Source organism: Miniopterus natalensis, chromosome 1 (genome assembly GCF_054644295.1).
Source record: "Miniopterus natalensis isolate mMinNat1 chromosome 1, mMinNat1.hap1, whole genome shotgun sequence".
In the NCBI taxonomy this organism is placed as follows: domain Eukaryota; kingdom Metazoa; phylum Chordata; class Mammalia; order Chiroptera; family Miniopteridae; genus Miniopterus; species Miniopterus natalensis.
Window position 1 is genome coordinate 155,433,590 of NC_142081.1, and position 71,771 is coordinate 155,505,360.

At 45.0% G+C, this 71,771-nt stretch overlaps 1 protein-coding gene, 1 non-coding gene and 1 pseudogene across 2 annotated transcripts; 2 read left to right on the forward strand and 1 right to left on the reverse strand.

Annotated features, from left to right (window-relative positions):
* Window positions 1-19,515: 19,515 nt before the first annotated feature.
* LOC107537106 (keratin, type I cytoskeletal 18 pseudogene) lies at window positions 19,516-24,473 on the reverse strand (annotated as a pseudogene).
* On the forward strand, window positions 24,447-24,609 carry LOC148094456 (U1 spliceosomal RNA). The gene has a single exon (XR_015716520.1). It is a non-coding gene; the product is annotated as a U1 spliceosomal RNA (small nuclear RNA).
* An 11,404-nt stretch (window positions 24,610-36,013) lies between these two features.
* NKX6-1 (NK6 homeobox 1) lies at window positions 36,014-40,861 on the forward strand. The gene is made up of 3 exons (XM_087816299.1): window positions 36,014-36,683; window positions 38,316-38,488; window positions 40,604-40,861. Exons 1-3 carry the CDS (start codon window positions 36,014-36,016, stop codon window positions 40,856-40,858), a joined length of 1,098 nt encoding a protein of 365 aa, XP_087672425.1. The 3' UTR covers window positions 40,859-40,861.
* Window positions 40,862-71,771: the final 30,910 nt, after the last annotated feature.

Below are 71,771 nucleotides of genomic sequence, written 5' to 3' on the forward strand. Positions count from 1 at the left end.
CAGGCAACAGCCATTTGGGTGAGCTGTACTTGAAGCAGACGATCCCCCAGCCCTACTTGAACTTCAGATGACTACAGTCCTTGCCAAAATCTTACCTTCAGCTTCCTAGGAGACCCTGAGCCAGAGCCATCCAGCTCCCAGGTTTCCTGACCCTTCGGAAACTATATGAAAGAGTACAGTTGCTGTTAAGCTGCTAAATTTTGGAGTAATTTATATGTATGCAACAGTAGATAACAATCAGCATCAAAGCTGTAACCTTTAAAGCTTGTTGAAATGCAGAATCTCAATCCCCACACAGAACTTAATGAATTACAAGCTGCATTTTAGCAGAGCTCTGGGTGATTGTTATGCACATTAAATTAGAGACGTCCTGGTATAGAGAAAGGAGATAGGAGTGCCCAGGACAGTACTGATGGAGGTGGGTGGTGTGTGGGAGAGCTACTGTTCAAAAGTTGGGCCAGGAAAAAGGAGTGACAGTGGCAGAAGAAGAGTTGCTAGAGAGGAAGGAAAGACATCAGGAGAAATAAAATAACCAGGACAAGGAAGACAAGAGAGCAGAAAGTTGCAAGAAGAAAGGAAATGTCAGTATTATCAAATTATGCAGAGGGTTTGAGTGAAGGAAGAAATAGAAAATAGCCATTATGGTGTGGAGTCCTTTTTAAAAAGTGTTCCTATATTGTAGAGATAGCTACTAAAATATTTAAGGGTGAGATGACATAATGTCTGGGGTTTGCTTCAAAATACTATGAGAGGGGAGTAAATGGTGGTATAGATGAGACCTGCTTGACCGTGAATTATTAACTGTTGAAACTGGGGGGTGGGTACATGGGACAAATGGTATGTTATACTAGTTGTTCTATTTTATGCATGTTTTAAAATCTCAGCTTAACACGCTTTGAAATGGCCATAAAATTGCTTTAGGAGATTATGAGTGATTTTTGTCAGAGTAAATTTATTAAAGTTTTAGAGCAGACTGTAGTGGGTTGAGGAGGAAAGATAAGAAATGAGGACAAGGAGTGGAGATTATTCCTTTCAGAAGTTTGATTTTAAAGGAAAGGAGAGAGAACAAAAGCTTCAAGGGGGAGAAAATGTTAACGTGGAGTTGCCATTATGACATATATCCAAAGGCTCTCTACAAAATAGTGACAAAGAATAAAGATAAGAACCCAATTATTATGACCCCCAGCAGCCATCACCATCAGCCCCAAGGCTCTGAGGCCTCCAGTTGCTGTTCTTTTAGTTTTGTTTGAAGACATTGTAAAACCTCTTTAAATTGTCTTAAGAGTCTCCAAACTTTTGATAATAATTCAGTTACTAGAACTTCAGTTAAAACAAATGATTGCACAAACAGCTATTTATAGTGATATGTATAACACTCACGTGGTGAAGGTACCACCTGAGTAGAAAATTTATGGGTTGTTTAATGAAATCTAAAACAGGAACAACTGGCCAAAATCCAGTAATACCAGCCATGGGGTTGTTATGAGGATTAGGTCACATGAGTAACAGTGCTCAGTGTCACTTTTGTTTCCTTCCTTATTATATAATGGCATTTTCCAAAATGTGCTTGAAGGATACGAATCCTAAAGGACATTAAAAAATGTTACAAATAAATAAATAAATAAAGTGTTCCACCGTCATCAATTTAGGACATGTTTGGTTAACAGTTAAATATCTGTTTTCACTGTGGAACTTCTCAAAATCATTTGCACACTGAAGTGGTTTGCTAATTTCCAAATAATATGCAATATTCCCCACCTGTATTTAACCCTGGGGTTCTTTTGGAGAGGAGAATTTCTCAGGATTGCTCTTTCTCAGAACCTACATTGGGAACTAATGGCACTAATCCTGTGATCCCCCTCGTCATCACGTGACTCTGAATACAGCTAAACACATCATCGATGACAGCTCCTTACAGAGAAGTGCCCACTTTTGCTTTTCTGGTCTTATTAGTTACTATTAAATGCCTTATAAGTTCTGAATAATGAAAGGCATCCTCCATGAGTCATTCATAAAGATTTATAAGGATACCAAACTCCCTTCAACTCTCTAACATGATTGGAGTGGTTTTTGTATCACATCCCCCACAGAGTCTTAGGAGACAGCTTTCTGTAGTGGTTAAGAATATCAGCTCTAGGATCTGACAACCAATATGTATTTTAGAACATAGCCATGGGCCTTCAGGCAAATCTGTTGGGGAAAACTCTGTAAAATGGAGATAAACTATAATCATATCTGTTGTATGTTTACTAGACAGCTAACTTTAGTTAAAGTTAGAGGGTATTAATAAAATAACTAAATAACTTTAGTTAGCTGTCTAGTAAATTGTATTTTATTAATACCCTCTTGTAGGTTTAGCTCTTTAGAAATAATATCTTTGTTTCTTTTATAACGTCTCTACAGGTATTATTAAATATGAGAAACCTTAACGGAGAGGGCCTCACCAGCCTACCCTAAAGAATGACTCTGCTGCTAAGATTAAGTGAGCAGGTATGAGTCTCTTCTTAATGAATGTTCATCATCCTAGGGATGGGGCTAGAGATTGGAATCTGTTTGGAGAAATGTCAAGAGTGGATAAAACTAGAGGACACATGTCAAATCATTTTCATGGAAGAATGCCAAGGACTAAGCTGAAGAAACAAAATCTGTCATCAGAACCAATAGGATAGATAGCTATAGATATGGATACAGCTATAGCTACAGATTAGATACATAGATAGATTTAGAGAGAGAGATTTATTTTAAGGAATTGACTCATGTCCTTGTGGGGTCTGGCAAGTCTGAAACCTGCAAGCTGAAGACTCAGGGAAGAATTGATGCTGCAGTGCAAGTACAAAAGTAGTCTGCTGGCAGAATCGCCTTTTCCTTGAGGGAACTCAATCATTTTTTAAGTTAAGGCCTTCAACTGATTGGATGAGGCCCACCCACATGATGAAGAATAATCTGCTTTACACAAAGTCTGCTGATTTAAATGTTAATCTCATCTAAACAATGCCTTCACAGAAACACCTAGAATAATATTTGACAAAATATCTGGGCACCATGAGCTAACCAAGTAGACACATAAAATTAACTATCACACTCTTCTTTCTTCTTTCACAAAAAGCTCCCTGACTTCTACCAGTAGGCATATAAAAAAGAGAATTAGGTTGATTCTTGGAAACTTGAAACTCATCTTAGAGATGAGTATTAATTTTTATGCTCTCATTATTGGGCTCTTACATTAGCATGGCCTAATTTCCACTACCAGGAATAGGACGTGTGCTGTGCTAATGGGAAATGATATATTTAGTGTTTTGTATGATCATTCTTTAGTGTCTGTGTCCCTTTTATTGGATGAGAGCCCACATGGAGTGGCTGGATGAAAGTGTCCTTTCTGCTTACCCCAGCATTAGGAATAAAAGAGAAAATATGTGTGTGCTCAGGGAGAAAAAATCCATTATTTTACAGTTATTTATGGTATTATAATCAATATAATAATTTTCAAGTACCTTCTAGTGAGTAAGCTTTGCAGGGGATAAAGTAAATCCATATTGGCTGAAGCCAGTGACTGCTCCCATGTTGGGTTCAATCCCAGTTATGCTTTAAGTGGTACATGCTCCTCCATAAAGTTTAACGACTAAGTGCTAATTTTGTTGGGCCATGTAATTAGTACAATAATGACAAACTATCATTAAAAACAAAGATTGTCCTTTTCAAACTGTGTATAAACATAATATGCTTAGCTGATTAATATTTTTTGAATTAGAGTAATTTTAATGAATTCAGTGTCTATATAGGACAATCAATTTAATTTTCACAAAAGGCTAAGTAGCCACATTCAGTTTACCAACCAGCATAATGGTGCAAAACCAATCTTTTGAGGCATCATGACATTTACTCTTTGTTAATGTGTGGGGACAAAAATAACATTTTCATGTCAATCTGTTTGTTCCCATCAAAGATAAAGAAAATGACAGATAAGATAATATTGACTCCTTAAAGACGAAGACCAGATGCATTCCTCCAAACAAGAGGATTGAACATAACGTTTTGGCTCAACCGATAAAGAAAAGTTGGCTGTTGTTCCTGGAGTAAACTGGGAACAGCCTGGTCTACTGCAGTTGGGAGCAACTCTGAGGTCTCCTTGGTGCCCTGTGCTTCCCTTAGCAACAAGGAGGGCAGGCGATCATGGAAATGGGCATACTTTGTTCCTGTTCTTGTAACTTTTTCAGTGGCTTATGAATGTGGGTGCCGCAGCTTACCCCCGTGACAAAGGAAATAATGCAAAGATGTATAATTTAGAGGAAAATAAATACAGATGTCCCCAAACATATGAAAAGAACATGAAAATTAGAACCATGCAAATTAAAATTATACTGACATACCCTATATCACCTTGATGGGAAAAAATCCAAAGGTTTGGCAATTCCTCCTGTGGGCAGACTTTGGCGAAACAGTAACTACCTGTCATCACTGCTGGGATTGTAAAATGTTCTAGCACATAGGGCAGGGAAGCTGCACATCTCTTCAAACAGTGTGATGCATTTATCTTTTCTGAAAGTGATTTCCCTTTTGCCTCTTTCCCTCACCCTGATTCATTTTTTGCCCTTCCCTGTTCTATAAGAGGCAGGTTTCCTCGTAGCTGCCTTAATCCACTAAAATGCCTAAGTGGGTGGCTAACAGCCTGGTTGCTTCAGTGGTACCATAGACAAGTCCACCAGGCATGCTGGGTTTCTAGTCTCTCTCTCCTGTTTCCTGTTAAATCTCTAAAGTTTGCACATGTTGAGGGGAAAAGTTTCCCAGAGTTTTGAAATACAAGCCCTAACTGAAAAGTGTAAAGAAACAGCATTGATGAGATTAGTGGATCCCAAACCTGAGTGATCATCAGAATCACTTGAGGTGCTTTTAAAATTAATGTAAATTCCTAGGCCCAACTGTAGATCAATTATATCAGAGTCTCAATGGGGTGGGGGCTGGTGACCTGTCCTTTGAAGATCCACCGGGTTGGTTAACCACAGACCTAGAGCAGGTCCTCAAGTTGCTACATCTGATCTAGGTCACTGACGTGTTAATTTGTAATCCTCTAAAATAACAACTGGGATAACAACAACAAACATAACAATAGCACACACTCTTCTAGTGTTTACTATGAGCCAGGTACTGTTCCAAACACCTCACATATGTCAACTCATTGAATCTTCCTAACAACCCAATAAAGTAGTTATCTTTTTTTTCAAGTTTTCAGATACAGAAACTAAGGCACAGGATAATTAAGTAGCTTGTCTAAGATGACACAGTTACAGAGAACATTTGAACAAAGGCCACCTGGCTCTGGAGTGTATGTATTAAAATAAGGGTTATATGGTCAACTATTGTGAGGAAATTCTGCTTTCTCTTAGATTTATAATATAGTAGTATTGGTGCAAGTCTTTGAGGAGTCTCTTGGTTAACTATCCTGCTTAACATCAAATTACCTAATATGTCACAAATTTAGCTTTTGAACCCTTTTATGTAAAACATTTATTAACATCTTCAAGAACTTGTTTATCACAATCTGATAAATAATAATGTAGAGATATGATGGTTTTTTGTTATTTATTTACATTTATTTTTATTGTTGAGGGTATTACAGATGTTCCTCATTCCCCCCCCCCCCAAGATAGGATGTCTTGATTACTCTACAAAGGTAGAAAAACTAGTGTGATGAACATCCATGTGGTCATTATCCAGCTTTAACAGTTATCAACTCAGCCAACTTCCTAGCATCTTTACCCCTACTCACTACCCTGCCCCCCCCCCCCCCCCCCGTCTTGCTAATCCCAGACTTCATATCATTTATTTCAGGGCATGTTTTGATAATGAAGCTTTGTATGATTTTAGTTGGAAACATCAGTGGGAAACAAATGAAGAAGAATGAAAAATATACCTAAATTATAGCCAGAAGGCAAAAAACAAAATGACTTTTGAAGAATAGTCAATTGCCAACAATCCCCACAACAAAAGAAACAGGTAATATATTTCTCTTTGAAATAAAGCAAAATACCAATTGGATATGAATTACTTATTTTTTCAGAATGCTTTAATATTACAAAGCATTTTGAGATAGATTTTTCCGTTGCCGCTCAAACAGATCTGTGAAATAAGTAGGATCTTACTCGTTTTAAAGATAACGAAGAAAGCTCGGAAATGATTTAGTTAATGTGTCTTAGCCCACTTGGGCCGTTATAAGAACATACCAGCAACTGGGTGGCATATAAACAACAGAAATTTATTTTCCACAGTTCTAGATGTTGGAAGTCTGAGATCAGGGTTCCAGCTGGTCAGGTGAGAGCCTTCTTCAGGGTTGCAGGCTTCCCACTGGATCCTCACTTGGCAGGAGGGCCAACCAAACTCTCTGGGCTTTTTCTCTTAGGGGACTAATCCCATTCATGAGGGTTCCACCCTCAGGACCTCATCACCTCCCAAAGGCCACACCTTCTCATACCATCACCTTGGTGTGGGGATTTCAATATATGAATTCTAGGGGGAACAAAAACATTCAGACCATGGCACCTGATGTCAACCAACTGATAAGTGGCAAAGCTTAACACTTAGACTAGTCTTAATTTTAAGTACCTCTTCTCTTTCCACTATACAACACAAATAGAGTCTCGGCGAAGGACCAAACTTATATGTAGCCTTTATCAGTGATCTTTTGTTGTAAGTGCCAGGATATCAACTCGAATCAGCTTATGCAAAAACGGGAATCTGTAGGTTTGGGAAACAGAAAGGTGCGGGATAAGTCATGCTCAGATACTGCAGGACCCAGGTGCTCAGCAGACTCGCAAATCTCTCTCTGGATCTCTGTCTGGGTCCTGCACTCTTTTGTTTTGATCTCTTTTCCTGACAGCTCCTTCCCCTTGGTGGTAAAGATGGCCACAATAACTCCAGGCTTGTGTCCCACCAGTTACCAGCCCTAGCAGAGAGCCACACGGGTTGGCCCCGACTGGGTCAAATGCCCACTGTTGGAGTGAGCATGGGGTTAGCCCCGTCTGTACTGTGACCACCGGTCCTGAGGAAAATGTGCATCTAGAAAGAGAAATCTGGGTGCCAGCACTAGTGAAAAAATGGGGAAAGAGGGCTGGATAGATTGAAGGCGCAGGTATCCTTGGCATGGCCTTTACAAAGGAGCAGGAAGTTCAGGAAATATCTTGGGAAGAGGCAGATGCCCTGATTCTTTCAGCCATTCAGACAGTCCGCCCACTCCCAAATCGTACTGAGGAGATGTCAGGGCGATTACATAGCTGGAGTGCTTTCATGTTTTTACCACTCGGTGATTTATAACTGGAGTGTTTTCATGGTTTTACGACTGGGTGATTCTAAATTAAGGGCTTTTTTTTATTATTATTGTTACCCGAGGAGATTTTTTTCCAATGCTTTTCAGAGAGAGTAGAAGGGAAAGAGAGAGGGAGAGAGAGAGAGAGGGAAACATTGATGTGAGAGAGACACATGGATCGGTTCCTTCCCCAACGTGCCCCGATCTAGCCTGCAACCGAGGTACGTGCCCTTGACTGGAATCAAACCCAAGGCCCTTCAGTCCTCAGGCTGACGATCTAACCACTGAGCAAAACCAGCTAGGGCTAAATAAGGGCATTTTTATGTTTAAGAAGCACTCTATGCACATTATTTTTGTAACCTTCACAACACTGGGAGGCAAATGCCATCAGCCTCGAGGCCTGTGAGAGCAATCTGTGGGAATGTGGGGGGTGGGCTCTCCACTTGGGCTTCCCTCTACCTCTTTCCCAATTACATCATTTCAGTCCTCCAGTGGGAGCAGAGGGTGCTTGGCCACCCCACACAAAGACCTGAAGAGAATTCCATCTGGGCAAAGAAAATCACCAAGTGCAGAGTGTGGCGTGTTACCTATATCTGCTTACAGGAGTGAGCAGGGAACCTGAGCCAATGTAGCCACACTCCAAAGGGCTGGCTAGACATGAGACTAAAAACTGCTGAAAATCCAGTTAGTTAAGCAGAAGACAAACTCGAGAGATTGTCCAGAACTCAGAGGAAAATGACAAAATAATGAAAATTATGAAAGCTGCAAGGGGGACAGGTGGAGGGGAGCCAGTCTGTTAGCAAGAGGCATTTCAGAAAGGGATGGGAGAGTCACAGCAGAAGCAGCAATCAAAGAAGATGGATTTCTTGACCCACAGATAGACCCCGATCTGAAAATTAGGAGCAAGTGCCATGTACCAGGCAAATTACTGGAAAAAAGCAATAGATCTGAATGAATTCTGATAGAATTTTAACATTTTAATGATAAAGAAGAAATCCTGTGAGCATCCAGAAAAAGTAATGAAAACATCAGGCTGGTCTCGGTCTTCCAGGTACCATCCAGTGTTACAAAGAATCTCAGCCTGGTACCTCCCGAAAGCAGAGCCTGAGACAAGGGTTTGACTGCAGGCGCTTGGGGCACTGTCAGAATGAAACAGTGAAGAAACACGACACCAAGTTGCGTTTTGAGTTGGTTCCTTCTATGGAAGACTGGACTGGGGATCCCTCTGGAAGCTTCTGAGGATTTCAGTCTGAGAAGTCTCAGGATTGTCTACGTGAAGGTGGAAGAAGAAGTATTTATCCACCAGCACGCATCCATCACTCGTTAAGAGTTGCCTCCTGGGGTACTGACTGCAGACTGAATTCCCACAGACCTCAGGGCAGAAAGGAGAAACACAGCCAGGAGAAGCACATGGATTGCACAGCAGTTTCTCAGCCTTTCTTTGCCTTTTATGACAGTGACTTTTTGAAGTATACAGGCCTGTTGTTTTGTAGAAGAAATCTCAGGTTTTTAAGTATTTCATTGGGAAGAGCTTTACTAGGTCCAAAAACTGGCATTCTAACTGATAACCCACCAGAAATTAGCTGTGCGGTATTTGTCTTCTCCGAACTAGTTTACTCATCTTTAAAATGGGCATAATGTTGCCTGACCTGGTTGTCTCGGAGTTCTTTGAGACAACGTATATAGAATTACTTCTGTTAATAAAAGTTCACTGCCATCAGTCCAGTGCTAACAGGAATCCTCAATCTGTGGTGCGGTAAAAAGGGAGAAACTTTATTCAGGTAAACAGCGTACAACCTGGGGAAAGCGCAGCCCCTGGGGGAAACTGAGCGCGTGCTACCGCGGAGGCCTGCTTATATAGAGGAAGTGCCCACCCGGCCCCTGATTGGTCCATTAGTATGCAAATGAGGAATCCAAATTTACAGTTTGATTTAGCTACATAGCATGGTCCTCATTGGTCAGAATCGTGTGTTCTGATTGGTTGTTAAGGAGCCACTCTGGTTGGTCAGTAAAGGCCAAATGAGGCTCTAGCTGTGCGCCTCTGATTGGACAGGGCAGGTCTCAGCTCATTGGTTAAAATCGGATCGGGATCCCCCTTTACGCGGCTGGGCTCAGAGCGGGCGAGCGGTGCAGGCCACTCGGCGGCGTCACCTGCGCCTTTCTCCTGAGGTCGGCCGGTGTGGGAGGCCTGGGAAGCCACGGCTGCTGCTCTGCTGATGAATTTGGGCCCAGGTAATCACAAGGAGGCCTTTTGCTGTTTAAATCCTCGCCTGAGGGTATTTTTTTCCATTGCTTTTCAGAGAGAGCGGAAGGCAGAGAGAGAGAGAAGCATCGATAAGAGAGAAATACATCACTGGGTCCCCGGGAGGAGCCCTGGCCAGGGCCGGGGACCAAGCCCGCACCCGAGGCAGTGCCCTGGCGGGAATCCAACCCGAGACCCTTCAGGCCTCCCGCTGACGCTCTAACCGCTGAGCCAAACCAGCCAGGTCACAAGGAGTCCCTTTCGACAGGTGTATTTCTTCTCCCAGTCAGCACCTCAAAACTGCAAGACATGATACAAAATTAAGGCATTGCTTTAAGCTGTGAGTCATTGCTATCGATTTTTAAATGTCATCCTTTGTATGTGGTGTTCTTCCTGGTAGAAGGAATAGCATCTCTGTCTTTCCTTCCCTTCTATCCCCTCCATTCCCTTCTTCTCGCACCCCCACTCCCCCCCACACCCCTTTACCTGTAGTTTCCCCAGAATGCAACATACATGATACCCAACGTTAAGTAGCAGGAGGGAAAAGTAAGGTGTGGAAGGCTGCAAGTCCGCTGTGGCTGAATCGTCAGCGGCCTTGTTCTGGTGGAGGTAACAGCGAATGCAAAACGCAGAAACAACACTAGAAGGAACCGGAGGTAAATTCCAGGTCAGAGTGTCCTGTCCCAGAGGTGGCATGACTTGCTCGGGTCAGGCGGCGAAGCCCTGGAGCCGGAGCCAGGACAGGACTGCAGGCTCCTCTGCTGCTGTTCTGGGCGCTTTGCCTCACACCTGCTTCCTGCGTTTATTCAGGCCCCAGGCGGTTCACTGGTAAATGCAGTCACGTCAGAGGCCTTTGAAGGAAGTTACAGAGCTGGGGGACCAGAGCTGGGCGCAGATGGCAGCCCCCAGAGCTGGGGGACCGGAGCTGGGCTCAGATGGCAGCCCCCAGAGGTCCTCGGCCACCGCTCACAGAAAAGGCCCTTCTCCAGAAGCAGACGAAGCCACAAGGTAGCCATAGCTGGTCACCATTACTTCATTTACAATCAAACTTTATTTGGAAACATTTTAATGTTGCAGAAAAATTGCAAAGATATGAAAATAGTACAGAGAACACCCAAATGTCCCTTACGCAAAGTCATCGATTGTTAACAGTTTATCCCATGTATAACTTTTGAAAGTTGCGGTAAAATACACAACACATGAAATCTTCCGTCCTAACCAATTCTAAGCGTGCTGTTCAGTGGCAGTAAGCACATTCACATTGTGGTGTTACCGCCGGCACTATCCAGCCACAGAAATCTTTCTTTCTTGCAACCTTGAAACTGTGCACCCGTCAAACTATATATATGCACACCTCTTTTTTCCTGAACCATTTGAGGGTAAATTACACTCATCAGCAGCCTTTACCCTTAGAGGCTTCTGTGTATATTTCCCAACAAGAGATATTATTTTACATAGCCCCAATATGAGTTTGCAATGATGCAATACTTTTAGCCTACCCTTTGTGTTTCAGTGGTGTCAGAGGACCCACTATTGCTCTTTATAGCATTTTTTATACAGAATCAAGTCTAGAAACAGGTATTGCATTTAGTCATCACATCTCTTTGGCCCCTTTAATCTGGGTTGTTCACACAGCCTTCCTTTGTCTTCTGTGATGACTATTTTAAAGAACGTACTCTCACCCCTTTTACAAGAGCGGAATAGTCATAACTTTGTTTTCTCCCCCTGATGGTTCCTGATGGTTGCTGCCAGGTTATGCATTCTCAACTGGAATACTGCATACGTGATATGTTCTTCTGAGGGTCTCACATCTGGAGGCAGGTCGTGTCCAGCTGTTCCTCACTGGTGATGTTACGTTTGATCACCCGATCAAGGTGTCTTTTTTCTCCACTGTATAATTGCCATTTTTTTCCTCCTTTGCAACTAAAAAATAGTAAGCGAGAAGACACCTAAAAATCATGCAAATATCCTATCCCTCATCAAAATTTCTTTTTAGATTTGGAAACTGTTGATGTTTCTTGCCTGATTTAATCTCACTATGATAGTTGCACGATTATACATACATACATATATATATATATATTTGACTTCTGCACTCCCTCCACATTTCCTGGTGTTCTCTCAACATTCTCTTGTCAGCATGAGCCCTCCCTTTTTCTTACCTATCTGCTTGTCTATTTATATATCTACCTAATATTAGTATGAACTCATGAATTCTTAATTTTTCAGTGGTATATAGTGAATCATTTTGCTGCTCAAATTAACCAAGGTTTGGCTAGAAGTACCTTCAAACTGGCACCTGTGCCCTTGTGACTTGCTCCTATAACTTTTTGGCAGGAGTGGGGTGAGGTGGAGGGTGGAACACTCTCTTACTTTCTGATCTAACAAGCTGTTTCAGGTTCATCTTGTATCTCTCCTGCTCCAGCCCTGGAATTAATTGCTACTACTTCTTTACTAGGTGGCAGCTATTGGCTCAGGTGACCATGTAGAAAGGGGGAATTACAACTCTGGGGCAGGAAGACTTTGAGCCTTTCTGTGACATAAACAAAGTAGAGCAGATAAGTAATGCAATAATCTGGCAAACAGGTCTCTGATTATGAGAAAAACCAGATCTGGCACTTAAGTTATCCTGTGGCTGTGTCAACAGAATAGAAGTGGCTTGGAGCATGGACTCTGGAGTGAGGCTACTTGGATTCAAATCTCAGCTGTCATGTGCTAGCTGTATGTCCTTAGGTCAAAGACAGTTTCTTCATCTGTAAAATGAGACTAGTAATAACATTAATGGCATAAAGTGATATAATAATTAAATTAAATAATCCATGTAAGTACCTAACAGAACCTATAGCACATAGCAAATGCTCAATAAGTGATAGTTGTTTTTATCAATAATATTTGCTGGGTTCTTTTTCATTTTTTCTATTTCAAGTTGAATGGAAAAAATAACTATTCTTCTCTAATTGAAAACCATTCTGCTGATAGGATTAATTCTTGTGAGTATATGTAGAGCCAAAAAAACCCTTTGGTGACATAACTTTTGTTTACATGCAGGATAGAAAGGAAATTTCTAAGAAACTGTAACGAAATAACCCTAAACATGTTTAGAAAACAATAATAGAAATGTTCGCTAGGGGGAGCTATTATAACAAATTATGTAGTGTTCTTTTGAAAAATATTTTTCATACTTTATTGATAATGTATCTTTGCTGTGAAGTGAAAATTGATAACTATTGCGCTGTACTTTTGTGCAGACTATAAATGTGACAGCTGACTATTTATAAAAGATAAACATTATTATAATTTGGAGAGAATATTTACTAAACTTTGAAAACTGCACTAGGATCTCATTCTATCTTGGCCAAAAGGATAGAAATTGTAAGAGCTAAATAATCAGTAGAACTATATAGTTAAATAAAGTTCCCATTAAATCGTGCAACAAAATAAACCATTTAAAATAGTTGGCAGCATTTTCTGAAGTGACTGTAGAAAGTAAAAGAAAGGCAAACGATAATTTAAAAGTTCTCCGGAGTCTTGCTCCACAGGAGGGGAGACTTTTAATGGAAAAGGAGTGGCTTTGAATCAGAAATAACCTCGCAGTTTGGGACTTAGTGTGACATAGCAGCAGAGGAAAGGATCTGTCTGGTCGTCAGGGGACTTGGGTTTGGGGACCAGCTTTCTTGCTGTTTGACCCCAGGCAAGTCATTCAGCCTCCATTGCCTCACCTCCAATGGAAGGACCTGGAGCTCCAAGGTTCCTTTGAGTTCTGATCCTCTATGATGTTGACAATAAAAAGTAGGAATCTAGTGTAATTATGTTTAAGGTAGTTATTGACTTAACTTTTAATATCTTAAGTGTTATAGTCACATGGACTTTGTTTTGCTCCATCCTAATCTCCCCTAGCACCAGAATCAGAGTTATAATTTATTTATGCAAAAATTTCTAATGTGCAATTATTATTTGTTTGTTTTGTTTTAGTTCTTTTTGGTGAGTAAGAGAATAGTTTCTGAGGACTGGACTGGGCTGAAGGATGTTGAAGGTGGCTATGTTAGTATGGCTGGGAGAATGGGTGGGCTAGAGTTTACAACACAAAGCCAAATAGGAGAAATGCATATCTCTTTAAATAAGACTTTGTATTTTCAACTGAAATGCCCAAATCAACTGTGAATGCATTTGTAATTGGTAGCCCCAAATCATACCCTCACTATTTTGTTCAAGAAAATGCTTTTCAGTATTTGGAAGATATCTTAAATCTTGTTGAATGATACTTAAAAAATGCACTGTTTCCATTTCAATCAAAGCATTTTATAGTATATACCATAATACTAAAAAGCTTATAGTACTTTGCTTGTATGCCAAAAGTGCCTTAAATTTCCCTGTTTGTTCCTTTCAAAAATAATGTGTACACTTGTAGACTTTGTTAGGATTCTGACTCACACAAACTACATGTAAAAAGACACTTATGGGACATATGAGAAAATGTGAACCCTGAAGAATATTTAACGGAATTAAAGAACCACTCTAATTTTTAGGTGTGAAAATAATAATTGGGGATGGGTGGAGGTGGAAGAGGGTATAGGAGGGGTAAATGGTGATGGAGAAGAGAAAATAAAATAATAATAATAATAAAGTTATGCAGGTATTTTAAAGGCTCCTCCTCTTTTAGACAAGCTCACTGAAATAATTATCGATGTAATGATATGATGTCTAGGACTTGTTGCAAAATAAGCCCAGCACAGGGGAGAGAGAGGCACCAGGAGAAAGATGAGGCAAGCTTAGCCAGGGGGCGCTGATGGTGGAAGCTGGGTCCTGACTCTAGGGGGCAGGGGGTGGGGGAGGTGGCATTATCTATTCTCTCTACTTTGGTGTGTTACAAACTTTTTCCATAGTAAAAAGTTAAAAACAAATCACACACCAAAAAAAAAAAAACCAAAAAAAAAACCCTTCCAAACCCAACTGTCATTATTTAATAACTTTGAACTTAGTGTGGACCTAAGAAGACATCTTTTACAAGAGAAATTTGCAGTTCCAAGTCTTTTTCTTGATGATTGGGTCTGAATGTGTTAATCAATGCTGCCCTGTCAAGGCCCCTGACATAAGGAAAATGCTGAAATGTAATTTTTAAATCATAAAAATGTGCCCATAGTAATAGCTCCATCTTTTGCATAATATTTAAGTCAATTCATTGATTTTCAGTTGCCCGATACTCTTAGTTCAGTAACAAAATAAACGATACGTAGTTCAGTGAAGTTGAATCCATTTGGGTTCATTTGTGCTCAAAGTCTGAAGCCAATTAAGGTCTGCTCCTTAGCTGTGTGTCTGAAGACAGGGCTTCAGTCTCTTTGTAAGGCTTGGGTTTTTTCTTTCTTTTTTGTACAGTTGCCAACCATGTTCATGAAAAGAGAAATCAAGAGCAGAAAGAATTATGAGTACAGTGAATGTTTATAAGTATCTCATAAACATTTCCATTAAAAACTCAGAAAACAAAACTTCTTAGCTCTATATTCTCCTTTTTCCCCTTTATTTTTGTTTCCCGTTACAATATAACTTCTCAAAAGAGTGCTCTGTACTTACTCTCTCCAGTTCCCTTCCTCATATCCTTTTTGAATTCTCTTATTTGGGCTCTTGCCACCACCACCCTATTCTTGTCAAGTCATTAGTGACTTTCCCTTTGCCAAATCCACCTGTCAATTGCTAGTCCCTGCCCGGCTTCACCCACCAGCAGCATTGGACATGTTGACCACTCCCTGCTCCCCGAGAAACTTTTTCATTTCACTTTCAGATCACAACAGTCTACAGGTTTCCCTTATATTTCACTAGTCATTTCTTCTCAGTTTTTCTTGCTGTTTTTTTTTTTCTTTTCTTCTTTTTCCCCCCCCTCTCAGATTCTTGATTTTAAAGGCTCTGGCTCTCAGTCCTTGAAATCCTCTGCTCCTGTTTCCACGCTCATTGTCTTGATAATATCATTCAGCCTCAGCCTAGCTCTCAATGTCATATAAATGCAGATGCTCCCAAATTTATATCACACCTTTCCCCATGAATTTCAACTACCTCCTGGGTGTCTTGGATGTAAAAAGGCATCTCTAAATAAGTCCAAAACCACTGCTGATCTTCCCACCCACCCGCCGCCTGGTCCACCTGCAATCCACCCCATCTGAGCGCAGGGCTGCTCCATTGATTCAGGAATTCAGACGGCTCTTCCTCTCATAACCCACGTCCAACTCTCCTGCAAATCCTGTTTACAACTTAACTGCAAATGAGCTTTACCCCCAGGCAACCATCATATGGTGGTGTGCACAAGTGCTTTATGTGTACGTCCCAATTTCATTCATCACACAGAACCTTTTACTCAAAGCTCAATATCTAATAATATTGGTAATCTTTACAGCTTTGTCAAGGACATTATTAAAACTGTCATTGTTTAGTTTAGATGCAATGCTAGTACAGTTGGGTGCCGCTATCTAAATTTGCTTTAAGCTAATAGCAGTTTAACCACCACTGCTTTTATACCGTAAGTGCATATGTGAGTGCAGTGAGAAAGGCAGAAATGCCTTAGTATTGCCATGAAAATAAAATAATTTTGACCTGGTGGGCACCCTTGAAAAGGTCTTGCGGACTCTCAGGGTTTCATGGACTACTCTTTGAGAACCGTTGCTCTACTACGATTTGGAACAGAAATTATTTGTTAAATAAAATATTATTAAAAAAAATTGATACCCTCTAATAGTTTGGAGGACTTTAGAAGGCTACTTACTGTTTAGCTTTCTTGCCTCCTAGTTTTAGGCGATTTTTCAGTTTAAAGTCATATTCCAAAAATATCTTGGTCTCCAGAAAGGAAAACTTTCCAGTATTAAAGTATTTGGAGAAAATTTTAAAAATAAACCTTGTGGTTGAAAAATGAAGTCATATCCTAAGTGAAGTATAACTTCCCTTAAAGCCAGACTTATTAGTTTATTCAGCAAGTATTCACTAAATGCACGGGGGAGAGTGGGATACTGACCCTACCCTGAAGGAGTTGACATTCTAACGAGGAAGATGGGAAAAGTCACAATCGCAGTAAGGAGGGGTCATGCCATGCCGGGGTGAGCACAGGGTGCCATGAAACACAGAAACGGCACCCAGCAGACCAAGGAGGGGGTCGGGCGGGAGCCTCGGGAGGCTTCCCCTCGGCTGACGCGCTGAGGCAGAGTTGCTGCGGGAGCAGGCCGGGCGTGTGAAGGTGAGGCAGGGTGGAGTGGATTCGGGCTGTAAGGAGTACTGTGTGTAAAGCTCAGCAGTGGGAGAGGTTCGCACAGTCAGAGGAGTGCAGGTAGGTAGTCAGTCGGGAGTGCTGAGTTGAGTGTGAGGGTAGGAAGGGTTGGTGAACCTGGTCAAAGGTGGCCCTAGAGAGACAAGCAGGGTCCAGAGCGAGAGCACATGGTCTTATCTCCCATAGTGCTTTGTGCTGAGGGCTTCAGGGCAGGGACCTGGTCCGTTTTCTAGGAAGGAGGTCATCCGGTGTTGGGCCTGATGGCCCCAGGTCCTTGCATAGTCCTTCCCTTGAACCGCCCTGCCTGATCCCTGCAGGCGGCATTTCCTGGGCTCTAACATACTCTGGCTTCTGGCTGGGTCTGGCCAAGCAGACGCACTGCTGGGGAAATGGATGGTGGTGGGAAAGGCGAAATCAGGTGTTTCTCCTTCACTCTTTCCCCCCCAGGCAGCATTGCCAGCTGCAACTCTATCTGCCCTGTGGCCTTGTCTCTGCACAGGCTGGATAGTTCCCACTTTTGTTGGATGACCCTAGACTCTGGGCTCCCGTAAGAACATTTCCCTTTGTCCCTCCCCACTTGGGGTGGTAGTGGCTCTTTCTTCTGTTATTGCTCATCTCTGAGTTGCCTTTTAACCTGTTCTTTGACTTTTTAGCTCTTTCATCACCTATGAAACCAATTTTCAGTATGAAATCACATCTGTTTTCAGAGTAGTTTGTTTCCTGGCTGGACCCTGACTAGTACAAAAATGATATATACGCCCAGCTGGCATGGCTCAGAGGTTGCACATCGACTTATGATCCAGGAGATCATGGTTCAATTCCCGGTCAGGGCACATGTTCGGGTTGCAGGCTTGATCCCCAGTAAGGGGTGCACAGGAATCAATGACTCATCATTGATGTTTCTCTCTCTCTCTCCCTCTCTCTTACTCTCTCTGAAATCAATGAAAATATCTATTTTTAAATGATATATAATGAATATTTGGGAAAGATCACTCAAATTGCAAGGGGGAGGGGATGAATTGCATGCAGAGAGAGAAGCAGAGAGCAGAGAGACCAACTGAAGGTGATGCACAACCCAGGTGAGACACGTTGAGAAGGGTGAATGTAGGCAGTGGCTAGAGCTCAAAAAGAAAAGAGGTGAATTTGAGAGAGATTGGGAAGGTGGAATCCACAATGGATTGTGTCTGATTGACTGTGCGAGGAGTTGTAGTGGTATCCCTGTTTCTAGCTTGGACAGGTGAGTGGGTGATGAGGCCATTCCCTGAGGTGAGAGAGACTGGAGAAGGTAGGAAGATCATGGTTTCGATTTTGGACCTATGGATTTTGAGGAACCCCTATGACTGGATATTGGATAGGTGAGTGCAGAGCTCAAGAAAGAGATTTGGGCTGGAGAAGCTGTAAGAAAATCATCAAAGTCTCCCCGGTATTCACACCATAAAAATGGCAGAGATCCTACAAGGTGGTGTGTAGAGTAAAGATAGCGAGGAGATGGAGGAGAAAAACAGGCGGGAAGAGTGATTTTGGGGTGACTACAAAATTCTGTCAGCAGCCTACCTCCAGATTTATGAGAATCCACAATTCTTTCCTGGCCTTTGGATCCAGAGCTTCTGCTTACCTCGAGAGGAGGCTGGTGAGAAGAGACTTTGGGGAAAACTGGTTTGAACAAAGGAAAGAGGTTAGAAGGTAGTTTCAAAGATACTAACTCAGGAATGTCAACCAGGGATCTGACACTTGAAACTACTGTTTCATCAAGGTCCCTGTGGTAAATGAGAAGTTCAGTAAAAATGGTCAAAGCTCAGTTTTTCTACGTACTGATAAATATGAGCCAGTCTTTAATTACTATTCAACACAGTGTGTTAGGTGTTTCAAAAAGGAAGAGATTGCTCTGAGTTGTCAGGATCAGAAAATGATTTGTAAAGATGAGGAGAGACTGAGCCAGCTGGCTGGGGTTTAGCCAGCAGCAGAGGTAGGGAAGGCAATTCCATTTTGCAGGAGAGAGAGGTCAGCAAAAAGGCAAAGAAAGGAGTCTGTATTTGTTCAAGGAGCTGAGAGAAAATAATTTGGAAAACAGCAGAGGTTATAGCAGGTAGTTTGGACAAGTATGGTAGCTGCAGACTACAAATGTCAGGTTGCAAGACTGTCATGGTGAGGGGGAATATGACTTCTCTATAGGACTCCAAAGGATGGCAGTAAAGCTGGGGCAAAGTTGCAAGCATCAGGTTTTAGTTCTACTAGAGATACCCAGAAATGAAATGTCCTGTCTTGGGAGGTAGTGAGTTCCCTGTTGCTGCAAGTGTTCAAGGTGGAGAGGATGCTGGGGAGAACAATGGCACCAGATTAATTTTCTCCAAACTGTTCTTCAAAGCCCATTAATGGGTCATGAAATCAATTTAGTGTTCTTATTAATTTTCCTTGGGCTGCTGTATAACAAAGCACCACAGACTGGGTGGCTTAAGCAACAAATTTATTGTCTCACAGTTCTGGAGGCCAGGAGTCTGTAATCTATGTCTTGGCAGGGTTGGTTCTTTCTGAGGGCTGTAAGGGAAGGAGCTGCTCCAGGCCTCTCTCCTTGGCTTGCAGACGGCCATCTTCTCCCTGTGTCTCTTCACATTGTCTTCCCTCTGTGCGTATCTCTGTGTAAACATTTCCTCTCTCTTTTTTATTAATGTTCAATGATCTTTGAAGTTTTTGTTGGTTTCCTGCCCTCCCCAGGGGTGCCCCACTTCTGCTGCCTTAATGCCTCAGAGCTTTAGTGTCCTTGACCTCAGATACCACTTTCCCATCCACAATCCTTCTGGAGGGGCTGTTGTCCAGGGAGTCACCAAGATTCAAGTCCTCCCCTTCTTTTAGCACTTGGCGGTAGGTAGCAATTTCAGCCTTCAGCTTGACCTTGATGTTCAGCAGGGCCTTCTACTCCAGGGCCTGCCGCTGCCCCTCTGCCCAGGTCTGCGCCAGCTCTGACTCCAGGTGCAGCAGGACCCCATTGAGTTGTTCCATTTGCATGGCATAGGTTGTCTCCACCTCCCTCAGGCTGTTCTCCAAAATGGAGTTCAGATTTTTCATTGAGTCCAGGTCAATCTCCAGGAACTGGATCATATGTCTCAGCTCTGTGTCATCTCAGCAGCTCCTATCTCAGCAGTCTGTGAGGTGACCACTGTGGTGCTCTCCTCAGTCTTCTGGGACCAGTCCTAGTCTAGCTCTTCTCAGTTCTTCCGAGCCAGCTTGTCATACTGGGCCCGTATGTCCACTACGATCTTGCTGAGGTCCTGAGATTTGGGGGCATTGAACGCCATGGTCAACCCAGAGTTGGCAGTCTGGTTTTGTAGACCATTTACTTCCTCATGGTTCTTTTTGAAGAGCAGCTTCTCTCTGGGAGCATCAGCCTCTGTCTCCAGCTACAGCCAAGTGACATTTGGTGTCATCAGTGACCTTTTGGAGCCCATTGATATCACTCTCCACAGATTGACACAGGGCCAGCTCCGTCTCATACTTGACTCTGAAGTCATTGGCAGCAAGATGGGTGTTGTCAACCTGCAGAACAACGTGGGCACTGTCCACAGAACTTGCAAAGACCTCAGCTCTCAGATCCTTGATGGTCTTGAGATAATGACCTTTGTCTCTGACCTGGGGTCTCTTCTCCAGGTATTCCAAGATTTTGCTCTACAGTCTCTAATGATCAGCCTCCAGGCTTCTCACTCTCTCCAGATAGGAGGCCAGGCAGTCATTTAGGCATTGCATAGTCTCCTTCTCACTCTGGACGCTCCCTGTACCCACTAGACCCAGGGCCATCTTTGCAGCCAGGCCCCCGGGCCTCCAGCTGCTCACATGCTGGTGGAGTGGGACATGGAGATCTGGGAGCCCAAGCCCCTGGCATCTGCAAAGACTCTGGCCATGTTGCTGGTCAATTGGGCCTGGTTGGCTGAGCCAATGCATGGAACCCAGTGTCTGGTAGTTAGTTGAGAAGCTAGAGTGGGTGCTGAAACTCACATTGTTCAGGGAGTAAAGAGAGCAGCTAAGTTTCAGGTTTAAGCAGCTCACATTTTCTTTTTATATGGACATCAGTCATATTGGATTAGGGCCCATTCTAATGACCTCACTTTAACTTGACCTCTGGTAAAGATACCATCTCCAAATAAGGTCACTCTCTGATGTACTGGGGTTAGGACTTCAATATATAAATTTTGGGGAAACACAATTCTACTATAATGTGTATTCATCATAATTTTAAAAGAATGAAATAGGATAGAATAGAATAGAACACAGAGGACATCGGCTCTGTGTGTATATGTGTGTGTGTCCTGGGTTGCAATGTGAAATGTGAACAGTTAAAATTTCTAAAGCTGAGAATTTGGACTTTGGACTGAGGGAAAGTTCAAAGGAGGATTTCAGAGTAGTTTCCCCTCCCACTCAAAACTGGGAAAAATGAATCAGAGTGACTCTGCCTTGCCCCCTGCTACTCATGGGCCATCAGCTCTGTGCATATATGGTGGGACCCAGAGTTACCTATCCCCAGTTTTGCTTTTTGTGGTTAGTCAACTGAGGTCCAAAAATATTAAGTGAAAAATTCAGAAATAAAGAATAAGTTTTAAATTGTGTGCCATTCTGAGTAGTGTGATGAAATCTCAGAACATCCCATCCCATCTCCCCAGGGTATGAGTCATCCCTGTAGGCTCCCCATCCAGTCACTTAGTAGCCTCTTCAGTTATCAGATCACCTACCACAGTTATTGCAGTGCTTGTGTCAAGTAATCCTTATTTTACTTAATAATGGCCCCAAAGTACAAGAGTAGTGATGCTGGCAATTCAGATATGTCAAAGAGAAGCCATAAAGTGTTTCCTTTAAGTGAAAGTGTGAGTACAGTGCAATAAGATATTTTGAGAGACCACATTTACATAACTTACTATATTGTTATAATTGTTCTACTTTATTATTAGTTATTGCCGTTAATTTATAAATTATTGCCCCGTTTATAAGTTGAACTTTATCATAGGAACATATATGGGAAACATATAGTATATATAGGGTTCAGTACTATCCATGGTTTCAGGCATCCACAGGGGGTCTTGAAATGAATCTACTACTGTATGTGGATATCACCTGCTTTTCTCCTCCTGTGTGTTGTGCACACTTGCCTTTATTAAATTTTATTCTATTGGTGCAGGAGTCTCTTTGTGCTTTTTCCCCCCACAGTGCTTTTACCCTTACTTAAAATTCCATTTGTAAAACTAATGTATTCTAAGCCTAACATTAAACTGAGTTACATGATATGAACTATATCTTATCTTTGTTAAGGGAAAATATTAGTTGCATGCTGTGTGGAAGCATACCATATTTCAAGTAATTGTGGCATTAGTCAAGGCTAAAACTATAAATCATATCACCCTCTGCTTGGAGACACAGGCAAGGGCTCCAGGTGAAATTCCCAGAGATAGTTCTCTATTTATTGATGGAGGAAGTAGGACTGGCCTTGGCTCTGTGTTTTTGATGCCTGAATAATGCTTCTCTTTACTCAGAATTTAATCACATTTGTGACTTGGCATCTGTAGTCATCTGGGTGACTGTATTGTTTATGCATTTGAATCAATTGACAGGAAAATATGTCTTTTTACATAATTGCTGTTTCGCCTAAACTGTAGAAAGGAATACCCATTGGTGGGTGCCGCTTTCCTAGTCAGGTCTCAGAAGCGAAGGTCAAGAAGAAATGAGGTAAGTGGGCAGCACAGAGCAGGCTGTTTCAGTCACAGAGAGTGGGTAACTCTATCTCTTTTAGTTTAAAAAAAACTCTATTCCTCCTGATCAGTGCAGTAAACATAGCACCCAGGGTTGCTCTTTTGCAGGTGAACTATTCAGGGTCTGAAAGAGGTAAATTATGCACTGTGTCAATTAAGTATAGAGAGTAAGGCAATGCAGATCTGTTATTTTATGTTTCATCTTCCTTCCTGTTAATTGACTCTTGATTAAGAGTTAGAGACGATATTAGGAATTTCTACCTCCATTGACCATTATAAAAGCTCTTTAAGAGAAACCAATAGTTTTTCCCCCTCTGAGTAATAGGTTTAAATGTGACTCCGTTGTCAGGAATTCTGAATCTGGGGCACAGCTTTACTTTTAAACTATACTGATAAAATAAAAGCGAGAAATAGGAACTGCATTTTAACTGGTGGAAGAGGTGGTTATAGCTATAAAGCTACTTTGCAAAACATCTCTTATATAAGTGCAGACAAAAATGATCACATTTATTGGGCCACCTCTAGTCTCTATAAAGCCTGAGATATGGTCAAACTGGCACAGGGAAGGCTATCTTGTTTTTGTTTGTTTTTAGCAATCCCATGTCTCCACCCTAAAAACGATAGGAATCAAGTTGTGGACCAATAAGGAAAAGAATTCGAAGGCCAGCCTCTTTCTTTCAGAGCCTCACCGTTTAGGAATCGCTCAACAGTCCAGTTTCCATGCAGGATGCGTGATGCTGGGGAAACTGCTGGAGCCATAGCCATCCAATCCTGAAAAGCACATGGAGTCCACTGGGTAGCTCCGCCCTGCTACTAAGTAATCCTTTTATTCACCTCTTCTTGATAGAGTCACAAATGTATTTATCTTAACAACTTTCTGGAATTTTCTCTCTTCTCACATGACCCACTCTTCCCTGAATCTTTCCATCAAATGGATGTTCCCAGCTTACCTGATAGAAGTTTCCTTATTTCCTCTACTCTCTACCCTAAATATCTGTTTCTTTACACCTAATCTATACTCCTTCAACCCTAAAGAAAGGCTTACCTTCCCACCTATTCGGATCCTCTTGGACATTTCTCACTTAGTCATCCCCCTCCTTGTTTAGATTCTTCAGTCTCTCTCATTGCATTTTCTTCCTTCTGGCTCATTACAAGCATGCACAAGAATATCTGCTCTAGGGGAAAACACATAGTCACACACTCAGAAGTGAAAAGGCCCAGTGTAGATCAGACTCCGGTTCACTCACAGCTTTCTCTCTGCCCAGAGGTTCTCTTCTTGATGAACTCCCACCTATAGTTCTAGACCCAGTCATGGGCATGATACTTACTAGCCTCTCCTTGCATTGCTCATGTAAGAACCAAGTTAGCAGTAGGACCCTTTAAGAAGGGACTAAGTGGTTTTCATTGTTCTTCTCAGCACCTAGCTGGTTTGAGATCAAGACTATGTTCTATGTCTTTAAAGTCAAGCAGGACTTCATGTTCTGGATTATCTAGACATATCAAAGAAAAACAACTAGTTTTATTGAAAATATTAGCATAATTCAAGCAGAAGTAAATTTGTGATGGAATGTCTAAATAATAATGCCAGGGACCCTCATAAGAACCTTTTACTGAAGAGTCCCAGGGTCCCTTCTCAGGCCAGGGCAGTCCTTCGTTCCCTCTTTTCATTACTGTAGGCCCTAGGAATTAAGTTCACTTTCCTCTCTTCTTAGCCACTGAACCACCCATCCAATTGCTTAGGATCAGAGCCTATCAAAGGTTGAGAGGGGCCTAAACTACTTCTAGGCTTCAGAGTTCCCAGTATATTAAAAGATAAATGAATTCCAAAATAGGATTATGAAAATCCTGGTCTATTTGCCTTAAACAATTTAGCACTTTTAACATACACATTATTACTCATAGGGTAAGTATAGTAATTATTAAAAATATTAATGGCTACTTACCTGGGAGGGGAGATACCATGATCATGAAGGTGGTTTTCCCAGGGCGAGGCTCACCTATTGCACTCTGGGTGTGCTAACCCCTGCAAATTCCCCAAATGTGAGAACTCCACTGCATAATTTGTGGTAGTGGGGGTCTGCATTTGCACTCTGCCCTGGTAAAAATTAAAATAAATAAATAAAAATATTAATGTAGATTCTATAAAGGCTATGTGATTGTTTAATGAGACTTGGGATTAAAATGGAAAGACTTTCTTTTTCTTTCCATTGGTGAGTGTATGTGATTGTCTGTGATTGTGTGCATATCCTTTCTTGGAGGTAACTTCCAAAGTCTAAATTTGAAGCCCTTTATGTATGGAAGCTCTCAGCCAAATAGCCTCCCAGCACTGCACACCATTTCCTCCAGTGCACAGGCACACAGACACACAGACATATGGACACACATGCCAGATGACATGCCCTGCTGGAGATCAGGTCTCTCCAAAACCTGCTCGAGAGTGGTAGGAAATCGCCCAGGTACCACCCTCTCTTGCTCTTCTTAAATATAAGCACACAGAACCACCAGGCTTTGAGGGGGAAACAAAACCAAACACGCTTGAGTTATTAACACTGGGAAATTTTACGAAGGTTTTGTATTCTTAGTTCCGGTGTAAACCTTTTACTCCCTGGGCTGATGTGGTACCTGGAAGCTCTGTGATGATGTTCTTCACTCTGTTATTCTGAAGTGAAAGCTTATCAAAGCCACTCCCTTATTCTTTCTCCGTCCTTTGTGAAGTCCCCTGGCTCTAGCATGGTCCTCGTCCTGGCCCTTAGATGTTCAGTGTTGTCACACAGTCTTACACCCCCCTCCCATCACTGAAGCTTGCTCTTAGGTAAGGATCTGATAAGCTCGTTACACCGAGGCTTGTATGATTGCTAACCATACTTCTCAGGCTTCCCAAGGCCTTGCCATTTTAACCAAAGACAAAACCCACTTTTGAAGAGGGATAACTGATGAAGCACTATAGTGCTATATAGAATGTAAACTACTCCTGCTGACTATTTAGGGATTTAAGTTTCTGACCTGTTACTCCGCTGTAAGGCATTTTCAATTTGATCTAGAGATCTAGACAGAGCTGGTTAGTTGGCAAGTAGGGTTTTGCTTCTTGTTCCATGCCCTTAATATATAGAAATAATAAAACGGGGGAAGTCATTTACTTGCTCTGTAGAGCAGCCTCTGAGGTATATTTATAAAAGAATGAACATGATATTCAAGCATTCTGGCACAATACCTAATCCTTCAGGGGAAAGGGATAGTGTCTAGCATTCCTGCTCAGAATTTTAATGATAAACTTTATTATAGTTTAGTGTATCATTGGCTTGCAATTTTGTAATTTTACAAGAAAATTTCCGTTTCCACATATCCATTAAATATCTGATTCATTTTCTTGGCACAAGATAATGCCTTATAGCTATATTGCCAGCAATCCGGTGCCTGCATTGGACAAATATAGGACTAAGTGTGATTAAGCTATTAAGTATTTTTAATTACCTTTTACTGTTCTTTAGATATAGTGTGTTTTTGAGGAAGCAGAGCAGAATTGGAGTACCTCAATATTAAAAAGCTTTATAGAGCAAGCATATGGACTTGGATTATTCATCATAATTGGCAGAGATTCTGCAGCACAGAGTCTTGCAACAACATCTCAATTTTCTTGCTCTAGTGAAAGTCATAATGAACACATTTACAGCATGAGTTATGGAGAAGGGTGAAAAAATTCTAAATCTTTATAGCATTTTTAGAAATCCATACTCAAGGTTATGTTTTTATTGATTTTTAGAGAGAGGGGGAGAGGAGGGAGGGAGAGAGAAACATTGATTGGTCACCTCCCATACACACCTTTTACCAACCTGGAATAAAACCAGCAACCTAGGTATATGCCCTGTCCGGGAATTGAACCTGAAACCTTTTGGTGTATGGGATGGTGCTCCAACCAACTCAGCCACCCATAAAAATTTTAAAATCTTTATAGCATTTTTATGTTCTGTCTTCCTTTTCGGTAATCGGATCTTGGTTAAGAGGTAGAATTAACGCCCAGTAGGACATCAACATTTTTTGGCTTGAATCATCTGCATGTCTTTTCTTTGTCTCTGGGACAGACAAGAACTGATTTATGGACTTTATAATTCTGCAACAATATCTGAAATGCGTATTTGATGTTTTCTACAAGCCAATTACATTGTGCTTACATATGAAACTTTGGAGGGAAAATAAGTGAATCCATGCCACTTTTTCGTATTTCCTTATTATGGTTTAGTTTAATCACCCTTTATTACCATGCCTTTGTCTCGGAATCTGTTCCTTTAGTGCCAGGCAATTTGTCATTTCCTCGCCAGCAAATTTCCTTAGTGACTCCTCCTACTCAACAAGGCATTTTGCTCTCAATGCTTTTTCACACTCTCCTTAGTAATAATAGTTTTATTGAGATATGTTTCATATGCCATAAAATTCACCCGTTTAAAATGCAAAATTTAATATACTTACAGAGTTGTGCAACCGTCATCATGACCTAATTTTAGAACGTTTTAAATATCCCAGAAAGAACCTCCGGTACTAATCACAGTCAGTCCCCATTCCTGCTCCCCTCATCCCCAAGGAGCCACTAATCAGCTTTGGTTTCTATGGATTTACCTAGTCTGCACCTGTCACATAAATGGAACCATACAATATTGGACTGGCTTCTTTACGTAGCGTAATGGTTTCAAGGTTCATCCATAGTGTAGCATGAATCAGTACTTCATTCCTTTTTATTGCCAAATAATATTCTATTATATGGGTATAGTACATTTTATTGATCCATTCATCAGCGGATGAACACTTGGGTTACTTCCACTTTTGGGCTATTATGAATAATGCTGCTGTGAACACTAGTGTAAAAGTTTTAAAGAGACATGTTTTAATCTAGCTTTTTAAGGATGAGAAAAATCAGACTCTGAATGCTAGAACCTGGGCTCCTGATTTCTAACAGAGCACTCTTTCTACAAATATTTTAGAAATACAAGTTATTTTTAAAACTCCAGTATCACACATTGCTTCTGTTTCTGGACTTGATTTGCATCCAAAATGTAGAAACCTATTTTGATTTTTTTCTCAAAATAGTTTCAACATCTTTGTATCTGCCCGTATATCTCTTCATAATTCAAATTGCAGATAGGCAGTAACCCCATAGTTCCAGTAAGTCTTTGTGATCTGTTGCCTGTAATATAATGCTTTTAAAGAATAAATAATTGTGAAGGAATTCTGTCAGGAGTTCTTCTGGAATGAACCACCCCTTGTGATGGGCCGTAGAATGCCAAGGAAGTGAATGCTGAGCAAAACGAACTGGTGGCAATAGATCAATATACTGCAAACTGTACCAAATGAAAATCGAGTGCCTAAATGAGCTGTGGTCACAAGTGTGCTGCACCGCTCCAAGTATAGAACCTGTGCACCGCCAGCAGGTAGCAAGCGCCCAGAAACCCAGGCCTTTGGAGGCCAACCCACAGCAGCTGGTTAACAATATTTCTATTTTGCCCTGCTTCAGGGTCTGCTGGGCTTCCTCGCTGATTTCCTAGTTCTAGCCCAGCCTGGTTCATAACCGCCTTTATGTTGCCCTTTTGCATACATCTGGCTATTGGTCATTTATTAGACCCATGGAATATGAACACTGAAAAGCACCATAGAAATTACCTCAATCACCCATCAATATTTTGAAGATAAGAAAAATTAGACCCACCAGGTTAAATAACCTGCTGACATAAACCCATACTATTCTAGGACTCCTAAATCCGAATCCAGGCTAATCCCAACCAAGAAAGGCCTAATATCATTTTCAGAAATTAAATTTTTAGTTGAATAATTTTATTTTTTAAAAAATATATCTTTATTGATTTCAGAGAGGAAAAGAGAGGGAGAGAGAGAGATAGACACGTCAATGATGAGTCATTGATCAGCTGCCTCCTGCACGCCCCCCGATGGGGATCGAGCCCAAAACCTGGGCATGTGCCCTGACTGGGAATTGAACCCCGATCGCCTGGATCCTAGGTCAACGCTCAACCGCTGCGCCATGCCCGGCCGTGCAGTTGAATAATTTTAAAAAGAATTCAGTAAGCTTAAAAATCCTTTTTGATGCTTTTTTTAGTTAAGAAAATGTGAACTGCCCTTTCCCCCCCTGTAATCGAATATGTGAAGATTCACTTTATATTTATTTATCAATATATGATATTCAGACTGATTTCATATGCATTTAATTATGTTTTCAGTTATCAGAAGAGCGGTTTAATATAGTGGTCAAAAGTATACCTCTGGCCCTGGCCCGGTGGGTCAGTTGGTGGGAGCATCCTACCGTTCACCAAAAGGTGGCTGGTTTGATTCCGTTAGGGCACATACCTAGGTTGCGGGTTCAGGCCTTAGGGTTCAGCTGATTGATGTTTCTCTCTCATACTGATGTTTCTCTCTTGCCCTTCCTTTTTCTCTAAATATTAATTTTTTTAAAAGTAAAACCTCTAGAGCCCTACTACCCTGGGTTTAAATCTCAGCTTGTTTATTTTGTAGCCGTGTGATCTTGAGCAAGTTATTTAACTTCTCTGTTTTACTTTTATCATTTTTTAATGGGGACAATTATACTCCTTAATTTAGTGTTAGCCATTGTTATTACTATTATGTGATAAAATTCTGAGAACTATCGGTGAAGTATCTGAGGGCCTGAAGGGGTTAATGGTAAGCGGAAGAATCAGGATGGGAACCTTGGCGCTGGAGGTCGTGCCTCCCTGCAGCACCCAGGTCTGCTGACGCATGTGCAGGGCACCTATCACTTCATAGGATGCCAAGTCGGGAAGATTTCAATGACAGATCTGTACCTGCCTCAGTAAGTGAATAAAGAAGGTTATAAAAATGTGCTGAAAAAATGTGCTTGCTTGTACACTGTTACAGCGATACCCAACCATGGTGCTGCGAGAGGCACACTGGTGTGCCCTCAGAATTTTTAAAACATGAAATACCTGACTCTCTCATCAGGGACACTGACCTTTTCCCCCTTAGATTGTCAAATAAAAAAATGACAACAGCCAACACAATAATAGCCTCCTGGTGTGATTGTCCTGTCTTGAACCATAAGCATACAGGTCATATAATAGAGCTGCATCTTATCAGTCACGTGGCGTAATAAGGTTTGTGTCTGATGGGTTGATTCTTGGTACGGCTTCAGCAATCCTTATGTACAAGCATAGGATCCTGGTTTTTAAAAAAGTCACTTTGGAGCAAATAGGGTAGGTAATTACTATTATTACGTTTGTAAATCAATCAAAATTATACCTATTTTTGTCAGATTGGCAAAAATATACTTATTTGGTGTGCTGCAGAATTTTAGTAATTAGTTTGTGTGCCATGAGATGAAAATTGCTACACTATTATATACTCAGTATGATCTCAACCATTAAAACAAAGCATAGAGATTGGAGAAATGATAGCAAGCAAATATTCCAAAATATCAGAAGGTTTTGCCACTGAAGGTAGGATTATGGTAACTGTGTTTTCATAATTCTCTGCACTTTCCAAATGTTCTGTATTGAGCACAGTATTGTTTCGGTAATCAGGGAAGAAAGGTAAAAAAAAAATAATTTCAATAAAAATTGAAATTTGCTTTATCACAATTGAGTAGAATAATAGAGTATAAAGCGGGATAGGCGAGGAAGAAAGATTTAAAATCTAAATGTTCCTCTTAGTGGGCTTTTATTGTCTGAATTAAAGCAAGAACTGTCTGGCATCTCAGGTTAAAATTTAAAAATTTTTTCATCAAAGAGCAGGGCAGTTACCCAAAGGCCGACCACCTCATTAAGAAAATGAATACAGCTTGTACTTTTAACACCGCGGGCAGCGGGCTCGCCTTCCCCGACCCGGGAACCGCCAGTAAGCTTGTTCCACAAGAGGGCGGCAGCGGCCCAGGCTTGCTTCAAACGGAGCGCGCGGCCCGGGCCCTGCCCGCGCCGCCCAGGAAGTAACTTTCTCACCCAGAGTCCGCGGCTGCGGCAGGACCGCGGCTGCCACCCTCCCGCACGCTCCGCTCGGGAGCAACGACTTTTAGCAGGACACAGAGAGGAACGAGTTCACAGACTCGTTAAAAACCACCTAAATTATCATATTCAATGGGCCTTGTTTATACTTCCAGGTGTAAGCTTTTCAGGGCCGTTCACGTCGGGTGCGGTTCATTCTGGTGAGTACCGCTGGGCTAGCGCTTCATTCTGCAAGGACATCCTGGCAACCCACACACGTTCCTTCAAGCGCATCTTCCGACGCCAGATCCCGTCGGAATATACCTTAAAGCAAGCCGTTTCCCTGGAGGCGAATGGGTGGCCTCTGCAGGAAACGCGCGCGGGGAGAGGGGGTTACGAGTACGTGCGGGGCTTTGCTGAAGTTCCGTGCGTTTCACTCAAGTTCAAGACCCGCTTTCTCCCTCGCGGGTCTCGGGTGCTTTCTTGTATTTACTCGCATCCCTGAATCCGGGCTTAGATAGCCCAGACATCTCTGGACTGGAGTATTTCCCATGTTTTTGGACCTTGCGGGCTTCTCCCTTCCGAGGGCACACGTTCCCCGAGAGAAGCTCGGTGCGAATTCTGCGACTGTGCGGCAGGGGCGCCTGCGGCGCTCTGAAGATCGCTGACGGGCGTCCCTGCGGGTGCTCGGACCCTCTCGGAGACAGGGCCGCGGAGGCCGTCTCTCCCCCACGGGCCTTCCGTTGGCCTCCCCGGGAGCGCCGCCCCAGGGCCCTACCGCGCTCCACCGGGACGCGTTTGCAGGCCCCTGTCTACCCCAGCCGTTCCCAAGTTGTCTTATTCATTCCTGGTCGGCGGAAGCGGCTGCCAGGGGCCCAGCCCCCCCCCCCCCCGCGTGTGCGGGAGGCAAAGAGGCCGGCGCGCGCTCCCTTCCCCGCTCTCGCCCGAGACCGGGCTGTTCCAAGCTTCTGGACACTCCCTTTCCCCCTCGAGTTTCTAAAGCCCTCTTCTATGACATTCACAGAAGCCTAGCCAGCCTCCGGGGTCCTCCCCACACAGGCCCCTCGAAAGCGGCCCAAGTGGAATTACGAAAGAAGGCATCCAGACAATTCAAGCAAACACAGTTTAGAGGGGTTTCTGGCCTGAAGCATGCACGCAATTCTCTCTTCCCCTTAACCCCGTTTGCGGGCATGGAATTGGCTTCCTGCGGGCACACCTGAGAATCCCGACGTTTGACATGAATATAGTTGGGGAAGAATATCGTTCATCTCAGAGCGCTGAGTTTAAGTACTTCGGGCTGAGTTTTCGCTTGCATGCCTTCCGTGAGTCACCCCGAATGTCGTGCTGGCCCTTGAACTTAAAACAAGTGTTAGAACGCGCCGCGCGGTTCTGAGCGGAGCTGGGGGCCGAGGGCAGAGTGGCCACGTGCGTGGCTGGGGCGCGTGGGCGACCCCCGCAGCTTGCGAGCAGGTGCGGTGGTCCGCTGGCTCAAAGGAAGTCGAGGGGTGCGCCGCCTTTTCCACCCCTGCCCTTTAGCCTTTCCATGCAACCTCAAAATCCGCCAAATAGCTTTCACTTACTTTTCAATTAAAATGCAAACCATTCACTTTCAAACGCAGCTCCCCCACCCCCAATATATGCACGGTGCGGAGACGGGGCGGGGGCGTCGCGGCCACGTGTTGTCGCCCGGCCCACTCCCGGGGTGGCTTAGAAATGCCCCACTTTATTAGTTCATGGGCAGAAAAGCGTGAGGCCTAAGGGTTCCCGCAGGGAGAGCGAGTCCCGACTCCCGGGCGCGTGTAGCCGCGGGCGAGGCTGCGCCCAGAGCCCGCCTCCCGCTTCCGCGCGGGGATCGGGCGTCTAGGGGTTGGGCCGCGGGACGGTCCTCGCCTCTCGGGGACAGGCCCACCTCCCCCGGGGAGTGACAGGGCAGCCCACCCCCGAGGAGGCCCCTCGCGCTCGCGGCCCGCAGCTGGAGGCAGCCGGCGCGGGTCCGCAGATCGATGACCGCGGCCTTCGCTCAGCACCGCGCGGCGCGTCGGGATGCGAGCGGCCCCGCGGGACTCAGGCGCCCGGGGTTCACTCCCGGGGCGGGGCGCACCCCCCCCCGCATTTTTCTTTTTTATTGTCACCCTTGAGAACAATGCTGCTATTTTTAATGCCACAATGTAAATAAAAGCAAGCGACGGAGATTTCTTACTCGCACCCAGCTTCGCCAGCATTTATGAAAGGGGCAGCTCACCGGGAGTTGGGGAGCGGAATCTCCCCCGCGCCTTCTCCTTCTTTCCCTCTAGCTCTCTGATTTTTTTCTCTCTGTCTCTTGACCCCGCCCGCCCCACTCCTTATCAGATGCTAAATTTACAATAAGAAAATGTTCAATTCTTTCCTGGGTTCCCAGGCTTACATGAAATAAAGGGGCTTTTTGAAACTGGGATCTTTGGGGATGACTACCCTTCACTTTCCATTCCTACCTAGGACTTGAGAATGTGGGGCCTGCGGGTGTGAGGAAGTCGCCGCGGGCCAGGCCCCGGGTCCAGGCGCGAGACTGCGCACCACAGCCGCGTTGAAGTCCCCGGAGGCGAGAGAAAGTTTCGTTTGTAACGAAGTGAGAGGCAGAGGGGCCCCAGCACCCGGCCGGGGCCAGGCGACCACGCACCCCCCTCCTGCCGCAGTCTCCCAGCCAACGCGGCCGGGGCGCTGGGTTCAGACCCACAGCCCAGCGGAGCATCCCTGCGGGGGGGGAACGCAGGCGGTCCCTACAGCGGCTCCCCTCCGGCCCGACGCAGCTACTTCCCGCGGCGAAGGACTTCGCCTTCTCCCACCTCTGAGTCTAGGGTCTTATTGAAGGGATGGACTTAGGCCAGTCTGGAAGTTAATGAAGAAGGGTGGAGAGGGAGGAGGGGGCCCAGATGAGAGTAACATTTCTTTAATCTCAGAAGTGAATGATACAACTGGCAAAAGATAAACAAAAAACTTTTTTTAAAAAAACCCTCGAACCAGCTTCAGCTGCCGCTCTTAAAGGCCAGTGCTTTGGAAATGTAGGTTATCAAAGCGGCTTAAGCCCGGCCAGCTTTTCCTGCGTGGTCTCCTGTGAGTGCTTGGGCACTTAGAGCCCAATGCCATCCATGGGTGCCGCCCAAGTTTTATTCTTGAGCCGTTTGTTTCTGTTTTGTTTTGTGAATATTAAGTTTGGACTTAAGGATCTCGTCCAAATTGCTGTAGTGACTCCCCGCCCCCCCCCCATGGTGTGTTACTTTAACATCTTGAAATTCCAAAAATTGTGCAAGGGTCTTCCTCCTTACACACACAGCTCAACCCTGGGGAAACTTAAAGACCCTCCAGGGATGGAAGAGATTGGGAGGGAACCTGGAAAGCACCCTCCACCTCCTAACCGTAGGTATCCCATCACCACAGCCCAGGAGTCGGGACACCTTGACCTTCCAAAACAACACTGCAGTTGAGGGCACGGGCTAGAGTTTCCGAGATGGATACCGATATACTTCATATCTCAAGAGTCCACCTCAATTTTGGTGATTTTTGCCCCCGTGAAAACTAAAAACAAATAACAATAATCAGAAGAGAGCAAAGTTTTTTTTTTTTTTTGTTTTTTAAAAAGCTCACTGCTCTCCTGCATAAACATTACTAGAAATATAAATATTTCCATTAAGCTGATTCCGTTCCCAGCGAATTATGCAAAACTAGAAATGATAACGATGGAAGGGGTAAGGGGATGAAAGTAAAGGGGAAAGCGGGAGGTGGCGAAGATGGGAGAGGACGCTCCTCGGGCCTACGAGGGGATTAAGGACATCTATAGGCTTAAGGAGCAACAAATTAATTTGCACAATTCTGGGAGAGCCCAGATGGCCTTTAATTAATCCCTTCAAAAGAAGGAGCTAGGCCCGGGCTGCGCCGGCTGCCTGCTCCATTAGCTCCGTTTTACAAGGGACCAGACTCTGTTCGAGGTGAGGCGCCGCGAGCTCGTGGGGGAAGGGGGCAGGGAGGCGCGAGCGGGAGGGGGGAGGCGCGGGAAGAATATGAACTGTTTTTCCATAAAAGGGCTGGGCTTTCATTATTCTTCTCTTTAAAAAGTAATGCCCTCTTCGTCTCTGCTCCCCCCTCCCCTTTCCCATTTTATTTAACGCAATTAATTGAGGCGTCCACTGGCACCCCGGTGAATCTGCACCACTCGCCAGGCCCCGCCCCTAGCCCCACCCGCGGGAGGGGAGGAGGCGGGCGGGGCGGGGACCAGGCGGGCGCGGCCCTCCTGCTCGCCCCCTTCAGCCAATCAGAAGGAGCGGCGCTCCCGAGTGGGCGCGCCCCAGAGGCGACGCGAGGCCCGAGGCTGAGCGCTATTGGGTTCTGTGGTCACGCCCCCGGCCTGCGCCCCGCTCCTCGGCCCGCCCCTCCCGGTGCTTTGGAGGGCCGTCCCCCAAAGTTCTTATTTTGGACCCCCGCTCCCCCCACCCTTCGGTCCACCCTCTAAAGAGGGGTAGGGAGTGATGCAAATGTTTTATTACCTTTGAGAGCTTCATCTGAACTGTCAGGCCCGGAGGGAGAGAGAGGGAGAGAGCGAGGAGAGCGGCGGAGAGGGTCAGCTTGGCCCGAGGACAGGACTTAGAAGCGCAGCCCGTAAAGCCGCGAAGAAAATGCGGAGGAGAGGCGAAGGCGGCGAGTGAGAGCGAGCGAGGACGCTGGGGGTGGGGCGGGGGTCGCCGGCCCGTTTGCAGAAGTGGACAGAGGACAGAGCCGTAACCGAAGCCGTCAGACTTTTCACACTTAGTCTTTGTTTTTCTCTGTGTGTCCCCCCCCCCTCCTTTTTCTTTTCAATATTGCAACTCTAGTGCCCCGTCGCCCGGAGGCAAAGGCGAGTCAGGCGAGCGGGCGCGCCGAGTCCGGGAGCCGCGGGGACCGGTGGCACTGCCCTCTCCGGCCAGCGGAGGAGGCCGCCCCGAGGCGAGGGCCGCCCGCGGCTGGATGCGCTCCCGCCCCGCGCGCCGCCAGCGCCGGGGGCCAGTCAGCCTCGCCGCGGACCGAGCGGGGCTTCCGAGTCAGATTAGAGCCTCTCCTCGGGCGGAACCCGGCGTCCTTTGAACCTCTCCAAAGAAAGCCAGCCAGCCCCCCTCCTCCGACATCAAAGTGGAGATTTGGGTGACTCTTAACTTTGTTACGAACTCTCCCGGGCCAGCCTGGGGCTGGTTTTGCTCGTTTCCCGGGGGCGCGGAGAAGACGAGAAGTAGCGCGCTCTGAGGGGCGAGGAAGAGCGCGGCCGAGGGAAGAGGCCGGGACCGAGTCCGGGAGCCGAGGGGCGAGAGGACAGGCGAGCCCGCCCGGCCGCCCGCGGGTCTCGGGGCGCCCCGAGCGCGCTCGTACGTTCCTGCCGCGCGGCTCCGAGAGCGGCTCCCGGCCGCGGCGTCGCCGGCCCGGGGGCAGGTCGCCTCCGGTGCGCCCGGCGCCTCCCCTGCCCGCGCCCTCGGCGCTCCGCGTCCCCCGAGCCCGCCCGGGGCGCCGGCCCGCGCTCCCGCCGCGCGGCTGCGGCTCGGGCCGGGCCGTGGGATGTTAGCGGTGGGGGCGATGGAGGGCCCCCGGCAGAGCGCGTTCCTGCTCAGCAGCCCGCCCCTGGCCGCCCTGCACAGCATGGCCGAGATGAAGACCCCGCTGTACCCCGCCGCGTACCCGCCGCTGCCCGCCGGGCCCCCCTCCTCCTCGTCGTCCTCGTCGTCCTCGTCGTCGCCCTCCCCGCCCCTGGGCGCCCACAACCCCGGCGGCCTGAAGGCCCCGGCCGCGGGGGGGCTCTCGGCGCTGGGCAGCCCCCCGCAGCCGCTCTCGGCCGCCACGCCGCACGGCATCAACGACATCCTGGGCCGGCCCTCCATGCCCGCGGCCGCGGGCGCCGCCCTGCCCTCCGCCTCCCCCTCGGGCTCCGCGTCCTCCTCGGCCTCGTCCGCCTCGGCCTCTTCCGCCTCGGCCGCCGCCGCCGCCGCCGCCGCCGCCGCTGCCGCCGCGTCGTCGCCCGCGGGGCTCCTGGCCGGCCTGCCCCGCTTCAGCAGCCTGAGCCCGCCGCCGCCGCCGCCCGGGCTCTACTTCAGCCCCAGCGCCGCCGCCGTGGCCGCCGTGGGCCGGTACCCCAAGCCGCTGGCCGAGCTGCCCGGCCGGACGCCCATCTTCTGGCCGGGAGTGATGCAGAGCCCGCCCTGGAGGGACGCGCGCCTGGCCTGCACCCCGCGTGAGTACCGCCCGCCCGCGCCCGCTCGTGCGCGTCCTGCCGGCTCCGGGCCGGGGCCCCGGGGGTGCGTGCGGGCCGCTCCACCCTGCCGCCTCCCCAGGCCTTGGGCAGCGCTGGAGTCGCACCACTGAGGCTGGGCCCGGGCACCAGCGCGCTCTCTCCTGAGCTCCCGAGCGTGCGTCCCAGCGCCCGGGTCCTGGGCACACCTCGCGGGGCAGGGGGGAGCGCGTCCGCGTGGAGCGCAGCGCGGTGCGGGGGGTGCGCATCGTGGGCGGGCCCGGCGGGGACCGCGGGCCAGCCTGGGTCAGAGAGGTGAGAGGGCAGGGAGGCCGCTGCGCTCCGCCCGCACCCCCGCGCCCCCGCTCCTGCCTGCGGGCCGGGCCCCACGCCACCTCCGCCAGCCCCCTGGCCGCCCGCCTGCGCACCGGCGGGGCCGGCAGCGGCGCAGAGCGTGCAGGTCTCGGCCCAGGGCGGCCGCACCTCACTTCTTCGACCTCGCCCCCCGAGTACACCGGGCCCGGGCGAGCCCCCTGAAGACTGGCCGCGGCCTGCGGAGGAGGGAACCCCCAGTGCCTCTGGGCAGCTCCCCGCCTTCTGTCTCTCGCTTTCCCACCTGCCTTGACCCGGGGGGGGGGGGGGGGGGGGAGGGCGGGAGCCCCGGGCCCAGGCATAGCGAGGGCGTAGGGTCCTCACGATTCTAACACGAGAAACAGCGGGGGGGGGACCAGGTGACGGGACAGCGACGGGGAACGCGGCACCTCGCTGGGACCTTGCTTGAAACCAACCGAGTTGCCCCAGGACCACTTCAAATCTTCCGCGTAGTGAGCGGCTCGCCCTGGAGTCTCCCAGCCTCCCGGGGGCGTTCTGGGGCCACCCCGGGGCCCTGCTCTCGCTGTTCTTTGGTTTTGACCGAGCCCCCGAAGTTTCCTCGAAGTCTCCGGCCCGCCTTCGTGCGGCGGAGCAGGCAGTGGCCGAGCGGGACTTCGGGAGCCCGTGGAGGCCCCCTGGGGAAGCCTGGGGGCGGCGGCGGCCGGGGCGGGCGAGGGGGTGGGGGACGCTATTGTTTCCGTTTGGGTGGCCGTGCGGGGACCGCCGACAAAGGCGGCGCCCCCTCCCCCTCGGCCGCAGGGGCGTTAGGCTTGGGGGGATCTCCCTCTCCTGTGCGCAAAGCACAAGGCGCCCTTTGTGGCGCCGACACAGGTCCGGGGAGCGTTCAGGGACGAGCGCTCGCCCTCGTGCACCGAGCCGGGCGAAGCGGGGCACCGGCCGCCGAGAGGCGGGAGCGGCCGTCCCCACGCGCGCTCCTCCGCGCAGCGCCCGACCGCGGGGCTTCGGGAACTTCAGCGATGCGCTCCCTGGCTCCCCGACGCGGGTGCTGGGCAGAAGGCTATTTACTTCTGCTCCAAACACAACGGGCTTTAGACACACACACAAACACACACAAAACACAGACACAGGTGGGATGAAAAGGCAGAGGCCGGCGGCACTGGAAGCGCCACGACGCTCCTGGAGCCCGCCGGCGAACAGGCTTTTCTTTCCCACCAAGACGGTGTTTTGCGCGTTCGTTTCCTTTCCGTGGAGCCGCTGGTAACCTGTTGTCTCCCCCTTGCCCCTGTTTGTCTGTTCTCGCAGATCAAGGGTCCATTTTGCTGGACAAAGACGGGAAGAGAAAACACACGAGACCTACGTTCTCGGGCCAGCAGATCTTCGCCCTGGAGAAGACCTTCGAACAAACGAAATACTTGGCGGGGCCCGAGAGGGCTCGCTTGGCCTATTCCTTGGGGATGACGGAGAGTCAGGTCAAGGTGAGTGGACCTTGCAGCTCCAGGGATAGGCTCCCCTCCCAAATTTCGTACCCCCCCCCCCCCATCTAACAAACAGCCTCCTGGGCGCGCGGGTCTTAGGGGAGAAGTCGAGATCGGCGGAGGGGTTGGGGTGGGGGCTAAAAGCTCTCCCAGGCGGGCACACTGTTGATGAACGAAAGGAATCAAGCTCCCCCCCGCCCCCGCCTTTGAAATTAGGTTAATCTAGATAGCAGCGTGTGCGGGCGGAACTCGTCATTGTTGGAGAACAGAAGCATTACCGAAACGTCAGCCCGGACACTAGATCAGGCCAGTTAGATAGCTTCTCTTTACGCTGTTTGTAAAGATATTCAAGCTTTTGTTTGTTAGTTAAGGCTCCGCCAGTTACATAATTTCCTGATGTAGATCAGCATTACAGTGCTACTGTGTATCAACCTGCAGGTTTAAAAAATAAACCCACAGCACCTAACCACTTAGCAGGGATGACTCTGCTTTTAGTTTAGCTAAAGGCAGCCACTTTGGCCTAGTAATTTTCCAAATGAATTGACAAGATTATTACTTTATTATGAAATTGAATTGTTTTAAATAAGTTTATCAACAGATGTAAGATATTTTACTGTTTATAACAACCACTTGTAATTAAAATATCACTTAGCTTATAATTGAGTTGTACAGCATATTTCCAGGGATTCAGATCTTAGACATCTTTCTTTGAAAAGTAAAGGGATTGAGCCAGCTAGATAAATTAAATCTAGTGTTTTCCTCTGTTTCCAGTATTCTCTTTTGTTCCTCTTCTTCATTTATTATATTTGGACTTTAGTGGTGTGTGTATGTGTGTAAATCTGTTTTCATTAGTCATATTGTCTGTCTTTAAGTAGGAATAACTGTTCACCATGCCTGCTGGTTAGAGTACATTTCCCCTCGGGCGAGCATCATAAAATGCATTCTACATGTGATTTTTAGAATATCATCACAGTTAAAATTATTTTTGCGATGGTTTGTGCGGAGACTGCCACAGTAGCCTGGAGGTCTTCATTTGTCACCGTAAATATGTCTGCGTGGCTGGAAGTGAATTATTATAGCTGTATACAGAAAATCAGAATCGCTTTCATAACAATTCTGATTCTCTAGATAAAATACATAACGGATGAGAAAATGGCTGAGAAGCATAGAGGATTATTCAATGTGCTGGGGAAATTGGTTGCTTATTGCCCATGCTTTTACTTAAAATATGTGTATGAAACATGATGTCGAACGTGGTGAGTGGGCTTAAATATTTCTATATAAGATGTATGTATGGGGGAGGAACAATATTAAAATAATATTTGAAAGACTAGGCATGCTAATAGAGGGAAATAATGTAACTTTGCAAAATTTCCTTTTAAAAAAATAAGGGATGAAAACTCTAGCCTTGACTTTGGTTTTATGAAAAACATTAAACCGGGCAGTCGGACACACAGGCCACTGTGATGATTTTGACTGAGCTCTTAAATATTCTCATGCATTTATGTTGCTTGTTATTAGTGACTTGAGGTTTCTGTGTTAGCCGATTTAAAAACCCCACAACTTTACATGATTACACGTGTAAATGGGGGGGGGGTTACCTCCCACGTTGGTGTATCTTTAGACCTGTGAGGAATGAAACAGACATCCATCCAAAAGTGAGACGGGGCACGGAGGTGACGGGGGTAGACGCTGTGCCTTCTCCCACAGATCGCACTGAAGAGCGGGCACGTTTAGGTTGCCTTAATCTAAGAGAGTAAATGACGAATAAAATCACGGTCATTGTGGGGCAGCCACAGAGGGGGGAAAGTTTTCCGCATTAAACTAGAAAGTGGGACAGTGCATTCTGTTCCAGGGGCGCTCGTTTTAAGTTTCCAAGTTTTTTCTCTTCTGAGAAATGCGCTCGCCCAAGACCTCGATACCCTGGTGTTGCTATCGCTATGGCAACGGCAGGCAGCCGGCCGGTGCGGGTCACTCGGCGGAGCCTCGGGCGGCGGAGCCGGACCCGACCCCGCAGCCTGGACCCGGCGCGCGGGGAGCCGCCGGGGCCCGCGGGCGCGCCCGCCCCGCTCGCGCTCAGCCCCTGCCGCCTTTGTCCCCCGGGTCGGCCCGCAGGTCTGGTTCCAGAACCGCCGGACCAAGTGGAGGAAGAAGCACGCGGCGGAGATGGCCACGGCCAAGAAGAAGCAGGACTCGGAGACGGAGCGGCTCAAGGGGGCCTCGGAGAACGAGGAGGACGACGACGACTACAACAAGCCGCTGGACCCCAACTCGGACGACGAGAAGATCACGCAGCTGCTGAAGAAGCACAAGCCGGGCGGCGGCCTCCTGCTGCACGCGGGAGCGCCCGAGAGCGAGGGCGCGTCCTGAGCGCCGCGCCCCGCCGCCCGCCCGCGGGGGCCCTTTGCTATTTTCTGAGATGTACATATCTATTTTTTTAACCTAAAAAGTTGAGGGAGGTGTGTGTGTGGGAGGGGGAGAGACCCGGGGGTTGGTAAGGAGGCGGAAAGGACCACCAAATGCGCTGCGTAAAGGGCGCGACTGAAACCCGCGGCTGGGCCGCCCTCCGGGCCGCGCTGGGCACCCGGCCCCGCGCCCCCGGGGAGGCGGCCTCAGCCCCCCACTCGCCGTTCAGGGCCCCGGGCCCCGCAGGGGCGGGGGTGGGCGCTCAGGGGCCAGTTTTCCAAGGACCGACCCCGCTGCGCAGGGGGCCTCTGGGCAGCTGGGCGGCCGCCGACGGGACGGGACGGGGCGGTGCCCTCCCCACGCGCGGCGCCCTCCCCACGCGCGGCCTGCGGACTAAAGCAACCTGTTGAAGGCCCTTTGTAAATAAATCGTGAGTCACACTGACTAGAAGTTACTTTATTGTGAATATTTAAAATGTAAAATGGTTTTTTGGATTTGGTATAAAGAGACGGACTTCTTTCTTTCTCCTACCCCCCGCCCGCCCCCTTTTAAGAGCCTTCAAACCACACGTTCCCCTTCTATTTTGAGCTTAATTGGAGAAGCGTAGAAAAGAACGTCCCCGGGCTCCCTCTCCTCCGGCTCCTCTGCGGGGTTTGGGCTGCGGGGCGCCCTCTCCCCTCAGCCTTCCCGCTGTCCCCCGCCCGCCCCTGGCCCCCCCCCCGGCCTCCCGCCTCCGGGACTCGGAGCAGAAGCGGAACCAGGCAAGGCCCAGACCCGCCTCTCCACCGCCCTCTGAAATTGCACAGTCGTTTGTTGCTATTTATTAGTGATTTAAAGGAAGTGTTGGGGAGGGAGGGCTTCATAGCTTGTATTTAATTTAACTCCTTTCTGATAAAATGCGTGTTAAAATAGATGGTGGGAATTGTTACAACTGCTCTGGGTCAGAAACATAAAAATCCATTTAGTTACTGTAATTGAATTTGAAGTGTTTTGTATGATAATACTACAGACTATGTAAATTGTTTTCTTTTTTAAGCTAATAACGGTGATATATTAGCATCTTTAACATTTATTAATTTATATAAGGAATTCGGTTTGTAAAGAGAAAAGACTCTCCCCCACCCCCCTTGCAAGGCCAGTTAAATGTAATGCACTTTCTGTTTCAAAGGATAAATCAAATTAAAAAAAACAAAACAGTTCGAAGACGTCTGTTGCCTTGAATGAAAGGGTACAGATCATCTGATCTCTTCAGAGATCTCAAATAAAAGTCAAGACCACAAAAATTTTATATTGGTTTCTTGGGTAAAATAGTTGCTACATTTGTTATTATTATTAGTAATTATTATTATTTGGATTGGGAAGATAGTAGAAATGCAGACCAACTCATGGGGCTTCTTGGGGAGAATTGTCTAGCAGGCTGCCTCTGATGTCTGTGTTGTGTAATGTTTTCCTGACGGCGTTTTCTTTCGCGGGGTCCCTGGGGAGCTTTGGGAAGCCCTCATTTCCATGTGCCCGGGATAGCGCCTCAGCCTAGGCGAGCCCTCAGCTCCGAGCAGGCAGCCAGGCCCGCGGGCCCAGCGGCACAGCTGTCGGGTGCTAACATTTTCTTTCTCCGCTATAGCTGTAAGAATGCAGAAGGTGGTGGGAAGACAGGAACTCGGATTTTGCTACCCATTAGAATAAAGAGGGGTGAATGTAAAGAAAGCTTTTTCTAACTGATGCGAAAGCTCCAGGGTTAAGGAACAATTGTCACAGCTACTGCAGTGAATTTGGGGGGGGGGGAGGAATTCCAGGGAGAGGGGAGTATCACTGTCTTGGGATCTTTTTGTTTCCAGACCCTTGGCTATAAGCTCAGTGAAATATAGTTATCTCCTTAGTGTTTCAGGTTAATGAGCTTGTGTTCAAAGACAGAAAAATCAATAGAATTCAGTGGATCTTCATGCTAGCGTTAGGTAAAGAAAGTGTGGGTCTGTTTTGTTCCCTTGAAAAGAAAAAAACATTGTGAAAACTGGGAATGAAATTGCCTGAGGGAAATTATTATAGACTATATTCCTGATGGTTCAGTGGAAAGGATGCAGATCTCCCCTAATTCTTTTCTCTAGTTTGCCTGTGAAGTTCCCAATAAATGTCAAACTTCTGAATATCTGCGTTCTGAGCAAGACTAAGGTCTGTGTCCTATAGAGAGGCAGCTATTTCAAAAGAGGCTCTGCTGTGCTGGGATGATGTAATTTAAATCCTAGCTGTAAACAATAAGCCCTTCCTTCCTTCCTTCCTTCCTTCCTTCCTTCCTTCCTTCCTTCCTTCCTTCCTTCCTTCCTTCCTTCCTTCCTTCCTTCCTTCTTCCCTCCCTCCCTCCCTCCCTCCCTCCCTCCCTCCCTCCCTCCCTCCCTCCCTTCTTCCCTCCTTCCCTCCTCCTTTCTTACCCTCTTCCCCCTCCTCCTCCTCTCTTCCTCTGTCTATGAAAGAACCCAGGAAAGGGCAAGTCTTTCAGCCTAAAACTTCCTTTTATTTCTTGTAAATTTGTAAAAAGTGAAAGTTTCTTTTCTACTTTATTTTTTTTAACCTTCACCCGCCCCCCTTCTGCCTTGAAAAGCCAAGTAACTTTCTATGTATTTCTTCCTCCTAAGAGAGCAAAAATTCATGATGTAATTAGAAACGCTACTCCTGGAACAATAAGACCCATTATTGTTATCACTGGTAGCGGTGGTAGCAGCAATGTAGGGTCAGTCACAGAAAACTTGGAACTGAGACAAAAGCTTTTTCTTAAGTAAATAGGGTTAAAGTATTTATTCCGAGTTGGAAACGTGCGAAGACACCTCTTCTAATTCCTTTAGGAAGCATCCCCTCTGAGCTGCTCACCTTTACGTTTAGAAAGCACCTGAGGAGAGTGAAAGCTGGTGGCCGGGCCCCCAGCCTGCAGGCAGACACGCGGAGGGCCGGCGGCTGCCAGCCCGGCGCCCAGTTGTGGGGGCAGCGGCCGAGTTGGGCTCTGGGACCTGCTGCCCTGGCATTAGCTCCTTTCTTCCAGCTGACTGCAGCAGTGACTTGAGGTTTCCAGTTAATTTACTTCCACCCAGGATTGCAGCTGGCCACCAGTTGCAGCTGGTCCCGTAAAGCTGGGAGTGAGGGAGAAGTGGGTGGGGGCACCTTTCTTAGGTGTCCGTCTATCCTGGTTGGTTTGGTTTAGCTCTGTGTATGTGTAACAAGGATTTTTTCACAAGCGTTAGCGTGGTGGGGAAGCTGGGAAACACTCTATAGCTCAAGCAAGGGCGAGTAACAATCATCTTTCATTTGGGCTCAAAATTTTTACGGCAATAACCAGCCATAAGCATCTGATTAAGGCTGCCAGCCAGTCTTTACAGCTAAAGGAGTCGTGATTTTAAAACAAAAGGTAACAGCAAATGACCTGGTGGACCTTCTTTTGTTTTTTCCAGTTTTGAAATAGAATTGACATAAGTTTAAGATGTACAAATTAAAGATTTGATACATGTATATATTGTGAAATGATTGCCACAAGAAGTTTAGTTAGCATCCTTCATCTCACAGGTATACTTTTTTCCTTCTGATGAGAACTTTAAAGCTCTCTTAGCAACTTTCAAATGTACGCTACAGCATTGTTAACTACAGTGACAGTCCTATAATTACATCCACAGATGTTTTGCGCCTTTTGACCACCTTTGCCCATTCCGCCCACTCAACCACTACTTTTAAAAATGTTTACAGGCAGCGAAATGTCAACATGGAAAACAAAAGGGGGAAAACAAGATTTGTGTGTCTGTGTGGTGATAGGAAGGGTAAAACTGCTTTTTCTAAAATGTTAATTTTATTTTTGCTTTACTGTGTGTGTGTGTGTGTGTGTGTGTGTTTCTTTCCTAAAAGGGGAAGTCAGTGAGGTTGGGTGCAGGATATAGAGTGGAAGGAAAGGACCCAGCACCTTTCTCTCCGATGGCCCAGCAGCTTTCACAATTCACAGCCTCCTACTCAGTTATCTTCCCAGACCTCACAGTCCAAGCTCAGTTCTCCTAACTGGCGATTTACCTTTTCTTTGGTTCACATTCAAAGGACCCTGTAACTTAAAGCTCTACACCTTCTGTCTCAGGAGCTCTGGTTTATCGAGCTGCTTTCCAAGCTTGTGAACACTTTAATTGGCCTTCCCTTTCCCTTTTTGGGGGACAGTGGGAAGAGAAGCAACTGAAAATTACTCAGTCTGCTCTGCAAAGATGTGCATGGCCTCGCTGCTCAGCGTGCAGGCAGTTTGGACGGGAGGCCAGCTCTTCGTGGAAATACTGTACTAGGCAACAGAGGCTGAGGGCCCGTTTGAAACCTTTTGGGGCCTAGTATCATGTACATGAGGATGTTATTAGACCAGCACTGACTGGATAGATCCACACTGTCCTGTCCTTCAAGCTGGTCATCATTGGACACACACACACACACACACACACACACACACACACACACACACACACGGTGAAATTCCACTTGGGAACTCCCAGCACTGAATAGCTTAAAGAGACAGTGACTCCTTTGTTAATCATGACAATAGGATCATGTAATAACAACAGAGGTAAGCCGTAGATTTCATCTAGAAACTCTATTTTAGGCTAATTTGAACAGCTTTCTCTGCACTAAATTTCCTGCTTCTTGCTGCACACACAAATACTCGAAGAAAGTACTCCTCCCCTCCTCAGTATGACTCTTTTAAAAAGCTGGTTCCTCAATACATTTCCTTTTTTGACAGGAAAGTGTGTATTTTTTACTGTAGTATTTAGACTGCAGCCTTCACAAGGAAATGTATTCTCCCTTTAGCTCTTTCTAAGATCTGCAGAAAACACAATAATATAAACCCCCATTTATTAATGTAAAGCTTGACTGGGGAGTGGAGTGATGATGTGAGCAGGATGACCAAAGGGATGGGATATTTTCCTGAATTTTAGCCTTCAGGATTGACTTAGGGTTGTTCCACAAACTGTAAAGTTTAACTGAGAGCCTCAGTTCACTCTCGTCTTCCACTTTGATCCAATAGATCAGCTACCCCAAAGATGAAATGCCTAGACATGCATCAGATGTTCTCTGCCTCAGCCAGACATTTCCATGGAATACTATACTCAAGGACTCTGAAAGTAGAGCATAATGTCTCTGTAGTGTTATTTACTTATTTTTAAATTGGAGTTGACATATTATATTACATTAGCTTCAGATGTATACCTTACAAAGTGATCACCCTGATAAGTCTAGTACCCATTTGACACCATAACATAGTTATTACATTATTTACTACATTCCCTATGCTGTACTTTACATCTCCATGACTTATTTTTTTTAAATCCTCACCTGAGGATATGTTTATTGATATTTTCAGAGAAAGGGAGGGAGAGAGAGAAACACTGATGTGAGAAACAATGATTGGCTGCCTCCCATATGCGCCTCAACTGGGGATCAACTCCCAAATCTCGGTATGTACCCTGACTGGGAATTAAACACACAACCTTTTGGTGTACAGGACGATGCTCCGACCAACTGGGCCACCTGGCCAGGCTCCATGACTATTTTTATTACTGGCAATTTGTACTTCTTGATCAAGTTCACCTTTTCACCCATCTCTCCATATCCCCCTCCCATCTGGCAACCACCAATTTGTTTTCTGTATCTATGAGTTTGTTTTTGTTTTGTTCGTTAATTTTTTTAGATTCGACATATACATGAAATTGTATCTCTGTGGTATTTATTATCTTCTGGAGCCTGGTCAGAATTCTGAAGTATAAGGCTCATCGAGAGCTTCTATTTTAGTATACTTTGCATAATCACAGCTGGTTTGGATGAAGACACATTCAAAGATGGATCCCTCTCACATTCTAAGGAAACAAAAAGTTTTGACCACATAATTTATATAGGTGCATATTACTGTTGTAGAGGAGACTACCACCTCTCTAATGTTATTGCCTATGTCTACCTTGTCAAAGCCAAAGGAAATGTTGAGGTATAGCTATCCTATGTATTTGGTTATTACAAGGGAGACAGATATATCAAATTGAGGAAGAAAACCAGCACAGCTCTATAATATAGTTTTATTTTGGAAGGTACATAAATTATGAAAAACTATCAGTTGTGAATAAGTTGTTTGGGACCAATCTGCTTGTACAGACCACAGAAAGGCAAGGTTGCCGAAAATCCATTAACTTAGTTATTACCAGACAGTCTAATCACCTTCAAAAAAAGGGCATCCAACAAGTTTTCATGCCTCTCACCTGAGCCCCGGATGTGGGTCCAGTCTGTAGTAATTCCTCTGGTCATTATTGGCAGCTTTGACCCTCATGCTAGATGCAGAGGCTCAGCTTTTGAAAACAATTTTGTAAACTTTTTTCCTCTCGAGTTTTCTTCTTCCCTCTCTATGCTCTTTACTTGGTCTGTAAAGATTTGTCTATTTTTCTCCCAAAGCCAGGGGTCCCAAGTGAATGAGTGGGTGTGAGACATCTTTGATCTTTGCCACAATCCAGAGATCACACAGTGGTGGAGAGCAGGCTGTGGTCGATCTGACCCATCGCTGACTGTTATATGATCTTGGTCAAATGACTCTGCCTCTCTGTGCCTCAGTCTTCTCATCTGTAATATAAAGATGATAACTGTACCTACTTTGTAAAGTTGTTGGGAGAATTAAATGAATAAATGTATATTATACATATGTATATAATATATATGAAGTTCTTAGTATAGTGTCTAGAAGAGGAAAACATGGACGTCTTAGCCATTTCATCATCATCATCACCATCATCATCATCACCATCATCATCATCACCATCAACATCATCATGAAAGGTTGCTCCTAGCTCAGGCCCTGCTGTTTTGTGAAGGAGAACTATTCAACTGAAGACAGGTTCTGAAAAGTGAAAGTGGAAAGAGAAGAAAGAGCAAGGAACGCTTTCTCTCATGTGAAACTTAACACTTACCTTCCTGTGATGGTTTTCAAATGTTTCCAAAAATTCTTTGATATTCCTTCCTTTAAAAGATGGAATCTTGCTTGGTTGGTGTGGCTCAGTTGGTTGAGTGTCATCCCATGCACCAAGAAGTCACTGGTTAGATTCCTGGTCGGGGCCCATAGGGGTCCTGCAGGAGGCAGCTGATGGATGTTTCGTGGATGTTTCTATCTCTCCCTCTCCCTCAAAAAAACAACAACAAAAGATGGAGTCTAATCTCTTTCATCTTGAATGTGGCTGTATATAGTGACTCACTTTTAGTGAATAGAGTGTAGTAGAAATGATGGTGTGTGGTTGGGTCATAAAAGGCACTGTGGCTTTCTCCTTGCTTTCTCTCTTGAATTGCTTGCCCTGGGGAAAGTCAGCTGCCATGTTGTGAGGACACTCAAGCAGCCCTACAGGGAGGTCTGTTTGGTGAGAAATTGAGTACTCTGCAAACAATCAGTCCTAATTTGCAAGGAGTGTAAGTCAACTCTAGAAGCAGATCCTCCAGCCTCAGTCAAGCCTCCACATGGCTGCAGCCCTGGCCAACAACATTTGACTGCAACCTTATGAGAGGCCCTGAGGCAGAATCACCCAACTAGGTTCTCCAGGCTTCCTGACCCACAACAACAGTGTGAGATAATCAGTGTTCATTGTTTTAAGCCATTACATTTGGGGGTAATTTGTTACATAGTACAGATAACTAATATAGTATCTAACAGACCTACTTCTGTTCTCTGGATAAAGAGTAGTGTGTTGAGGGTAAAGACTCTTAAAGACAGCATCTTTCATGATTACTTGGTCATTTGAAAATGCTAACAGGGTGACCCCATGTGATATGAAAGCAGCACTGGTTAATTTTATTAGGGTCAGAAAACTTGAGCCCTAGGGCTGGTGTCTATTTCTTGCTAGTAACTTGGGCAAGTAACTTAACTTGGATAATCTTCCATTTCCTTATCTATTAAATTATCTTAATAATAATTACCACCTCACAAAGTTGTTGTGAAACTCAAAAGCAAAAGGGTTTTATAAAATATAAAGTGGCGTACCAATTTGCAAGGTGAGGATTGTATCCTATAGTGTGGATGTATGGTTTGGCTAAGCATGCCATACTGTTGTTTCCCATGAAGGAATTTCAGAAATAGAAAGAACCTGGATCTGGCTTCCCAGGCCAGTATTATTTATCTCCCCATAGAACATGGCCACAAATATGCTTCCAACTTTCCTCTGGTCGGTTGAATGCTGGGAAAGCTGGGGGTGGGATGAGGTGGGGTGGGGGAAGCAAAGAGAAAGAAAAAAAGGCACAAAGGAGTGAAGAAATCCTGGATTTAAAGTTAGGACTGGGGGAGTTGGAATTTCCCCCTTTACCTTTCTTTTGAGAACTAAGAACTGACTCTGTTTCCAAGACAGTTAAGATGGCAAGAAGGCAGGAGAGAGAGGGAGTGCGTTATATGTGGGGAAGCTGGTATTGGCTGCTTGAGATAAGAAGGAAGGGAGGCAGCAAGCTCCCAGGAAAGCCAAAGTCAGGAGAGCTGGCTCTAGGTTAAAGGAAAGCTCCTGCAGACCCTGCTCCACCCAGTGTGAGCTTGGGAATTACCTGCCAATTGAAGTTGACAAGCAGAAGTCTCCTCGCCTCAGCTTTTGCACTCCTCACAATACACCAGAGGCAGAGAGAAGCGATGCACCACGGGATCAGTAAAAACAGCAAATACAGCTGAACACTTGGGTGTCACTGCCTCTGGTGTAAGAAGGAAGGCTAGTGCCTACCTAGGTATTCTGATAAAGGCGATTACGAAGAGAAAAGGGACTGCAAAGGAGAATAGGAAATCAGCACATTGTCATTAATCTCTATGAGACAGAGAGGAAGGCAGAAGTTGATGACTTCAAGAGACCTCACTTTTGGCACACTTAAGGTGACTCTGTCAGCCAGGGATCCATGCTGGAAGGATCATGATGGTTTCCAGGTAGACAGTCTGCCTGCCTGCCTCCTTCCCACCCTCTCTGCCTCCCTCTGTCCCCCACACTTCTCCTTTCAGTACAGAGCCTCAGAGAGAGTTGAAAGGCCAGAGTGGGTGACAGTTTGGACAGAGCTGCATCTGCATTACCTTTTGGAAAACTGAAACCCAGAATAGTCAAACTGCAAGGGCACAGGATCCTATGCTCCTTCTTTACTGTTGTATCCCCGGGACATTGCACAGTGTCTGACACATGGAGGGTATCCAAGGAATATTTCTTGAAAGTGCACGCACCTGCGCACGCGTGCACACACCGACACAATACAATGAAGCTACAGAGAATTGCATTCTCTTGAAAGTTTTAAAGAAAATGATAAACATTTAGTGCAGCTGGCTCCCTTCCCCAAGCCTGGAGGCAGGGAGATGATCCCCAAGCTATCAGGAGTCTTTTCTCACTCTGAGTGTACATGTACACATCTGACAAATCCCTATAAAAATAAGTATGCACAGCGCAAGTAGCAAATGGGTGAGTTCAATGTAAAGATTTTCTTTGGGTAAAATGGAAGATCAAGTGAGGGTTTATAACACATTCATTTATCAGCTCACAACACAGTTACTTTGAAATGAAATCTTCAGTATAATCGTCATTTGTAGTAATGCATGTCACTCTCCAAAGCACGTGAGTTATAATCATGCACAAAGCAATAAATAAGTAAGAAGAGGAGCTATTGGCCATTTAAAATACTCACTGAAGCTGAGATTCACGTCTCGTTCGCTGATCCCATCAGAGTCTGCAATATCAAACTTAGATTTACAGCAATATTTTCTCTGGGATAAAAATTGGGGATGATGTAAATTAATACAAGTAGCTCCTACATGTTTTAACTGGGGTTAAAACATGTTTTCCTGCTGCTACAGGATTCTATCTCTAAGAACTGGAAGCATTGCTCTTGCCCACCCTCCATGTCTGTACCTGAAAAGTCTGGGCCCACGGGGGAGAGCCCTGTGCATCTTCAGAGACCCTTGGTGATGAGCTGATGGTGGGAGGCTGGGTGAGGTCTGAAGCCTGCCGCGGACCTTGCGGCAGACAGGTGGTGGCGGGGCCGGTGCCACCTTCCCCTTCCCCTGTTGGCCAAGGTTACACTCAATCTGTTTTCTTTAGGGCACTTCCCTTTTCTCCCCTAGAACACGAAGGAGTTTAGGGGTTCCTAGACTTGGCGTTCTTTTCCTAATTAGCCTCTGTAAAAGGCAACTACTAACGACCACTTCTATTTCCAAGAAGGCTTGAATACACTTTTTTTTTTCTTCCCCGCAGAGAGAGGGTCATGAACAAATCTAGGGTCCAGGATGACAGGAGGAATGAGTATGTCCAGACCTCAGGCCTCTTAAATAAAACGGAAAAACTAGCAGCACCCCTCCTTTCCCTCAAAGGGGTACACGATCTTCCACTTGTGATGCCTTCATTTTTCATCTGCGTTTCTTCAGTACAGCACCAGCCACCCCACTGCCCCTTAGGGGTCAGGGCGGCCTGAATAGAGCCCCGTGTGCCGCGCCTTCCTCCCTCAAAATCCGGGCGCCCTTTCCCGGAGGAGCGGTGCTCCCGGGTCTCAGCCCCACAGCCCAAGCCCGGGCTCCCCTGTTTCACCCGGTCCTGCCCAGCCGGGGGGGAAAACTCGGGCCCGTTTTAGGGGCTGTTCCCGGAGGCGGTCTCCCCGTGACACCGGCACCAATGGGCCTCTTTAAAGAGCGGGTCTGGGTGAGAGCAGAGGAGGGAACTCGGCCCCCTCCGGCGAGACGGCGCCAGGCAGGTGGGAGAGGCTCCCTGACCCCGGACAGCTGTTTTTAGGGGCCGGGTGTGGAACGCGCGCCGCGGCCCCACCCACAGGCAGGGGCTGGAGTAGCCTCCGGGTGCCTGCGGAGGCGGGGCCTCGCTTGGCCTCCCAGGAGCTTCGGCCCAGGTGTGGAGCGGGGCTCCCTGCAGGGCCTGGAGAAGGGGCGCTCTCAGAGGCTCCAAAAGGACCTGCGAAGAAAAGATGCGGAACTGGGGGCACCGAGGCTGCCTTGGAATCGCAGAGGTCAATGAGACAAGCTGGAATTCACCCTAAGTGGGAAGACGAGTTTAAAAAAACGCCGCTTGCCCGAGGTACCCTCATTTGCCCCGAAAGGGGCTCGTCACCCGGGAGTCCTGCGAACAGGCGCAAGCTGGGTCCTCCCTGCGCTCTCCAGCGGGCGCGCTCCGAGTCCCGGGCCCAGGTCTGCAAAGGGGGGCAGGAGGGCAAGAGGGCTTCCATAGCGTGGGTTTCAGGGTGCGCCTCGCTGCCGGGGCGAGGCCGGGGCTGAGGCCACCAGAGCCCACGGGTGGGGTCGCTTTTCTGATTGATCGACGCCTTTACGCCCAGAGGGCGGCGCCCCCGCGGACACCTGCCCCGCGCGCCCCGCCCGCGGAGGAACGGGAGAGCCCTCCAGGGGGGAAAGGGCGCGCGGGGCCTCGGCCCCCTCGCCCAGCTGCCCCTCACTTCACAGGCCCCTCCTCTCCTTTCTCTCCTGTGCGACCCTCCCACGGTTTAGAATGAACTAAGATCCTGTCACTAGACAGCGAGTCTCAGGAAACTCGGCCCGCCCATCAGCAGACTCTCGCCACCGCCTCTCCGTTTCCTGCAGGGCTGGCAAGGAAATTCGCGAGTTCGGAGGTGGCGGGCGCCGTGTTCCCCTCTCTGCGCCCGAATTCCTCACGGAGTCTGGCCAGTGAAGTCTGTTTGGGACCCAGGACGCTGGTCGCCGCACCCGGCCCCTGTTCCCTCAGCCTGAGGCGGCTCCATCCCCGCATCGCGCGCGGGCCCGGGGAGGGCGCTGCGGCCTCTGCTCGGTTCGCGGGGCACACGCCGGGGGGGGGGGGGGGGGGGCTGCGGGCTCCACTCGCCGCAGCCACAAGAGCGGGGTCCGGCGGGCTCCCCCCGTCCCCAGGACAGCATCCTTCTGAGAAAGCAAAGGGCTCAGAGAGGCCCCCCCGCCGCCGGGAGGCCCAGCCCAGCCGCAACCCCGGGGTCCCAGGGCTGCGCGCCCCCCAAGGGCCAGAGGCGGCACATTTTGGCGGAGGACTGAAACCCCAGCGTCCAGCGCAGAGTCCGCTCCGCGTTCCTTCCCCGCCTCCCCGAGCTTTAGCCGAGCTTCGAGGCCGCGGGCTGCGTCTCCCAGGCCCGCGGTGGACTGTGCGGCCCACGCGGTCGGGGCGCGCCCCCTGCCGCCGGGGGGGGGGGGCTGCTCCCGCGCGCTGGCTCCAGGCCCGGGCTTTGCCCACAGAAGCCCAGTGCGCCCCCTGCAGGCCGGGCGGGGCCTCGGCCGCCCACGCGAGCTCCGAGAGGAGAGCGGAGGGCATCACTGTTCTTCCCGTGGGTTAATTTGCGCCCCTGGCGAGGTGGGCGCGCCGTGCCTTCGCCTCCGTGGGCCGCGGGAAAGGGTGCAGTCCGTGGGGCCTCCCAGGTCGTAGAGCTGCGGCGCTGGGGCGGCGGAGGCGCGCTCGGGGTCCCCCAATTCCTAGACGAGGGTGGCCCCTCCTCCCTGCGCGCCGAGGCGCAGACCAGCCCGAGGCGCTGAGCTCGCGTCCGTGGAGTGTTCCGTCTTCTCTCTCCCTGGCTGGGTTCTTACGATGGAATCGTAAAGGCAACCGCAACTATGCCAGATCTCAGCATTTAAAAAGGCATTAAATGATACGTTTAGAGAAGTGTGTGCTCCCGTGTGCACTTGTATGTACACCCCTGAAGCTTTTCCTGCCCGCTCTTCCCCCAGTCCTACCTCGGCCCCTTCCCCCGTAGCTCCCTTCAGGTATGTTCTAGAACAGATGCAGGGGGCCAGTGCGGTCCACCAGCTGTCCTGAACATCAGGTACAAATCTCCGAGAGGGACCACAACATCTGTTCCGGCAGAGGCTGGGAAGCGCGCTGCGCGGGGACTCGCCGCACCCGGCGCCGCGACAGGGGGAAAGGGCCCCTGCTGGTCGCCGGTGATTTTCGGGGACGCAAATACCCCGAGCCCTAGGGCAGGGCGAGGCCGCCCTCAGAGGCCGGCGAGGGCGTTCCGGAGTCTCCAACTCCTGCTCCCACCCGCCCGACCTTTGTTCTCTCCCCGCCCCCACTAGATTCGGGGTGGGGGCCTTCCCTCTTTCACCGTCTTTGTCCGCCAGAGGGAAAGGTTTGTAACCCTGTCCCTGCGCCCCCCCCCCCGCCCCCGCGAGCCTGTCGGGTGCGGGTGGAAGGGCAGGAGCGCAGGGGGCGCCCGGAGCGCAAAACTGGGGCGCTCCCCGCCGTGCGCCGTCCGCGCCCCCCGCTCGGAAACCCCGAGAGCGAGCACGTGTGAGCAGCCTTCCTAGAGAGAGGGAGGGCAGGCAGGGCACCTCCGGTTACAGATACATTTTATGTGGTTCATTTGTATTTTACTAGGTGCTCCTTACTGCACGTGGTGACAAGAAATTCAAACCGGACAAAAAGATGCCCGTGTAAACAGGCATTTGGATGCGCCCTCTCGGGCGCCTTATCTAAAAGAGGGTCTGGCACTTGGGTCTCCAGGCGCGTGTGAGCAACGTGCTCCCGGACCCGGGCGGGCCGGGTCCTGGGTGGTCCGCCCCCGCCGACGGCTTCTCAGGGGGCGGCCTCTCCGCCCAGCGCAGCCGCGCGCCCCGCGCTCCCGGGAGAGCCCCCGTCCCCCGGATCGGCTGGAGCGCGGCCCGCGCTGTGACTCCCGAGAGAAGGCTCCTGGATCGGCGCTCCGTATTGACCACCTTGACGGCTGAGCTGGTCGGGGCAAACGGGGGCAGGGAGGGGCTTCATTTTTCTTTTTTACTTCCCGATTGCGTTCACAATGGACGTTACTAATGGTTACTAAAATGTAGTTTGCGACCGTAATATGAGGACGGAGCGGTCCCAATAAATGTCACAGGATATGAGACAGAAAAGTACCCTGCAACTGTGTGCGGGACTGTATTGCTCCCAGTTTTGGCTACGGATGCACTAAAATAACCTGTTAACACACACCCAAGTGCATCCCTATAATAACCTCCTCAATCATTTATTAAAAGTCGTGTCAAGCAGGCCCGTATAATTCATCTCTATGCAAATACATCAATGTCAGGCCATTAGTGTATTGCTCAGGTTTTTATTAAAGTGCATTCTTTTTAATTCAGCCCCGTAAAATACGAGCCCCATTGCTCAAGAATTATAGCAACTATTAGAGTAACATATGGGCAACATGCACTCAGAAAATAAAAACCAACAGATAAAGTGGCAGGGTCACATCGCAGGAGCAAACACTTAACAAAATGGCAGTGGGGTAATAGATTTCTCTCTCCCAGGGCCTTTGGCTAGAGGGTGTCATGGGCGTCAACATCTCCGAAAAGGCAAGAGCCTCGAAGTTCCTCTGCCCTGTCCTAACCCCAGCACCAGCCCCGGGTGGGCATCTTCGGATTCAGAGAGCTGAGCTTCCAGAGCCCCTCCGGTCTGGCTTCCACCTTTCGGGTTCAAGGACAGAACATTCAGAGAGCAATGTCAATGAAGGGTTTATGGTTGAAACCACTTTGTCTCCCCCCCAACCCGCCCCCATCAGGCCACTTCTCAATCCTCACTAGGCCAACGGGGAGCCCCGCCCCGCCCACAGTACTTCGTGAGATGCTCGTCCCTCCCTGTGGGAAGATTGAGAAGGAGGGAGGGAGGCCCAGGAAGCCAGGAAGGCCCCGGGACTTGCTGGCAAATTTCCTTCTCAGGTGTAGAAGCCCGGGGGGGGGGGGGGGGGGGGACGACTTCCTACCGAAATCAGTCCATGGTTAAATAAAAAGGTCATGGCCTTTTGCTCTGGACTCAGAAGAAACGTAGATGTCCTGTGTCACGTCACCCCTTCCTCCTCCCCTCCCCGGCTCAGACCGCTTTGCTGTAACTTCTGCTTAACCAGGGAGAGCTCTAGCCTGAACCCGGCCGAGGGGCTTGGCTGTTTCAGGTTCCCAGGACTGAGCAGGGGCCCAGGTGGTGCCCACATCCCCTCAGCCAATGCCCAGGTTTGAGTTGGGGGTCGGGGTGGGGTAGAGAACCCCACGAAACAGCAGCTAACAATCCCACTGGAGACGTCGGCAGCATCAAATTTAGTTTTTTATTTTTAATTGCCATTAGAACAATCAATTTCCAGAGGCCTAAAAATAAACCTCAGATCCAAAACAAAGCACAGCCCTTCCAGAAAAATAGAGAGGAAAGGGGAAAAAACTAAGAACAATCTCTCAGATTTAATGAGAGAGTTGCCCACATTCTCATCACCCCAGCATGGTAATTGAGCAGATCTATTAACTTGTTACACTAGATTTGTTTAAAGAGACTATTACACAGTCATTTAATCAATTTGTTACACTGGAGGTCCTGACTTATGAGACACTTGCCTTATGATTCCTTAATGACTGAATTAATTTGTTTTAATAAAACCAACATTGTGTACAAGTATATTTCTGGAAATGTAATTTTGGAGATAGAACAGTCCAATGCTTCATCTGATTAGGTCCTTTCTATGGTTTATCAAAGTCTGTAGTTTCTGACATAGCTGCTTGTATGGAGTATTTTTCTTTTTTATAGCGCCATTAATTTAATATGGATCATTAGTTCTTTATACACATGCATGTTCTGACAAATGTACCCAATGAATAATGCAGCTAATGTGCTTAGGCCCAAATGCATCACATCATAAACAGAGACCTCTGCAAAAATAACAACAATGAAATAAAACGCCACTGCCAGTCACCGTGGTCATCGTCTGGGTAAATTCTGAGTTATCGTAAGTCTTGTTTTGCAGAGCAAGACGTGTTTGGCCCCAGGATTATATCAACATAACCGACTGGGTCTAACTAGGTAGTGAACACAAATAGATTTATGGTGAATTAAGGTTGTCTTGAGAGCAGATGCAGGACAAGAAAATTGGTTTTGCTCTTGATAGAAACTGACGTGTGTAGAATAAAATGTAAATAAACAGAAAGTCCCCAAGAAAAGGGACTTGATGTTATTGATTATGTAAAAATAATTAGGACATTACAAATGATAATGCACTACAAATAGTTGGCATTTATGGCTTGAGTTTTTGCAGAAAGACACGATTTAGGCTCTAACACGCCACTTGAAAAATGGGGCATGATCTGAGGTGCAATAAAAAAATTAATAACTGAGGGATTGGAATGATCCGTTTGCAACTGATAACTGATATAAATAATAACTGAATGAGCCTGCTGCAGAGGTAAACATTTGAGCTTAGTGGAATATAAGGTGGAGTGATGGCCCTACATGATCACTCGAGGCATAAAGTGCTTCTGCATAATGTGGGTAACTACACACAGAAGCCAAATATTGACTAAGTAGCTTAACAATTATTACAGGGAAGAGGGAGAAGCTGGATATGTTTTCAATAAGGAGATGCTTTACAGATCTTTCTTAACAATGCTGGACAGGCAGCTGTTTGAGCTTGATTTCATTTAGAAAAAAGACTCTGGACTGCACACATATTCACAGTATATTTGAATGCTTTCATGCTCCCCTTTTGGTGTCCTTTTGAAATGGGAATGGACATTAAGTTGATGAATGTAAATAAAAAGATACGGCTACTTCTGCTGTATCAAGAGTAATTATGGTTATTGCTACATACCAATGAAATTCAGTTTAGAGTTACATTAATGAAAAGAAACGGGCTATAAGAACAGGCTGATAAAAACCCACCAATGTTTCAACAAGGGGTACGAACATCAGATGCAGTTGTGTTATATACTGATTTTTGTTAAGCAATGTAATGTCATTCACGGTTGGGATTCCCTTTGGAAACTAATCTCCCCAGTGTGGTTCTGTGGGTAAAATAGGCTGTTATTCGCCCTAAAGTTTGAGGATAAAGTGGAAGACGCCTTTAGAGTTTTAGTTTTGGGGGCATAAACATTTGTAAAACAAGAAAGACTTTTTGAAATCATGCAGTCGTACAGTCTGACATTTCACAAGCTACATTTATCTTTTCCCCTTTCACTGTAGCTCAGTGATTTCTCTGCCCGAGACAGGAATGTTTATGATGATAAATCAGTGTTGTTTAATTAGATTCATCTTTACTTCGTTTTAATGTTAGCTGGAAATGTATTTCTTTAGTTTATAAAAATGAATAATTTAATCATTTTTTGGTATAAAACAAGTGGCATGAGACCAAAAGTCAATGTTGAATCTTTTTGGAATTTTGTGATGTATTCTAAATGCCTTATGTAATCTTACCTTCTTGCTCTGACAAATGAATTTATGCACGTCTTCCTATTTGTAAGCAGCTAATGCAAAATATATTTGCTATTTATTGCAAAGTAAATGAATTTGACCTTTTGCCCATTTCACCAGATGCTATTTCTGACCATCCCAAAAAGCCTGTTTAAAGTCAACAACATGAAGCATTTGAGGTCACAAGACCAATTCAAGGTCATTTTAATATTGGCAAAGGTTAATTAGATTACTGCATTAAAACAGAAATAGACTTTTACTCAACTTCATCTAAATAAGCATAGACAAGCTTACCTTGCCTTTTAAAGTTTCCTTAGAGATTCTAGCTCATTTCTTGGAATGATAAAAGCACCTTTTTGTAAATATTAATGTTAAGTTTTCCTTTCCCAGATTTTAATAATATTTATAATTTCTTGGGTGCTTACTATGTGCCAAGCACTATGTAACATATTTGACACAGCTTCACATACTTTACATCATCTGAAGTAATTCTCTCAATAACCTATGAAGTAGATATTGATCCCCATTTTACAGATAAGGGCACTGAGACTCGGAGAGGTTACTTACTTGACTAAGATTAACAGAGGTATTAGTCTGGGTTCAAACTCAGACTCTAAACTTAACTGCTGTACCATGTTGCCTTCATGAAACATATTATACATCATTTTAAAACTACAGTCCCTTTCTTATCTTCATTAGTGGCTGTTGTCTTTCACATAGCCTGACATGATAGAGAGGGCCTAAGTAATGTATAGAGCTACTCTGATTCAAAAAACAATGAACTTTTGTAAAGTGTTTATTGCACTTTAATAAACAAGTGTTGAGTATGATGCTACATTAGTGTTGTTTAACTAAAACTGTCCCATAGTGTGCATAACAGTAATCCCTACTGAATGCAAACGGCCTGCCTGATCTCTGCAGTTAGGAAGCTGTTTTTTGCCAACTAAGTGAGATATAAGAGCAGATCACAAGATGCCTGTTCGTGCCCTGGAAAAGTACTTTATTGAATTAATTAAAATTATATTTGAAATAATTAGGAATATTTCCATTTTCAAGATGCTCAATATTTATTATACACTGTGGAAGATTTTTCAGTGGAGTGAATCTAGACTCAGAGAGCAATGGAAGTTCCCTATTCTACGTTCCAAACAGCCTTGCCCTTTGCCTGTAAAGTTGGACACCCTCTGGGACAGCATTAATAAAAGAGAATATTTAATAGAAGACAAGCAAGATAGTCAGCCAGATAATTTAATTTCAGGGCCCAGAAATATTTCTTAAATTAATGACAAAATTAAGACAATGTTATGAGTATGCCCATCACTCAGAATCTGGAATTATCATGGTTTCTAACATAGAATTCAATTCTCATAAATTAAATATGATAAAACTGAAAATCCTACATAAGGACTGCCATATAAAATTTATTGTCTCCCAATCACTGTTGACAGCTAAAGATTTCAACTCCAACCTGATGGACCACAGAGGCAGCAAATCTTCTTTCCAAATCACATGTGCTCAGATTCTCCTTAAGTGGTTCTTGGCCAGTACTTTTCAGCTCTTGGTCACACTTGGCAGGCTGGATGCCTCTGAGACAAGATACTTCAACTCTGAGATATGGCCATAAAATCAGAAGGTAGAACTTGCCCCTAGGAGTGGATCTGATTCCCTTCTTAGGTTTTCTCTTGGTGTAATTTGGGATCTAGCCCTATCTTTTGTTTTTCTTGCGGGGCTTTTATGAGGTACCATGTCCCATCTTACTATCTTTAGACTGCACCCAGGCTTCAGATTGCAAATGGAAATGTAATTTCTACTGGCTTTATGACATGGCATAAATAAATTGAGATACTATGTAATGTGTCCACAATAGTGCTTGACATGAAGTAAGGACACAATAATTAAAATCTGTTGTTATCGATGTTATTATTACTGTGACTATCACTGTTATTGGTTTTTTTTCCAGCTTTATTGAGATATAATTGACACATAGCATTGTGTAACTTTTAGGTATACATTGTGATGATTTTATACATGTATATGTTATGAAATGATTATCACAATAAGATTAGTGAATGCTTGCTTCACCTCACATAATTTCCATTTTTTGTTGTCATGGTGAAAACCTTTAAGATTTATTCTCTTAGCTACTTTCAAGTAAACAATGCAGCATTATAGTCACCATCCTGCATATTAGATCCTAGCACTTATTCATCTTATAACTGAAAGTTTGTTCCCTTGTGCCAACATCTCTCCATTTCCCCACTTCGCAGCCCCTAAACCACCAATCTGCTCTTTGTTTCTATGAGTTTGGCTTTTTTAGATTCTACATATAAATGAGATCATACACTATTTGTCTTTCTTTATCTCACTTAGCATAATGACCTCAAGGCCAATTCATTTTGTTCCAAATGTCAGGATTCCCTTCTTTTTTATGGCTGAATAATAGTCCATTGTATGAGTTTGCTGTTATTGTTAATAAGGCCAGGTTGTAATAAGAACAATAATAATCATATCGATCCTAATTCATTTCAGCTGCTGGGAATGACTCCTGAATTCTGAAGTGCCTTTCTCTGAGTACAGTGCAATGGCTGACGTTTTATTTTTGGTATTCCACAGAAGCAAAAGTCATTTGAAGACTCCCCACCCCCCCACTCCTTTTATGGGATAGCCATAAACAAGGCTGTATCTCATTAAATTTAATGTGTCTTCATAAAATAACTGAAGGTAATGAAAGACTAGCTTTGATGATTAGTAAATAAACTACCCAGGGCAATTTGATCTCATTCTAGGGCTGCCTGGGGTACAGGCAACATTAGGAAGGGGCTGGGGCATTTTCGTGGTAATACCAGCTAGGGTGTGTCTGGCTTCACTGCACAAAAGCCCATAGGGCAACAATCTTCATTTCAGCCCGGACGTTCCCACCTATGCCTTGGCTTTGAGAGGTGATTAAATTGATTGGCTTAAAAATCTGCTAAAAATCTTTATGTATATCATGTCACAGATACTGATTTTGAATACTATCATAGTAGGTTAGACTAAATAATTATCTTATAAACATAGAGGTAGAGCAGATTGAATAGAGTATGCAAATTTATGTAAATAACCCTACAAATTCAGACTTTTCTGATCCAAGAGCCGCGGTACTTTATAAAAAGAACTATAGCATTGTAAATCAGAAGTTATTAACGTGTGGTCCATGGCCCAGTAGGGTCCTGAATTTATATGCAAAATTGCATGCCTGTGTATTTTTCTAGAAAGAGAGTCCATAGCTTTCACTATATTCTCAAAGGGGTTTACACCAAGAGTCTAACCACCATATCATAGTATAAATATTCTAGGTGGTCATATTAAATCAAATTGCATTTACCCTCTGTTTTTCAGAAAGTGTTAATTAGAATAAAAATTTGCTACTTATTTATGATCCAGCTGGAACTAAAAGTTCTTGACTTCTTAATGAATCCTGTAGTTTGCTTTGTAGATATATCAATTTAAAATTCTACTCTTTCATATAGCTGGATTTATCTTCATTGCTTTCCATCCCAGATTGCTCTTTTACCCTCAGTCATTTTTGATGTTTTAATTTTTTATCTTCATTGCTTGAAGTCATTTTTTGATACCATGCCACAGAAGGTGTTGGTCCAATGAAATGGGTCTGGAAAGAGACTAAAAAGAAATAAGGAAGAATGAATCATATAGAAATGATCCTTTCTGGTACTGTGTTTTTATTTTTTTCCTAATATCTTTTTATCTAGATTATAGGCTTCCTGAATTAATCTAATATTTACCCCAATACTTCAGATAATCAAGTGTAACAGGACCACTTATGTCCCTAGATTATCCTATGAGAGACAGAGCATATAGAAGATAGTTTTACAGCTACGCAAAATAAACCCGAGATCCAAGGCAGTGTGGAGATGTGTGATGGCGACAAAGGCTGGGTCTCCACAGGCAAAGCAAAGGCTGAGAGTCAGATTTGTAGGGTGGAGGGGATTTTTGACATTACTGAGTTATTCTTTACCAAATTAAAAAAAAAAAAAAGACTGAGCAAGAACTCAAGTCCCAACCTAGGGCTTATTTATGACACATATCATCAAAGGCAATCAGGTCTGTGTCTGGGATCAAAGTAAGCACAGCATTCACAATACATACCAACTCAGAGATAATTTTCAATCTAGCTGTTTCCTTTTTTCCTCGGATTATGTGTGTGTGTTTGTGTATACACATACTTATAATACACACACATGCACACACAGTATAAGTATATAGCAGCCTAAATGTGTAAAGTATTATTTATATAGTTAGAGTGAATTATTTCTTCCTCTTGGATCTCAGTAAACTTCTTTATAAGCAAAATCATTTTCTTTATTTAACAGTAGCTAATCCCTCTCAAAATGAAGGCATTCTAGGTCTGGGATACTCTGAAAGTGTCATTGAAGTTGGCCACAATTTTTTTTTGAAAATTATAAACTGAGTGGACACACCAGAAGGATAGAGGATTTATATAAATAGCCTTACAATGTCATCATTTTGGGATATTTATCCCAAATATAGTAAGTGGATGTCTAGCCTTATACTGTGGGATGGATGGCATTATTTGAGATAATGTGTATGAAAGTATTTAGTGGTTACCTATCTCTTAACAAACAAGATCACTACTCATTAATCTGGAAAAATATTTCCTCTCTCTTGATTAAACAAGTGTAAGAAAAACTGCTATTTTCTTTTCTTATAATGTGCCTGGGAAACATGCTGAGAAAATCAGCAGCGTCCCCTGAGTTTATGGACCCAGCAGCCGCCTCATCCCTTTGCGATCAAAGAGGGTCCCAGCTCCTCAAGCCTGTTGTAGTCCCCGTATCTTCTTTTACTTCTTGCAGGTGCTAATGAGAATACCCACTGGGAAGCTGGGGCCCGAACATATTTTTGATATTTTTGGGGGATCGGTTCAGCTGAATGATCAGATTAGGCCCTCCGGATGCCATTTGGAAAAAATGCTCAGACACTTCTTTTTGGCTTGGGCTGTGTGATGAAGCTGTTGAAGACTTTTCAGTTAATCTCTAATATTTTAACCTTTACATGGTTTCTACTTGTTGAGTAGGTCACTACCTTAAAACAATGTATTCATGAACTCTTACATAGGACAATTCCAGAGTCCTTGACTATTATATTAGTGTTTGGCATATAAAAGTAAGAATAGATTTTTTGGTGTCCTTTTCTGTTCTTAGAACCCTAATTAATGACCAAGGAAAAGTGGTAAATGCTTCTGAAGGAGATTCCTGCTTTACCAAAACAATTTTTTTCCTCCCAGTATTGCCATTTTAAAAAATCTCTTTTCTGTCTTTGGGAGTAGGCATAGAGATGTGAACCCATTCACAAGTATATACTCACATTAACACCGGAAACAGAAATTTCGAAAGCAGTGAATGAACTTAATAGTGAATTATTACGTGTGTGTGTGCGTGCTGCAAACTATTGCTTACATGTAAAATAATTATCATTGTTTTATTGTTGCATGGTTGTAATTTTTGCTACATTATAAATATCACAGATTCAATTTTTTTTCTACTACCACAGCAGTTTCTGAAGTCATGTAAACCCATAGTGTTATTACTCTCTAATCTAGTTGAGGTGATGAAATAGTGCCAAAACTCTCATTGCAATTTTATTAGCATATTCATGAGTCGTACTTTTGCAGTGTTGCAGAAACAACACAAATTGGTTTGTGGATTGTGAACTACCCCTTCTTCCTCTCTCCAGAAGCACAGACTGTGGATTAGCAAATCAAGTTGGCCCACAATCTTCTGAGCACTAAATTTCATTAGTTTTATGCTCTGCCCCTTCCCCCCATATTTTATGATACCTGTTTTATTGAATGCCATATGAATGGACATATACTGTCCAACAAAAGAACAGAATTGGGGTTCAAATGGCTTGGAAAATTGGAAGTTCTAAAGAAGCCAGTCTAAATTGCCCTGCTAAAAGAGAAAATTAATTTTTTTTAATGTTTGTTATCTTTTCTTTTTTGAATGGGAGTTTAGAGTACATTTTTAATTTGAAACTGGCTCGCAGCCCACCAAGCCAGTTTTCTTCTGCCCTTGGCACATAGCTAGACCACATTTTCTAGCCTGTCTTGCACTTCACTGACTGAAGCACTGAGTGCAGGCCAATGGACCGGGCGTGGGAGTGAGGACCATCACTTCCCTGCCTGGCCCATAAACGCTTTCTCCACGAGGTTCTCCTCCCCTCTTGCTCCACCTACTGGCTGGATGTTTACCCTGAGGGCAATTTCACAGCTAATAGTTGGAGATGACAGAGCTTTCATTAGCCTGGGTCCCTGAATAACTGCATGGAGTTTTTGCTCTCCATTTCCCCCTGAACCTTAAATGAGAAATAAATGTCTTTTGTGATAACCCACTGAGATTTTAGATTTTAGATTTTTACTGTTAAAGCTAGATAATAGTTAGCTATTATCTTAACCAATTCAATGGCATCTTTATTATCCAGATTTTGTGCTGTTTAAGAAACTCAGTTGCTATTATTTAAATTTTTATTTGACATGAGAAATGGAACTTTAATAGTTAAAACATATGGTTCATTTTGCTCTTTGCTTTATTTTCTTGCTATGGTTTATTTTTTGGCTTCTTTGTGACCCATTTTTACTAATTACATGCCCTGAAGGGACATTATACAACTATACAAACCCAGTTCTTCAATCCCTAATAAGAAATTAAACATTGAGGGAAATACTTGTGAACATATTCAAGTACTAGACAAAACACTAAACTCGACCTACTAGTTAACTAGAAAACCAGGAAAGTCTACTTTGCTCAGCATCCAACAAATTTCAGGAATAAACACTAGGAATTTTGATACTTTTTAAAGCCTATGGAGCATTTTTGGCTTTTCAAAACACTTCCACATGTTAATGTACAGTATAATGTATGTTTTCTCAGTTCTTTGAAAGATTTAGATGAGAGATTTTTCTGAAGATGAAACATGCATTTTTAAATAAAAAATCTGCATCACAGTAGCAACAACAAAAATCACATACTGCTAACACATTGAGAAATGCTTTTTATTCCTAACTTTAGTAAGCAGCTAGGGAAGTTACTCAAGGTGACCAGCTCTTCTTTGCTAACACTGCTTTTGATTGATATGTTATGTTGCTGTGGTGCTTTCAAGAAATTCGAAGCCATCTAGGTTTTCTGTAGGCAGTTAAAGACGGGGGATACCAGGGCGCAATGAGAAAATTATTATTGAAACAGGAGAGTAGATGATCAGGGTAAGAGTTGCTGATGGACAAAAGACCACTAATTCAGGAGTTTTTCTAGCCCAAGAGATTAGAAAACATCAGAATGAAGTTTAAATATGTTATAAAATCTCTTTGGAATCTCTCACCCCAGCCAAGAACCCATTATATTTAGAGTTCAGAGTATTTTTGAACAAATGTAGACAATGTATGAGGTAGCCTATGTTTATATACATTTGAATTATAAATATGTTTCATTTAATTTTTCCATGGAAAGATGGCTGTGGACACACATTGTTCAGCTGATGTAATGCAACATAACTGATTTAATTAGAGCCTGTTTTCTTGGCTTACAATCTCTATATTCGAGGGATTGCTTTTTTCCATGGGGAAAAAACTATCAGTGGGTAACACGATTTAAGAGACAGCAGCAGAATACATCTCCTTTGCTTTTTTCCAGGCTTCAATCCATTGCTCAATTTAAGTATGGAAATGCTGCTTGTCAAAGACTTCTTGACACATGAGTTTTACAACAAAATATCAGCGCATCTACTGCTTGGATTTCTAACTCATTTATTGTACAATATACAGCTAATCCAATTTACTGCTGCACACATGGTTTGCGCAGTTATGCCTGGCCACAGCACAATGATTTTCTTTAAACTGGCGGGTTGTCTGAGGTTTTATTTTCCTTTCTTGGGCAGAAAAAAAGTAAAAAAGACCTATCTTACTTGATAAAAATGATGGTGTTGAGTCCATAGTGTGGAAGAGTGGGGTTTGCAGAGAGCTGAGAAGTTCTTGTTGCCATCAGGACCAATAAGGCCGAGCCTTGTGAACCTTAAGGAGAGAATCTAGGGGAGTGTGGTGCAAGAACTCGGGGATGATTATAAGGAAATAGCTGCAAAACTCTCAGAGAAAGATGCCTTAAAAGGGAAGAAATGATTTTACTTGACTCTGTTGCATTATTGGTGAGCTGAAATAAAGTGTGGGGAGAAACAAAAGTTTAAAATTTGCATTTAAAAAGATGAAATACATAAAGTGGAAAGGTCAGTTTCTCCTTTTTTCTATGTTAATTTTAAGAACAGTGTATGATTATCGTGAGAGACTTATTCTCACTCTCCAGGGATAACCACTGTGAACTGCTTATATAGCCTGTCAGACGCCCTTCTTGCATATTTAAACACACAATTAAAAAATAAAGGATCACTCTAGACATCAGCTCTATCACCAGCTTTTAAAAAAGTCACCAGCATGTTATGACAATCTATCCCTCTTCGTATGACATAGTGCATGTGGTGGGCAAAATGTCAAGAATCACTCCCCAGTGGCACTTACCTTGAAAAGATCCTCCCCTTTAAGTGTGGGTGGAATCTCTGACTGTGATAAGCTATCACTCCCTTGATTATGTAACATCACACAGCACAAGGGAGATTATGCAGGTTTGCCTTCACAGTAGTGAGTTTTCTCCAGCGGATGAGCCCGAGAAGTCGGAGGGTTGAAGCATGAGAGGGATTCACTGTGAGGGGGATGTGCCACTGGCTGCCACGCAGTGAACTGTGCAGCACTTCAGCCCCGCAGAACCATGACCTCATGAATGGGGGTTACTTTAGGCCACTAAGTTTGTAGTAATTTCTTACATAACAATAGAAAACTAAGAGTAGGTGACTAATCTTTTTTTTTTTTTTTTCCAATTTCTTTATGTGTTTTATTTTTCATAGACATTTTGGTTCTTTTTTTATTTTTTAAAAATTTATCTTTATTGTTGAAAATATTACAGATGACCCCTTTCCCTCCCATTGATCCCCTCCACCCCACATCCACCCCACCCCCAGGCCTTCCCTGAATCAACATCGGTGTCCATGGGTTATGCATACATGCATATAAGTTCTTTGATTAATCTCTCCCCACCCACTCCCCCACCCCCACCTTCCCTCTGAGTTCCTTCAGTCTATGTCCCTGGATCTTTTTTTTTTATCAGTTTATTTTGTTCATTATATCCTACATATAAGTGAGATCTTGTGGTACTTGCGTTTCTCTGACTGGCTTATTTTGCTTAGCATAATACTCTACAGTTCCATGCATTCTGTCCCAAAGGGTAAGAGGTCCTTCTTTTTTTACAGCTGCATAGTATTCCATGGTGTGAATGTCCCACAGCTTTTTTATCCCCTCATCTACTGATGGGCACTTGGGCTGTTTCCAGATCTTAGCTATTGTAAATCGCGCTGCTATGAACATAGGGGTGCATAAGTTCTTTCTGATGGGTATTAAGGGTTTCTTAGGATATATTCTTAGAAGTGGGATCACTGAGTCAAATGACAGTTCCATTTTTAACTTTCTGAGGAAACTCCACACTGTTTTCCATAGCTGCTGCACCAGTCTGCATCCCCACCAGCAATGAACTAGGGTTCCCTTTTCTCCACAGCCTCACCAGCACTTGTCCTTCACTGATTTGTTGATGGAGCCATTCTGACGGGTGTGAAGTGATACCTCATTGTGGTTTTAATTTGCATCTCTGATGATTAGCCACGTTGAGCATTTTTTCATGTCTCTTTGCCATCTGTATGTCCTCTTTGGAGAAGTGTCTGTTTAAGTCCTTTGCCCATTTTTTGATTGGATTGCTTGTTTTCCTTTTGTTAAGTTGTATGAGCTCCTTATATATTTTGGAAATTAACCCTTTATCAGATGCGTCATTGGCAAATGTATTCTCCCATACAGTGAGCTCCCTTTTTGTTTTGTAGATGGTTTCTTTTGCTGTGCAGAAGCTTTTTATTTTGATGTAGTCTCATTTGTTTATTTTCTTCTTAGTTTCTCTTGCCCTAGGAGATGTATCAGCAAACATATTGCTATGAGAGATGTCTGAGACTTTGCTGCTTACATTTTCTTCTAGGATTTTTATAGTTTCAAGTCTGACATTTAAGTCTTTTATCCATTTTGAGTTTATTTTTGTGTATGGGGTAAGTTGATGGTCTAGTTTCATTTTTTTGCTCGTATCTGTCCAATTTTCTCAAAGTCATTTATTGAAGAGACTGTCTTTACTCCATTGTATGTTCTTGCTTCCTTTGCCAAATATTAATTGAGCCTAATGGCTTGGGTCAATTTCTGGGTTCTCTGTTCTGTTCCACTGATCTGTATGTCTGTTCTTGTGCCAGCACCAGGCTGTTTTGATTACAATGGCTTTGTAGCATAACTTGATATCTGATATTGTGATCCCTCCAACTTTGTTCTTCTTTCTCAAGATTGCTGTGGCTATTTGGGGTGTTTTTTGGTCCTATATAAATTCTCAAGGTGCTTTTTCTAGATCTTTGAAATATGCTGTTGGTATTTTAATAGGGATTGCATTGAATTTATAGATTATGTTGGGTAATATGGACATTTTAATGATGTTAATTATTCCAATTCATGAACATGGCATATTTTTCCATTTTTTTATATCTTCCTCTATTTCTTTTTTCAGTGTCCTGTAGTTTTTTGAGTAAAGGTCTTTTACATCGTTGGTTAAGTTTATTTCTAGGTATCTTATTTTTTTAGTTGCAATGGTAAATGGTATTGTTTTTGTAGTTTCTCTTTCTGAGAGTTCACTATTGGTGTATGAAAATACCATCAATTTCTGGGTGTTAATTTTGTATCCTGCTACCTTGCCAAATTCGTTCATTAAATCTATTAGTTTTTGGTGGAGTCTTTAGGATTTTCTATGTACAATATCACGTCATCTGCGAATAATGACAGTTTTACTTCCTCCTTTCCAATTTGGATGCCTTTTATGTTTTCTTCCTGTCTGATGGCTGTGGCTAGGACTTCCAGTACTATGTTGAATAAGAGTGGTGAAAGTGGACACCCCTGCCTTGTTCCTGTTTTTAGGGGAAATGGTTTTAGTTTTTGACCATTGAGTATGATATTGGATGTAGGATTGTCATATATGGCCTTTATTATGTTGAGGTATGATCCAGATTCCCACTTTGCTGAGAGTTTTTATCCAGAATGGGTGTTGGATTTTATCAAATGCTTTTTCTGCATCTATTGATATGATTATGTGATTTTTGTCTTTCAATTTGTTTATGTGATGTATCACATTAATTGATTTGGGAATATTGTACCAGCCTTGCACCCCTGGAATGAATCTCACTTGGTCATGGTATATGATCTTTTTAATATATTGCTGGATCTGATTTGCTAATATTTTGTTGAGGATTTTAGCATGTATGTTCATCAGGGATATTGGTCTGTAATTCTCTTTCTTTGTAGTGTCTTTATCTGGTTTTGGAATTAGGCTAATGCTGGCCTTGTAGAAAGAGCTTGGAAATATTCTTTCCTCTTGGATGTATTGGAATAGTTTGAGGAGGATAGGTTTTCGTTCTTCTTTGAATGTTTGGTAAAACTCCCCTGTGAAGCTGTCCTGACTAAGGCTTTTGTGTGCTGGGAGTTTTTTGATTACTGCTTCAACTTCATCAGCAGTTATCAGCCTATTGAAGTTTTCTGGTTCTTCCTGATTGAGTTTTGGAAGGTTGTATTGTCCATTTCATCCAGGCTGTCCAGCTTGGTGCATATATTTGTCCATAGTATTTTATTACAATCCTTTGTATTTCTTTTGGGTCAGTTGTTACTTTACTTCTTTTGTTTTAAATTTTGTTTATTTGGGTCCTCTCTCTTTGTTTCTTGATGAGTCTAGCTAAAGGTTCATCAATCTTGTTTATCTTTTTAAAGAACCAGCTCTTGGTTTGATTGATATTTATTTATTTATTATTTATTTATTTATTTTTTACTTTTTAGTATCTATGTCATTTATTTCTGCCCTGATCTCTATTATTTCCTTCCTTTTACTTACTCTGGACTTTTCTTGCTGTTCTCTTTCTAAGTCTTTAAGTTGTATGGTTAGAGAGTCTTTTAGAAGTTTTTCTTGTTTTTTTGAGGTAGGCTTGTAGTGCTATGAGCTTCCCTCTCAGGACTGCTTTTATTGTGTCCCACAGATTTGGGGTTGTTGTGAGTTCATTTTCATTTGTTTCCAGGAAGTTTTTGATTTCTTTCTTGATCTCTTTGGTAAAGCATTCATTGTTTAATGAAATGTTATTTAACCTCCATGTGTTTGAATGCTTTTTAGTGTTTTTATTGTAGTTAATTTCTAATTTCATTCCACTGTGGTCTGAGATGATGCCTGATATGATTTCAATCTTCTTGAACTTGGAGAGATTTGTTTTGTGTCCTAACATGTGGTCTATCTTTGAATATGTCCAGTGTGCACTTGAGAAGAATGTATATTGTTCAGCTTTGGGGTGGAATGTTCTGTAAATGTCAATTATATCCATCTGATCTAGTGTGTCATTTAGGGTCACTATTTCCTTGTTGATTTTTTTTGTCTGGAAGACCTATCCAATGAAGTCAGTAGTGTGTTAAAATTCCCTAGTATGACTGTCTTGCTGCTGATCTCTCCTGTAAAGTCCTCCAGAAGTGTTTTTTTATAAATATAAGTGCTTCTATATTTATATGTTTATATATGTTTATCAGGGTAATATCTTCTTGTTGGATCGATCCCTTTAGGATTATGTTGTGACTTTTCTTATCTCTCTGGTTATGGTCTTCATTTTGAAGTCTATTTTGTCAGATATGATTATTGCTACCCCAGCTTTTTTTTCATTTCCATTTGCATGGATAATTTTTTTCCGTCATTTCACTCTCATCCTGTGTGAGTCTTTTGTTCTGAGGTGGGTCATTTGTGAACAGCATATATTTGGATCATTTTTTTTTTTTTTTTTTTTAAAGTTTCCCCCACTTAAAAAAAAAAATCTTTATTGATTTCAGAGAGAGGAAGGGAGAGGGAGAGGGAGAGATAGAAACATCAATGATGAGAGAGTCATTGATCGGCTGCAGCCCGCAACCCGGGCATGTGCCCTGACTGGGAATCGAACCCTGATCGCCTGGATCCTAGGTCAATGCTCAACCGCTGAGCCACGCCTGGCCGGGTTGGATCATGTTTTCTTATCCATGAAGCTACCCAATGTCTTTTTATTGGAGCATTTAATCCATTTACATCTAAGGTTATTATTGATAGATACTTATCTATTGCCATTTTAATTCTTTATGTCTATGTTTCTCTCTCTCTCTGTTTCTATTTCTAATTACAGCAGTTCCTTTAAGATTTCCTGCAATGCTGGTTTGGTGGTGATACTCCTTAAGCCTTTTTGTCTCTGGGAAGCTCTTTATTTCACCATCTATTTTGAATGATAGCCTTGCTGGACAGAGTAGTCTTGGTTTCATATCCTTGTTTTGCATTACCTTGAATACTTTATGCCATTCCCTTCTGGCCTATAGAGTTTCTGATGGGAAATCAGCTGACAGCCTTATGGGCACTCCCTTGTAGGTAACAGATTGCTTTTCTCTTGCTGCCTTTAATATTCTCTCTTTGTCTTGAATTTTTGGCATTTTAGTTATGATATGTCTATGTGTGGTCCTCTTTGGATTCTTGTTTGGGACT

Coding starts and splice junctions, on each gene's coding strand:
- NKX6-1 (XM_087816299.1), top strand. CDS start 36,014: ATGTTAGCGGTGGGGGCGATGGAGGGCCCCCGGCAGAGCGCGTTCCTG. Junction 36,684..38,315: donor GCGCCTGGCCTGCACCCCGC/GTGAGTACCGCC, acceptor CTGTTCTCGCAG/ATCAAGGGTCCATTTTGCTG. Junction 38,489..40,603: donor TGACGGAGAGTCAGGTCAAG/GTGAGTGGACCT, acceptor GTCGGCCCGCAG/GTCTGGTTCCAGAACCGCCG.